Raw genomic sequence first — 72089 nt, forward strand, 5'->3', positions numbered from 1 at the left:
TGTTTAAGCTATATTGAGGATCTAGTTGCTATTTTGGCCAGAGATGTCAGGCAGTTGCGTTCCAAAGTCATTTCTGTGGTTAAGGTCCATTGCAGGCATCGTTCAATCGAGGAGGCTACCTAGGAGACTGAGTACGAGATGCGGACATAGTTTCCCGGCTTATTTGAGCCTTCAGGTACTTCTTGACACTTACTTTCGCGGACGAAAGTTCTTTTAGTAGTATATGTGTAATGACCCTCCTGATTATTTTTGAATTTAAGCATTCATTTCATCATCTAGAGAGTTCTTATAGCGATCTCAAGTCATTTATGACTTGCTGACACTGACTATTCGGTTGTCTAGTCGTTCTTTTGGGTTTTAGACCGTTTCTCTACTTTGAAGCTTTTATAACTTAAGAAGTTGACTTTGGTCATAACTCCAGAAAAATGAACTAAGAACGAAATTCTGACGGTATCATCATCTTTAAAATTACAAAATTAGGCTAGTAGCGTGGTCGGCAAGAGTACCGAGGCAATCGGTACGAGTTTAGGACTATTTGACATTTTTTGCCTTTGAAATTTGGCCTATAGTTGACTTTGGTCAATATTCTTGGAAAATGCAATCGGATGAAAATTCTGACAGCGATTAGCTCTAGAATGTCAAATTTGGTCTAAAATGACCCTTCGTTCTCTTTTTGAGGCTTTTGGTTGAATCCCGAGGCCTGTTGTGGATTTTGGCTCAAAATGACACTTAGGTGTGGGTCCCACTTTTTATTAAAATGACCTTTTATGAGAATTTTGAATGTGTCATTGAGTCCAAAACATCGAATTTTATGGGGTAGCATATCTTTTTTGCACGAATGGGATTCCGAACCAATTCCAAGCACCCCGTCGAAATATTTAAGGTTGAGAAAACTCAAATTTTTAGATGATATCTAGTGCATAGAGAGTTGTTCTCCGCGATCGTGGGCCTTTGGTTGCATTCCCGGAGGTCCAGAAAATTTTTCTCTGCATTTGCAGAGCCATGGCAGCATTTGCGGAGCTGTGGGACTTTTGCCTCTGCATTCGCGAGCCTCTGGCCACATTTGCGAAGGCCAAGATTCTTGGCCTCCGCATTCTCAGAGCACTGTGACCGCGTTCGTGAAGTCCAAATCTTGGTCTTTTAATAAAAGACCAAGTATGAATTTTCAGCATTTCTTCCAAACTTCAAACCTTTATATCTCCTTTCATACAACTCACATTAGGCAATTCAAAGGTCTAGATTCAAGAGAATTTCATAAGAAATCCGGTGGTGAGCTCAGAAGCTCGGGGGAAGGTGTCGTGTGAAGTAAAATTTTGAAATTAGCTACTGATTTGGTCATTTTTGGATTGATATTTTGTTGATTTTTTGGAGAATGTATCCTTATCATATGAACTTCATTTTTAGTAATTTTTTAGGCTAAGTTGTGGGGTTTTTCGAAAGGAATGTTATGGTATAACTTTTTGGATTGGGAGAGTTTCATTTTATGGGAAATCGCTGATCAAGTTGTTGCCATTTTTCATCTTTTTAGTTCGGATTTTTGAGCATTTTGTTACATGACATTATTTTCCATCCTGGATTGTGCTGTAACTTTATTCATGAGCTTGGGGTGCTGTTTGAGACCTATTTTTAGGATCAATTTCGGAATTCCAGATGCGAGTCCCACATTGTCTGCTTTAGACCCCAAAATTGGCTCATTTCTGAATTCGATAATTTTAGTGTCATAACAACCATATTAATGTTGTGATTCTATTATTGATAGCGTGGCAACATTCAGAGGCCGCTCAAAACAGAAAAGCTTCAGTTTCATGAGTTGGAGCGGACGTGGTCGACCTACAGGTAGGCTATAATTTTTCCCTCATAGACCGAGCATATTTAGGCAATTGTATATTGAATTGTATGAGTTTGGAGGCGTTTGGGTGTCGAACATGTTAAATTCCTAGATTTCATACCATAGGTGTTATTTTCTGAAAATTGTTGGACTGTGTAAGCATTACTCCCATTAATGTTGATCATTCATGCCTTATGGTGAATGTTGTGCCTGTGGTTATATGTTTGGAAGTATGTTGGGCCTTAGTCTAGGCTTAGACTAGTGATTGCCTTAGACTTATGCGAGTTTGGTGCCGTTGGGCCTTGAAACTTCTCTGACGTCGTTTCAGATGGTTAGCTCCCTATACACTGATATAGCATACTTGAGTCTGATAGTCTGAGCTTTAGCAAGGCAGTAACTCAGCCTGTGGCCTTATCTCCATAATGCCCTATTCTCCTATCTGTCTTGTATCGCTTGATTCTTGATTTTGGGAGTCTTCTCGATGATTCAGGTTATATTTGATTCGGGATGGAGTGATGCATTGATGACACTCGGTTTGTGGGTACTCCCCATGACGTACGGTTGATCGTTGATTCTAATTCGGTTCACTTTCCTAGCTACAGTTTCCAGGTTAAAGTCTGTGGTCTAGCTTACTTTTGTTCTATTCCTTAGCTATAGTTACCTGGTTGAAGTCCGTAGTGTAGCTTACTTGTGATCAGGCTCCTTAGCTACAGATACCCGATTGAAGTTCGTAGTCTAGATTACCTGTGTTCGACCCTTGGCTAAAGTTACCAAGTTAAAGTTCGTGATGTAGCTTACTCGAGTCGATTCATTAGCTACAGTTACCCAGTTGAAGTCCGTGATCCATCTTGTAAGTGGTTAAATTCCTGATTCCCCGGTGAATCTTCAATTCAATGTCTTCATCTACTCTCAGCTTTGGGTTGAGGTATTAGAGTTGGGAATAGTTCGGTTCAAGTCTGGAAAATGGTGATATTATTGGAATCCTTTTGGCTCAGTTCATTTTCCTTTAGCTATTCTTGCATCTGTCGGGCTTATGGGAGTCCGTGCAGGTGGTTATTCTTTACTTGTGCACGAGCGTACTCGTCGGATTTATGAGAGCACGGCGGATTTAGTTAGATTCTTTCTCTTTATTTGTTAGTACGCTCGTGTACATACCTACATTTACTTCTTGCCCTATCTTTGGTTATGATATGTTACTCGCATTTTAGTTTAGTTTTGCTTATCTTGCTCAGTCGTCCTATGATGCCTATTAGGTACCTGTTGTTTTGATATTCATACTACACTCTATATCTATTTTTGTGATGTAGGTCCGAGTACTAACTACCGGTGTTGATTCGAGCCAGCTGTGGTCGTGATCGGAGGCGAGGGTGAGCACATTGCGTCCTGGATTTATCCATCTCCCTGTGTATATATATATTTTGCATGTCTTTTGATTTTTGAGACAACTCTGTTTTTGTGGTCCACTTTTGAGATTTGTACTCTTTTTAGTAGTAGCTTTGTATTGTGACTTCCAGGTTCTAGGAGGAATCCTTTTTGTTTGTATATATTTAGTGCTTCCTCCCGTTCATGTATGCTCCTATTATTATTAATTTGCTGTTTTAGGTTAATTGATTGTCTTCTATCCTGACATGTCATTACTCACAGTTTCGAGAAATGGGTCGGCTTTCCTACTGGTGGGTCATAGTAGACACCATCACGACCTAAAAAATCGGGTCGTGACATAATATATCTGAAAGTTCAGTGATTTATCCGAAATCCATAAATTTTAAGAAAATTTTGTAATTTGGAAAAGAGAAGGAAAATAATATAATTAGTTTTTAAAACTATGAGATTTATGTAAATTAAACGAGTATGAATCAAAACATATAAGAAATTTCAATAATGGCCAACCAAAAAAAAACTTTTACACAATGATAAATTAAAATAATTTTACTCTACTCGATCACTTAAAACATAATTACACGAGATTGTCTATCATAAGTGGGACTAGTAAATTGAAAATAGGACAAACAACGTTCTACAACAGATTAAATTACATTAGCAACATAAAAATTCTTTTCATCGTCAATGCATATAATTTTAAGGGCATTTAGGGCCTCCTCTCTTGGTCTTCCAATTATTGTAGCAAGGGCAAAATTGTTTGTTCCCATAAGTCCCAGCAGGAACACAAAGACACTTCGCACAACATTTTTGGCAAAAGAACATACATGGCTTCCTGTATTGTGTGTTTGAACATCTATATGTGCACTTTGGTAAACAATCTGCCAAGATAGCAACAATTTTTATTTTTTTAAAAAAAATATTAAGTTCACATAGTATATAACATGACACGCTTAATTAATTATGAAAGAAATCAAAATTTAAATTCAACGGCTAACACAAAAATTTTATAAGAATGTTTAACTGGCCACCCTTCGATTATTTCAAATACGCTCTTAAGCTTGTAAAATGAACAAAAGTGTCCTCAATTGATAGTTTAGTCCAGAAATGACATTGCATTCAATAGTTTGGTTCAACAATACCCTTATTGTTAATTAATGGGTTAGAAGTGCCCCTATATATATATATATTTTTTCTTTATTTTTTTAAAGACATTCTTTTCCTAATGATGATTTTTCTCAATTAGAAAATGTTTATCCTACTTCAATTCGGAAAAGATTATGAAATAAAATATTTCCATATCAGAAATTTTAATCGTTATGTAAATGAAAATTAATGACGGGTTACTACGAACTTATATATATGGCATATATTATCAATGGAGTTATTCTATTTTAATTGTTAAAATGAGATTAAATAAAAAATAAAGATTATTTCCTACTTATTTATAAACTAAAGTTATTTTAAAAGAAAAGAAACAAGAAAATAGTTCTTTAAAAATAATATTTTTATCGGAATTCCCTCATAGCAACACTGTATTTAATTTTCATTTAGATATATACCAATAATTGTTTTTTGATAAAATATAAAATATTTTTATTTCTTCATATTGTTAAGAATTGAAGTAGGATAAATATTTTTTAAACAAAAAAAAAAATCATCATCAGTTAAAAATGTGTTTAAAAAGCAAAAAAAGATAATAATATATTTATTTGGAAAAAGACATTTTGACCCATTTAACTTATAATAAAAATATTTATTTCACATAGTTCAAAGACATTTTTGACCATTTTTTATAATAAATATAAGAATATTTAAGGGGATTTCAAGATTTGATATACATATATAATAAACTATATTTACTTGTATATGAATATAGTTTTCGACGAATGATATCCATGAGTATACACAAGAAAACAATTTACAGTATTTTTTATTACCTTGAGGATGGAGACTACCAGGAGTAGTACCATTCTGCAGAAAAATAAAACAAGTTTATAAGTAAGAATTGACAACTTCATAAATAGAAAAAACAAAACAAAAAAAGAGGACAAAAGAAAGTGAGAATTCAAACAAGACTTACCATTGGTGAAGTGTTAGGAGGTTGTGGCTGAGGTGCTGGAGACTGTGTTATTATTTTTTCCTGATATAAAATTTTAAAAAATAGTTGTTTTAATAAGAAATTAAAAGAAGTTATGGATAGCAAGAATACATAATTACTATTAGAAGAATGGTCTATGAAACATACAAGTGAAACACGCTTCTTGGATAGTACAAAGGATCCTAAAGGCGGCTCATCATCTCCAAGAAACTGGCTATAATGTGATAGCGTTATAAAACATGGACAAGTACTTTATTAGGAAAGTATACTTGCAGATGAGGGGTACAATAGATCACTGGTATGGACAAACATGGGAGCTCCAAAATGGCTATTTATTTTGTATCTAGTAGTGAATGGCAAATTTGCGACTAAAGATAGATTGGCTAAATGGGGAATCACACATCTTCCCTTATGTAATCTTTGTCAGCAGGTTGATGAAGACATGGATCACTTATTCTTTCAATGTGTATATGCTGCAGAGGTGTGGAACCAGGTGCTGAAATGGCAAGGAGCAAGTAGAAATGCAATGTGCTGGACAGAGGAGGTACAATGAGCTATTAAGACTATGAAGGACAAGAGTAGTACATCACCCTTATACAAATTGACATTGGCAAACACTGTGTATCACATATGGAGGGAGCATAACAACAGGATCTTTAAGCAAAAGCAACAATCAATCTACTAATGCATTAACTAGGCACATCATTCAGGAAGCACATAGGAGAGGAAGAAATTATCCTAGATTAGCTACAAAACTACATAGTTTAAACATGTATGCATAGAATAGGTGGCTGAGTTGGTGACTAAGTTTAGCAAGGATGAAACTTATACCCATACCTGCTATTTTTTTCTGATTTGTATTGAGCACTTGGTAAATAAAAAAGTTTACTTACCAAAAAAAAAAGAAGGTTTTGTTAGTTCAACCAAACTTATTATTTCGAAAAACAAATTATATTATAGGCAAAATATATAAAATTTACTGACTCTAAATTTTGAGTTCCCTTTAATTTTAGAGTGGGGAAGATGATAGCTTACATGGGTTCCAACAAGAAGAAGCATTATTAGAAGAGGAAATATTAGCACTGGGCTAAGTTTCTTCTCCATATTTGTTGTTTCTTGATATATTAATTGACCAAGAGAGAAATGATGTTTGATGGTTTATATTGGTTGGGAATATTAAATGAGAATATATATAGGCAATTGGAAACTCAAAAATTGTGTAGAATCTATGGGTACTTTACAATGTTCTCTCCATGGATAGACACGTGAAAAAATTAACATTCTTGTATAGCAACATGATTATCATGGGACGGTAAATTAAGATTTTTTTCATTTTTAATCAGAAATTTAATTTTATAAATGAAGTATTATTTGATAGGAAACACGAAAATCGCCTAGGAGGCTTTTATGACACGAATTCTAATTAATTGGATCAATAAATTTTGTATAACATATAATTTTGTTAGTTTATATTTTGTTGAAAAAAGCGAATTGAAATTAATTAGATCAAAAAATTATATATACCAAATGGTTAAACAAAAATAGTATTCTAAAAATAGTTTTGTGAGTTTGTTGGTGTATTGGATCAAATTCAGTACTACCTACATATTTATCGTGCATGATTACGAGTAGATTTTTGCGATAAATACAAATTAGTAACCTAGTAAAAATGATAACTAATCGACCATCAGAAGTTGAACTATCTTGATAATGTAAACAATATTTACAGCGCATATACAACATACAAGAAAACAAAACAAAAGAAGTTGGCGGTCAATTTACATTGGGAAAACAGCCAACAATCTTCACGTGTTGATCACTGGTCCTCACATGTTCCCAATAAGATTTTAGAGGTCTGCAATGTTCTTGAAGACCTAACAGATAAAAGCTTACATAAACCATATAACATTCAAAAGAAAACAAAACTCAATCTTAAAAATATAACTACTTATATTATAAAAAATAAAAACAATTGTCTTCATAGACAGGTGGTAGCTAGGAAGATCATTCAATCTAATAATCTATTCAAACTTCTTGTGAACCATTGTTTCTTTTTCTTTTCTTATAAACAATAGAATTCAATTGCGCCTCAGCTAATTTATTGAATATTTAATATGGGGTCATAGGATACTAGTTTCTAAGTTAGCTTGTGAACACTTGGATTATTTTTAACAAATTTATAAGGTATCAATTATCGGTTCAACTTACGAATACTTATGATTATTTTATTGATATTTGCTATCTTCCAATCAATATGTAAAAAATAAATTTTGTCCATTCAAACTTAGATAAATAAAAAAAAATACATAATATTTTTATCTCTATTTGTATCTTAATCCCTGCATTCATTCTGTTGATCACTAGGCTAAACTTCTCGTGAACCATACCTATATAGTTTGTCATTTTGCGGGAAAACATTTCTAGCTGTTTGCTATATTTTCTTGGAAGTTAGTGAAATTTTGGAGTGTGTGTGGACCATATAGATTTTTGGGATTTAGCAGGTTATGGTATGTTGGTTCACTGTAGTATCCTTGTGACTTGCCTTTTTAACCATTTTAGCTTGTTGTCAATCAATAGGATCAAAATTATGGTAGATTTCATATTCTAGCATAATCTTTTAATACAAAAAAAATATAGGCAATATAATCCCACAAGCAGAGTGTGAAGAGGATAACATGAACACAAATCATATTAATACCTTTAAAAGTAGAGAGGTGGTTTCGGATACATCCTCGGTTAGTATAATTTTTTAATGGCTGCGATAGAGGCACCTAATAATTACTAATATGATTAAAAAATTGCATTGTGAACAGAATCCAATTACTTAATTCAAATGGGTGACGCAGTAAAAATATTTTTGCAGTAACAAAAATATGAAATACTGGTCTACATAGATTCTTGTTGATCAAAGCAGTCAGAATTAAGGTTGTAGTGCTGCAGCTCGTGCTGGTTGAGGCTTCTGCTGATAAGCAGTTTGCGGTCTGGCAGCTTGATAAGGCAGGGGATAGATCGATAATGTGGATAGTAAGGCGGGTAAAATTGACCTTGAGGTGGATATGCATAATGCTGTCCTTGTGGGTGTTTCTCGGAACCAATATAATCTTGTTTTCAGGCCCTGAACTAAAAGCCCCTCCTGAGATGGAACTACGGTGACGGATAGTACGCTCTTTCCTGCTGAGGCATTGGCGGAATGTTGAAGTACGGTATCGGTTGTTTCTTGCATCAACGAAGGCATTTCACCTGCCTTAATTATTAAGTAGCTTCATCGCCACATGCAGGATCACTAACTCTGCAAGCATTGCATGTAACACAATGATAACACTACTTCTTGAGCCAAAAATATGAAAAAGATAGTAGTAATACAGATCTTTTAAGTTTATTAAAATTTTATTGAATTTAAATTCGTAAATTAATTTTGATTATATTAAATTCAAATTAAATGAGCCACTAAAATCATATTACGTGTCAAAGTTATGTGGTAATTTAAGTCAAATTAAATAAGCCACTAAAATCATACCATGTGTTATTGTTATGTGGCAATCCAGATCAAATTAAATGAGCCACTAAAATCATACCATGTGTCAATATTTAGTGGCAATCCAAGTCAAATTAAATGAGCCACTAGAATCACACCACGTGTCAAAATTATGTGGCAATCCAAGTCAAATTAAATAAATCACTAAAATCATGCCACGTGTCGAAGTTATGTAGCAATTCAAGTCAAATTAAATGAGTCACTAGAATAATATCACGTGTATATGTGACATATTCTGACTAATCAAATTAGAGCTCTTCACTAGAGAAATCTGATTGGTATGTTCAAACCGACCAATCAAATCTTACAGGTATACCACTCCCTACAACTATAAATAGGTGTCCACATTATTCTTAGAAGGGAGAAGTTTTCAAGAACAAGAACCAAGAAGAAAGTTCGTGAATCAAAGACTGTGAATTCTCTACAAGCTACAAGTTCAAGCATTCAAGCCCTCAAGAACTCAAATTCAAGATACAACTCAAGATAAAGACCACCAGATTCAAGAACAAGCTCAAAAGCCCTTGAATTTAAGTACAAGTCCAGATCAAACACATCAAATTCACAAGTCAAGATCAAATTCACCAAATTCAAGATCAAGACTATCTAATTCAAGATCAAGCTCAAAAGCCTTCGAACTTAAAATACAAGTCAAGATCAAGACCACCAAATTCAATATCAAGCTCAAAGGTCCTTGAATTCAAGTACAAATCAAGATCAATTTTATCAAGATTCAAGATCAAGATGGAAGACCCTTGAATTTAAATACAAGTCAAGATCAAGATCATCTTCAAGCCCTTGAATTTAAGTACAAGTCAAGATTAAGATCAAGCTCAAAGGGCCTTGAATTTATATTTGAAAAGAAGAATCAGAGGACTATCATAGAGATTGTAACACTTCTATATTTTAAAATCAAATACTAAATTTTGAAACTCCAATTTTTCTGTCTTGATTATTAATTTTTCTCAGCTCGAGAATTTATTATTTACAAATTTTGGCATACCCAGTGAGACCGTCTCTACCTCTCATCTCAACTTTTTCAACATTAAAATGGCTTCCACTAAAGAAGAACAACTAGAATGCTTGACTAAAGCAATTGAAGGCTTGACAAAGTGCGTACACGAACATGATGCAAGACTTTCAAAGTTGACAAATAAGATGGATAACATGACTAAGAGAGGATCATGTCAAGCACCTATGAAGCTTTTTAGACTTTGAGACAAAGGAGAGTCTTTCATAAAGCAAATAAAGATCAAAGAAATTCAAGTCTCTACTGAAGGTGTAATTCCCATTGACCAATTGGAGGACTTTATCATGGGGCCATCAACGGTATATCTGTGTTATCATCCAAATATTATCTCACATATACCAAGCCATAGACGCAAAGAATTTATAACTTAGAGATGCATACTGACTATCAACCTCCTAAGTTTTAACAATTTGATGGCAAAGAAAATCCTAAACAATATATAACACACTTCCTCGAGAAGTGCAATAACGCTGAAACTTATGGTGATTATCTTGTCAAGCAATTCGTTCGATCACTCAAAGAAAATGCTTTTAATTGGTACACGAATCTTGAGCCTGGTTATATAAATAATTGGGAGCAACAAGAGAAAGAATTTCTCCAATATTTTTATAGCACGAGGCGCATTGTTAGTATGGTTGAACTTACAAAAGCTCACCAATGTAAAGGTGAGCCAGTTCTTGACTTTATCAATCGATGGAGGAACCTCAGCCTCTATTGCAAAGACCGCCTAAGTGAAACTTCTAGTATTGAAATGTGCATTCAAGGCATGAATTGGGATCTTCGCTATATCTTTCAAGGATTAAAATCAAATACATTTGAAGAGTTGGAAATCTGTGCATATGATATAGAATTGAGCATGACTATAAGTGGAGATCAATGGTTAACTATCTATGAGTCTGACAAAGATGAAGTCACAAAAGAACTCTACTATGGGGGCAAGTTTGCATTCGAAGATAAAATTGAAAAATCCATGTATGTTACAATGCTCCTCATCACATGGGCCTAAACTGCAAGTTATAATGCTCCTCAATGCACGAGTCTAAACTGCATGTGAAATGATCCTTGACACATTAGCCTAAACTATATGTCATGAAGCTCTTCAAAATTCAGTTAAATCTCCAAGTCACAAAGCTTAGCAAATTACGAGCCAAATTTTCAAATTGCAAAGCTTTTTAAATTTGAGTTAAATCTTGCAATCATGAACCTCCTCCATTGGAGTTAAATCTCCAAGTCACAAAGATCATCAAATTATGAACCAATTTTTCAAATCGCATAGCTCTTCAAATTGGAGCTAAATCTTCAAGTCACAAAGCTCACCAAAAGTATGAGCTAAATTTTCAAATCGTAAGGCTCTTCAAATTTAAGAGAAATCTTGCAATCATGAAGATCCTCAAATTTGAGATAAATTTTTTCATGTTGTAAATGCTCATCACATTTGAGCTAAATCTTCAAGTTGTGAAGCTCCTCAAATTCGAGATAAAATTTCAAGTCAAAATTCTCCTTTACACACGGGACTATATGTCATGAAATTCTTCAAATTTGAGTTAAATATCCAAGTCACAAAGCTCAGAAAATTATGAGCCAAATTTTTAAATTGCAATGCTCTTCAACAACAACAATGCAATCATGAAACTCCTCAAATTCGAGTTAAATCTCCAAGTCACAAAGCTCATTAAATTACGAGCTAATTTTTCAAATCGCATAGCTCTTCAAATTGGAGCTAAATCTTCAAGTCACAAATCTCAATAATTACGAGCCAAATTTTCAAGTCTTAAAGCTCTTCAAATTCATGTTAAATCTTGCAATCATGAAGCTCCTCAAATTCAAGCTAAATCTTCAAGTCACAAAGCTCCTCAAATTATGAGTCAACTTTTCATATTGTAAATGCTCATTAATTTGAGCTAAATATTGAAGTTGTGAAGCTCCTCAAATTCAAGCTAAACATTCAAGTTAAACGCTCCTTAAGGGATAACCATAAATTGTATATTACTCCTGACCTACAAGAGTATAAACTGTGTACGATACCTTAAAAAATATCCGCTAGATTAAAAATCTCGAAAGAGGCAGACTAGGCAAAAGTTAGAACACAAAAAGAATCACTCCTTTAGTACTTCGTTAGGACTTGATTCTCTTCACGGAGGTACGTAGGAGCTTAGAGTTACATTCTAAGTTTAGTCGCATAAGTTATAAATAATACATGTTCCCACTTAATGTGTCACATACAAGTTGGTCTACAAGTACTCTTTTAGCGAACTTTATTCTTTCACCAAATATTGATGGCTCGATGGGGGCAAAGGTCTTTAATATAATTTGAAATCATATATTTGCCAAGCCTAAGGATTGGAGTTTCAAATTCAATGAAGTATGCGAGTTGAAGTCTTCAAAATTGCAGCTCTGTTTGTCACATAAAAGTTAAGTTTACGAGTACTCTTTCATCAAACTTCACACTTGCACTAACTATTGATGGCTCGATGGGAGGGGGAACCCTATGAATGTGAGTTTTTTAAATAGAATTGGTAGTCTCCAAATTCTCAAAGTCTGCAAGTTGAAGTTTTCAAATTCAGCAAATTTGTTTTTAAAAACATCTTCACATTCGCCAAGACTGTAGGTTGAAGTCTTGAAATTCAATCGAGTTTGTTATTTAAGAGTCTTCAAATTCTCTAAATCTATGGGTTGAAGTCTCAAATTCAATGGATTCCGTGAGTTGTAGTCTTCAAATCTTCCAAATCTAAGGGTTAAATTTTCAAATCAATAAATTTGTAAGTTGAAGTTTTCAAATCCTCCAAATCTTAAAGTTGAAGTTTCAAAATCAACAATGACTATAAGTTGAATTCTTCAAAGTCATTGAGAATGTGAACTTGAATAATCTCTTCAAGTCCACAAGTTGAAGTCTCAGACAAATTATGTCTACAAGTTGATCTCTACCGATCCTCCAAGTTTTGAAGTTGAAGTTTTAAATTCACCATGTGTGCAAGTTGAATTCTTCAAAATCGTTGAGTCTGAAAGTTGAAGTATTCAAAAAATTGTCAAACATTCAAGTCATAGCCAGACAGTGTAAAATATTTAGCTCAGATCTATGGGTTTTAGTCTCAAATTCAATGGATTCCATGAATTCCAATCTTCAAGTCCTCCAAATCTAAGGGTTAAATTTTCAAATCAACAAATTTGTAAGTTGAAGTTTTCAAATCCTCCAAATCTTCAAGTTGAAGTTTCAAAATCAACAATGACTATAAGTTGAATTCTTCAAAGTCATTGAGAATGTGAACTTGAATAATCTCTTCAAGTCCACAAGTTGAAGTCTCAGACAAATTATGTCTACAAGTTGAGCTCTACCAATCCTCTAAGTTTTGAAGTTGAAGTTTTAAATTCACCATGTGTGCAAGTTGAATTCTTCAAAATCGTTGAGTCTGAAAGTTGAAGTATTCAAAAAATTGTCAAACGTTCAAGTCATAGCCAGACAGTGTAAAATTTTTAGCTCAGATCTATGGGTTTTAGTCTCAAATTCAATGGATTCCATGAGTTCCAGTCTTCAAGTCCTCCAAATCTAAGGGTTAAATTTTCAAATCAACAAATTTGTAAGTTGAAGTTTTCAAATCCTCCAAATCTTCAAGTTGAAGTTTCAAAATCAACAATGACTATAAGTTGAATTCTTCAAAGTCATGGAGAATGTGAACTTGAATAATCTCTTCAAGTCCACAAGTTGAAGTCTCAGACAAATTATGTCTACAAGTTGAGCTCTACCAATCCTCTAAGTTTTGAAGTTGAAGTTTTAAATTCACCATGTGTGCAAGTTGAATTCTTCAAAATGTTGAGTCTGAAAGTTGAAGTACTCAAAAAATTGTCAAACGTTCAAGTCATAGCCAGACAGTGTGAAATTTTTATCTTAGAAGATGCAACGGTTTCGACTCAGTCATTGTAAGGTATTTACCTAGGGTAATGTAAAGTCTTAGGGTCTGATAGTGTGAAGTCTCTGCCTTAGGCGATGTAAAATATTTAGGTCAGATAATTGACGTCTTCAGCTCAGACATTATAAATTCTTTGGTAAAGTCTTTGACTTGGACGATGCGATGCCTTCAGCTTAGACAATGTAAAGTATTTGTTACGGATCATGTAAAATCACTACCTTAAATGATGTGATTCCTTCAGTTTTAAATCATGTAAAGTTTTTACCTTAGGTGGTGTAAAGTCTTTAGCTCGGATGATGTAAAAACTTCGGCTCAAATCATGTAAAGTCTTTTCCTTAGATGGTGTAAAGTCTTTGACTTGGACTATGTGATGTCTTTGACTCAGACGGTGTAAAGTCTTTGCCACAAATTATGTAAAGTTTTTGGCTTGGACTATATGATTATGATGACCCGACCTAGGGCATAGCCATAACAGGACAATTAGAATTCTGAAGGACTCCAACCAAGCTTCTTAGCATAACATCCGTGAGCATATATAAGGAAATTAAGTAGTAAAGTTAACTCAAGACACGGAAGCAAAATCTCAAATAGAACGTAAGTCTCAAAATAAGAAAATGAAAACACAGACTCTTTTCTATCTAACACGCCTCTAATAACTCAATGGGGGCATAAGACAAGCTCCTAGCTCACCCATGTAGAACAAAAAAATGTCAAGTAAAAAATAAGTGGCATATCCTCGAACTATGAGGACTAACCAACAATGAGGAACTATTAGCAACACTCTAGCCATGAGCGGAAAGAGGATGGACGTGATCACCGGACCCTATATTATGATACAATGTAGGCAAAAAGTATGTGTTAGTACATGAAATGCACTAAGTATGTGAGAATATGCATGGACAATAAACATAAGACATAATCAATATGAATCATGGAAGCAAGACCAATATCTTTAAAAACATGAGTAAACATGAAATCTGAAGAAACATTTATCCCATTGGTCAATGCATCCAAAGAATCTCATAACAATCATAAATCTTACATATGTGGGAGATAACCATAATCGACATTAAGAACATGCGAGTTATTACATGAAATCCAATGGTACTCACATTGAGAAGGGGGGAGGCGACTTGTCAAGTACACTCCATCGCTTTATTATCATCATGTGATATATGTGGATCTACTAGCTAAGCCATATTGGAAAACCTATGGTGGCACTGTAGTTTAAGAGACTAGAAGTTGCTACGAGGGCTTAGGTTGAGCCCCCACCTTAAAGTCCACTCGATGCTAAGTACATCATCCCACTGAATATATATCATAACATAGTCATAAAACATATTTATAATAATCATAATCTTCTTCATAAACATAATTCATAGACTTGTTTATATGAATAGCTCATTCAAGGTAATTCATGTAATATAGGTGTAGGACTTCCACAAACATCTTTAGAGTCTTAAGTCACCTTTTTCATTAACGATCTTAAGTCACTCTTTCATTAGACTCTTGACTCACCTTTCAAGGATCTCAAGTCACTCCTTCATAAAACTTGCTTGAAATCATTAAAACATTGTTCATAACCTTTCATAAGGCATTCATAAACTTTTTTGCATAAAACATCGTAAAATTCATTCATAAAGCTTGTGTTGAAATAACCTTGAAAATCATGATCATATCTCATGAATCATACTTGAAAATCATATATAGCATGGGTCATTGAAATTCAACTTGAAATCCTGCAACATGATATGAATTATGCATAATAAGACTCATAACATAGATACATATCATAATTGAGAAGCCGCAATGCAAATCATGAAATTAGGGCTTTTAACTTGAAGAATTCATAAGAGAATTGAGAAGAGATCTTTGGGATTCCATGGGTGGAAGGTACCCATGGATGAAGTCCCACATACCTTGACCTTGATTAGCCCTAGATTGTAGAGATTGAAAGCTTGACCTTGAAGAATTTTCCTTAGGTTGCTTGAGGAGGAAGAAGACCTTGAGAGAAAACTTGGAAGAGAAGACTTTGGGGTTTTAGAAGTTATGTTGAGAATTAGAGAGTTAGAATACTTTAGGGTAGTTAATAGGCATGAACTTAGTCCCAAAAATCGACCACATTCATTAATGAAACATAAAAAAAAAGACGAGAATAACCCCCATTAAAACTGAAAACTAGGACTACACGGAGGACCCACCACGGTCTGTGGTGGTAATCGCGATAGCTGCATTAAACTTGGGAAAAAGTAACATCTTTAGGAACTCCTTCACGGAGATCATGACTGCTCCTGAAGGTCACCACGGCCCGTGGTGAGGGTCGCGATGAGGATCCTAAAAAGAGGCCTTCAAGAGGTGATCACCACGGTTCGTGAAAGCCAAAACGGCCCGTGGTGGTCAAGCGTGGCCCTGGCCTTAGGATTAACTTCTAAGTGTTTCTAGGGAGGGTCACCACGGAGGGCTCCACAGATCGTGATGCTCATCACATCCCGTGGTCCCTGTCATGGTCCCTCTACCTGCAGGTCTAAGTTTCTGAAACTCCTCCACGGTGGCACATCACGAAGCGTGGTGAGGACCACGGCCCGTGATGGCCTTCGTGGTCATCACCTAGTGCCAAATACTGAAATTTTCTGTAGATTCATCTTTTTTTCCTCGTTTTCCGACTTTTCAACTTCCGGAGTCTTACAGTGATGCCTTCGACTTAGATGATGCAATGCTTTTGACTCAAATAGCGTAAAATTTCACCTCTAATAATACAAAGTAGTTGCATCAATGCAAAAGTCTTTTGACTCTTAGGACCATATTAAGGTCAGCTCTTAGCCAAAAACATTTTCTCCTACAAAAACAAAACCAAGGCAAGACATATAACAGAAGTTGTAGAAGGAGGAAAGAAAATACCTTGCACTTGGATAATTTGGACTCGGACTCAAAGTGTCTTAGGAGGGAGCTCACATATGGTTAATTAATGCTAAAAGAACATAATACATACATCTAGTTATAGAGCAAGCATGGAAAAAAGCAGTATGACTCCTAATGCAACTCTAATACAACTTCTGTTTCTTGACGAGTCCAAGTACAAAAGGAAAGCTATTCAAAAGGCATCAGGTTTTGAAAGTAATAATCCGAATAAGCTTCTAATTCTAAAATAAATCAGACACTACGAAAAGAAGCATTCACAAAATTGGATTCAGTCGTGGGATTTTGTCATTGGACGAAATAAAGTAATTCCTTAAATTAAGGGTTTGATTTCACATGACTAGGTAACTGCTTTACTGGTTGCTTTGAATCCTTAAAGAAAAGGTTTTGTATTCTTAGAAGATAAGAGCAGCAAAGTAATGAAAAAGGGGAAAAGGGATTTGGATCCTTTTCAGTACAATGATAAATGCAACATATAAAAAGTGGCAAATAAATGATTATTATTTTTTTGTCCTATGTGTACTTGAATTATCTTACAAATATTGTCAAAATTCTCAAATGGTGTCAGGAGCAAAGTAAAAATGAATGAATGCATCTAATGGATACTTCCAAGTCTTGTCTTTCAGGTGCAACACCTGGCCAAAACCTTCAAAGTAAGTGGCATTTGTAAGTATTAAAATTATATTAAATTTAAATTTGTAAATTAATTTAGATTATATTAATGTAAGAAAATAATTTAAATAATGTGGTAATTTAAGTTAAATAAATGAGCAATTAAAATCATACCATGTGTTAGCAATTTAAGTCAAATAAATGAGCAACTAAAATCACACCACGTGTCAAAGTTATGTGGCAATTCAAGTCATATTAAATGAGTCACTAAAATCACATCACGTGTCATTGTTATGTTGCAATCAAGTCAAATTAAATGAGCCATTAAAATTACACCACGTGTCAATGTTATGTGGCAATCCAAGTTAAATTAAATGAGCCACTAGAATCATACCACATGTCAAAGTTATATGACAATCCAAGTCAAATCAAATAATTCACTAAACTCATGTCACATGTCGAAGTTATGTCGCAATACAAATCCAATTAAATAAGCCACTAAAATAATGTTACGTGTATATGTGACATGTTTTTACCAATCAAATTAGAGTTCATCACCAGAGGAATCTGGTTTATCAGTTCAAACCGATCAATTAAATCGTACAGGTATACCACTCCCTACAACTATAAATAGGGGTCTACATTATTCTTAGAAGGGAGGAGTTTTCAAGAACAAGAAGTAAGAAGAGAGCTTGTGGATCAAAGACTGCGAATTCTCTACAAGCTGCAAGTTCAAGCATTCAAGTCCTCAAAAACTCAAATTAAAGATTCAACTCAAGATAAAGACCACCAGATTCAAGAACAAGCTCAAAATCCCTTGAATTCAAGTACAAGTCTAGATCAAACCTATCAAATTCACAAGTCAAGATTAAATTCACCAAATTCAAGATCAAGACTATCAAATTCACGATATAGCTCAAAGGCCCTCGAACGTAAATACAAGTCAAGATCAAGACCACCAAATTCAATATCAAGTTCAAAGGCCCTTGAATTCAAGTTCAAATCAAGATCAACTTTATCAAGATTCAAGATCAAGCTCAAATACCCTTGAATTTAATGCAAGTCAAGATCAAGATCACCAAGTTCAAGATCAAGATTCAAGCCCTTGAATTCAAGTACAAGTCAAGATCAAGTTCATCAAAATTCAAGATCAAGATCAAGCTCAAGCTCAAAGGGCCTTGAATTTATATTTGAAAAGAAGAATCAGAGAATTATCATAGAGATTATAACATTGCTATATTTTTAAATCACATACTACATTTTGAAGGTCCAATTTTTGTATCTTGATTTTTTCTCGGCTCGAAAATTTATTGTGTACAAAGATTATTAGGATAACTAATATTCAGGATAGAGGATATGCAACAACATGTCACTAATTTAGCCACAATGAAGGTGGATATTTCAAAGTTGTAACGGTACAATATTGGCTTCTTAGAGTATGAGAAGAATTGGATTGCTCCAGTATTGCCGAATAAATATAAATAATCCAGGAGACAGATTCATGCAGTTAGGGTGACCTCACTAGTCCCACTTTCTCATCAGAACTTAACCTATGTCACCTAGACCAGTTAAGGGAGCCGGACATGGATGTCTGCTAAGGTGTTTGATTCAGTTGAACATTTTAGAAAACGAAAAGCACTCGATTTCAGTTGCATATACCCATAGTAATGGTTCTTGATGTTTTATTGTGACAACTCCCTATTCTCTGGCATCTCATGCCAGTAAGGCCACTCCAAACCTCGTGTGCATTGACCACATATATAGTGTAACAACCTGCCTCCATCATTATGGGAAGTGGTTAAGGAAGGGATTCAGGCCAAAAAAGCTTGGGTAGTGATTTCAAAAAATTGAACCTAGGCCAGAATTGAACAAATTCTGAGTCACAGAAAGTCTAGGTTGATTCAGATATGGATGGGAGATTTAATCTTTAATTTAATTGGATTAGATGATATCCAAGATGATACGTAGTCTGTACGGCTTTACAGAATCGCATTCGGGCAAGTAAAACTCTCTGAATTGGACTTGGGATGAAAGGTATATTTTAAGGTGTCTTGGGGTGAGGGTATGTTATGATATGGTAGACTTGGAGACTCTTACGAGCTCATTGTATATACATATCCCGCTAGAGCAGAAATAATCCCGCCAGGACAGAGCCTCCAGAGCGGGATGGTCCTGCTGTGGCGGGACAGACACGACTTAAAGTCGAAAAAAAGTCTAAAAACAATTTTACTCATTCCCACTTCATTCTTGAAAGACTAGAAGCATCCTAGGGCAATTTTTCTATTGTTTTCCACCATAATTTGTGCTAAAGGTAAGTAAATTATTCCCTAAACTTGTAATTTGATTTTCTAAGACCCATAATTATTGGTGGGTGATCATTGGGGGAGGGTTTTATCCGAAAACGAAGGGTGGAAAGTATCCCTAGAATGGGGGTTAGGATCATGGGTTTGGCCTAGGAGAAGAATTCGGTTATAAATCATTTTAATTAGGCCATTTTGTTTATCCTTTGTACGTATTTACTATTTTTAGACCAAAAATAAGCTAAATGAACTCGGAAAGGGAAAGCTCCTGCACTTCAGAGTTGTCAATGCTTGATTTCGAGGTAGATGATGATTTTATTTTCCGTATGTGATTCGTGTGCTTGCTAAATTACTCCACTATATGCATATGTGTATATGAATAGGGAAGCATGCTATGAATTATGTGAAATGATCACTTATTGGCAATGACTTGTGATAATCATGTTCTTAGGTGATATGATAGTTGACTATTGATTGTGGTTGTAGTTGAATTATATGTTTGGATCGGGTGTCATACTCCATCACACTTTTGGATCGGATCTCACATTTCGATACATATTTGGATTGAATATCACATTCCAATACAAATCTTGTGTCGGATGTCACGTTCCGACACATAAATATGTACTTACATATTCTATGAGAAGACTCTTATGTGAAATTATATGATATTGAGACTAATGAACTATTATCATGTTGAGTACTTATTTTTGAGATGTAATGGCTAAGTTTGTTTTGTATATATGTGCTTATCGTGTGGTGTTTACTTGTCTATGACTCGCTTACTGGGTAGCCGCGATCCTACCAGTACACTGTTGATTTTGTGTACTGATAATATACCTTATCTGTCTTTGTTGAGTATATGACATATCCAGTCGGCTGCAGAGAGACCCCGCATAGAAGACAGATATTTGTTTGAGTTCAAGGGTGGGCTATTTCTTTCAGGCTGCCGTGGACTCTCCTTATCCTGGTCCTTCTTCCAGGACTTAGATTTTCAAAGCGGGTTTACTTTTAATGACTTTTCTGTTGGGAGTGCATTTCCCTTTTTCTTAGACTTGGTGGTTGCTAGAGTTTTGGTACAATGATTTTCAGTTCCTAAGTGTTATTTTCCGCATGTTGGGTTGTTGATTAGATTTTTTGGCTGAGTTTATGGGAACTCGACCTTATTTTACTTATTAAATCCGCTCCCATATCTTTAGTCTTCTCATATCCCATGAATTTTGTTGGTTTGGGCTGTCATAATGGTTCTCCCACTGAAGGATTAATGTGGGTGCTAGTCACAATAGGTCGGGATCGTGACATATAGAATCTGCAAATAAGTACCCGATTTCTCTTATAGTACGGAGTTGTTCTTTGGAGCTTCAAAATAGTTTCATATATTTGCAAGGACTTTCCCATATGAATATTCATAATCAATCCTTGATTTTTCTTGTTTTAAAAAAAGCATATGTCAACAGGAGACTATAGAAAAAGCAAAGTGATTAACATACAACATTTTTGTGTTTACTTTCTATCACCAGGTTCGAAAGATATATATATATATATATCCTTAAGCTATGTCATTACTTATGTACTCCTTCCTCAGTGGCTTAAGTTTACAAATAGCCCTAATAAGGGTTGGTCTTGATATTTTGTCCCTTTTAAGAAAAGTCTTACAAACATATCCTCCATCCATTTAATGAAAATTCCTTGGACAAAATTGCCCTCCAAACTTAACAAAATAAAGAAGCTTGTATTTTGATAACTAAATGGAACTAAAAAGCTTATTTTTTTCCTTTTCTCTTTCTCTTTATTTCTTGTTTTTGTCTTTCTTCTTTTTTTTTTGACGTTTTTCTCCTTTTATTTTTTTTCCTCTTTTTTTTCGTACATTTTTTTCTTTTCCTTCCTTTTTTTTAAAAAAGAAGGGCTAAAGCCCATTTATTAGATGTGTAAAATCATACAAAGACTAAGTCCAAAAGTGACTTAGCCCAAACTAAATAGGAAACTAATCTAAAGAAGAAAAAAACAACTAAAGAAAAGCAGACAAAAAATAAAATTAGATCTAGAGGTCTAGAGGACACCACAACAGCTATAGGGTCGTCTTTCTCACCCAAATCGGTTGTGCAACATCGGCAGCTTCGGCTGAAATTTTCTCAAATCCTAATGATGTTGAAACTATGATGATCTTGAGTGAAATCCACAAGGGCACTTAACAGTTCTCACAAATGCCATGAATTCAGCTGCAATGAAGACTTCTTCAGCATCACCAATCTTAAACAAGCACTGTTTTTCTAGGTAAGACCACTCTGATCATAAGACTTTGAATCGACCTGTCATAGAACTTGTGTCAATCATTTCCGTAATTCATGCAGATTAAGAACTTAGGAGCTAATACCACTGCCTCGAGTTTTGAAATTGACCAACACCAGATCTCTATGAATATGACCTGCGGACGATAAATTTGTGAGATTCCTTAAATATTGTTTCTTTACTCCATTTGCCTATAGATTGTATCTTTTGTTGATGATGATTCCAAACTTCCTTTGTGTTGTAACACTCTTCTTGGTTGATGCATTGATCATTTTAACCTTGATTTTTTGTGTCATTACGTTAATACTTGGTTTGCCCCTGTTCTGATTCTGATATTGGCATGCCATTCTTGTCCATTTTTAGTATATCCTTTGCTTGAACTGGTAAATCCGGTACTTGATTGAATTGAATTGCGCTTGTACCTGCAAAACTAGCAACTAAGTTAGTAAACAAATAAGTAAGCTGATTTGCTTCTCGGAGCGTATGGACCACTGCGACTCCTTTATATTCCATAGCTACTTTTATTAGTTCTAATATCAATTGAAATACTCCTGGATCTCCTAAATTCCATACAGAATTTTCTTAATTATTAAAGAAACTGTTTCCATAGCCAAAGGGAGTATGGAACGACCTAGCCCACTGTTACTAAAAGTATCTGCAATAAAGGTATATGAATCTCTTTCGTCATAATACTAGGATCAATTTCTTGGTATGTGAGTCTATTAGTTGTGAATTAAGGTTATAATATGCTCCTATCTTAAAGTTAAGTTGAAAGTATCTTTTCGATTTAGTATTGGGCTTGAGTTTAAATTAAGGTCACATTGAAATGACCATACTTCTCAAATTATAAAGAATTAGGTGGACCATGACCAATCCAATAAAAGGTATTTGCGTCTTCTTTCCAACGCCACCGAATTTTCCTCATTTAGAGTTCGGAGTAAAAGGTTATACCTATTTTATTGGACACTGTCCGGATAAGGCCGCCAAAGCAGGATTGAGGGCACTGTAAAGGGATCCGATGGGCTAGAACTTAAAAATGATATATTTTTATTATCTCCTTCTTCCCCTAAGTGCCAAAATAGATGAAGGTTACCCTAGAAATCTCCAAGAAGTTATTCTAGGCTTCAAGAGAATGAGAGAAGAGATTTCTAACACAAGGAAGGCTACAAACCACGGATTCAGGCCTGTCTCCATAGATTCTCCTTCCAAAAGTTAAGGATCGTGCTATAATCCTTCTACAATTGCTTGGCGCCCAGGTAGGCTAGGTTTTCTAATTGATAAGTTGTAAATCTATTCCCATAGATTTTATATTGTAGTTGACAGGAAATTTCATGCCTAGGCCTTCAGGCACAGAGTTTGGATGGCTGAGTGTATTGTTATTGTTGTTTAGGTTAGAAATGTATCATATGGGTATGATTATCCTGTGACTAGTAATAGTAGTCTAGTTCTTGGTTGATAACTATAATACTGCTTGTTGATATGATTAATGGTTGTTGTAAAGATTAAGGTGAAGGAAATTATCGGGTTAGAGTGAGATCTTAAGGCTTGTGATAATCAAGGAGGGTCCATAGCAATATAGGGACTATATACATATATTTATATGCGTGAGTTTATATCAATGGATCTATGTGAATTATTTGAATAATATGAATCTTGAAGTAAGGAGAGGAGGTAATTGATTTAATATTGATAAATCTCTTGAATGAACCTATTAATTATTTGTGGTTATAGGTTATGGTTAGTCTATATCATAGAGAGACTCTCAAATGTGATTGAGTAAGGTTATGATGTCTTCTATGTATTTAATTGTTATGGTTGAATGGTTGATATGTTATTGTAATGGGTCTATAATCCCAAGATTGTTAAATCTATAATCTTGAACTTGCTCTAACAAAAGTAATGCCTTAAATAAAAAAGGCTTGACGAAATATTATTAATAAAGGAAAAGATAGAATATAACTAATGAAATGACTATTATGAACAATTACATGCAATGAACCTATTACTTGATTGGCAAGTATGTGAACTATTCGTTGTGGACTATGATTGTCGTTGTGATTTTGATATTGGATTGAGTGTCACATACCGACACCTATATTATTTTGGATATCACGTTTAGACACATAAATATAGAATCGGGTATCACGTTCTGACACGTATATAGGATCTGGTGTCATATTTCGATACATATATAGGATTGGGTGTCACCTTCTAAAACATATGTGATTTGGGTATGGGTTCCATGAGAAAACCAATGTGTGAACATCATCTGTGAATTTATCTTGATTATATGTGTGATGATAGAGAAACTGATTAGATTATAATTGAGCATGCCCATCGTGTGTAATAACTGATATGAAAGGACCGCAGGTCCTAGTGTTATCATATTGACTGTTGTAATTGAGATTTACCTTGTGAAACTGTGCATTTCTCCTGAAATGGTAAATTAATAATATGTTCATGTATATGCTTGATTGGATTATATTATGGGTGCGAGATGTATCCGCATAGTAGGTAAGAGGTTGTGGGTAAATCATTGGAAAGTAGTGTATTTTAAGGGAGATTAATAACTTAGAGTCAGATATTGTTGATGCCTTGTGGGCACCTTGGTTAAAAAGATGATTAGGAGATTTTTCGGAGATTCTGCCTCCAAGAAAGCCACCCTGGCGGGAGAAATCCAACTATGGTGAGGCTACCAGAGCGGGATAGGTCCCGCCATGGCGGAAAAGTAGCAGTTAGGAGGTGAGCTTTAGTTCCCCAAATGTTTTCATCTTCCAAGTGAAATGTGAATTATCTTAAGTCCATGTGATGGTGTGAAACTAAATATAGTAGACGGATTTGACGGAGTTAATACTGGCCTGTAGTTTGAAAACTTTTCTATGTGATAGAAGGCTAGATTTTGATCTGTATTAGAGTTGACAGCGGACCAATTAGAAAGGGGGAAATTTAGGCTTGAACGAATCTAATGAGGTTAATGGGAATGGAAAGAGTTTTGCATAAGGTTTGGTGGGAAATCTCTTAAGAGCATGTTTCCTTCTTGTCGATTCCTTTATATTATGGGATGGGTATCGTGTTGACCGATGATGCCTAGTAGTACGTGTTGTTTGTACTAATATTACTCTTTCTATGCCACTTGGTATAGTCTGGTTACAAGGTCAGTGATGTTTCATCGGTGAAGACGAAGATGAGTCTCCAACAGCTTCTACTCTTCCTTCTTTATAGAAGGAGTTGTGTCTTATTTTTATTTATACTCTATATCTTTAGAAGCTCTTGTATCTGCTTAGACTAGTATACTTGGGGTGTTAAAGTATTTTCTTGTAATCAAATTGGAGTTTTAAAATTTTCATTTAGGGTGTTTTCACTTCTATTTTTGGCTATTAATGGCTTTTTGTCAAACTTCCACATATTTTTTTTAAGGATTCTCCTATCTAGGTGTTAGAGTAGGTGCCTGCATGGCCTAGTGGGTTGGGTCATGATAATTTGGTATTAGAGCCCAGGATACTTGTCTCCCAGTACAATAGCAAGCGTGGAATAGACTTCTGCAGATTGGTGAGTTATTGTCCAAATCTAATTTTCAAGAAGCTATGAAGCATTTTAGGAAGTAGTTCCATTTATTCTCTCCTTTCATGCGATTTTTCTTTTGTGGTATAGGTTGAATCCAATTGGTATCTTCGAATTCCAATTGGTATCTTAATGAAATAAACTTGATGCCGTTGTCGCGGCTGAAAGAACACAAGCAAGAGGAATTGGAACCGAAAAAGTTCCAATTGGTATCTAGCCTTATAGGTTGTGTAAGTGCATGGATGATCAGTTGAATGCCATCCATGAAGCGAACTAATTAAATAAATTGACTTATTTGTGTGTTGTAAACTTAAATGGTGATTATGTGTAGAGTGTTGCCTAAATAACTGCCAAGGTGTGAAGTGTACTTCCCTGATATGATGTGATTATGTGTACAGTATTTCCTGAAGTACCTACAGTGTGTGAAGTTTACTTGTATGAATGGTTGAAATTATATGAGACATGATTGCTTAGGTTTCTGTTAACTTGTTATCAGAATAGGAGTCACAACTTGATTATGTGCAATGGTCTAATGATAAACCACAAGGTGATTAATGAATGAATTTCTGATGTGTGAAATGCTATACTCATATAAGGGAATACAATACTTAATTGTGTGTGAACTTACCATTGGTAAAGATGGTAAGGGAAAAGAATGAATTATGACTGTAGAGAAACTCTGATTTCGGGACAGTCTGGATTGGTTGGGAGCCATGTGAGAGAAGGGTTATTGTTGCATAATAGTGTAATTTTGTGTTATGAAAGATCTCCTTAACATGTTTCATAACTGGTTTAAAATAATGTGATGCTGAATTTTGCTCTATGCATTGCTTTAGTTAATCTTGAAATTATGTTAAATGCCTCAAGGAGATGTCATGTGCTTATTAAGTCAAGACTTGAGACTGGGGGTCCGAGCTATGTTGTACTTGTGATCATAATTGTTTTGACTAGTGGATTGAGTTTATGGGGACTCAATACTTTAGTTGTTGCTAGATTGTGTTTCTATCTGTGATAATTGTTTGAACTATTGGATTGAGTTTATGGGAACTCAATTAGTTGTTCCTAAATTGTGCTCATATTTATCATGAGGTTATTGGTCTAATGGGGTAGGGGGGTAATGAACGATTCCTTGTGGTGTGCATAGTTATTATACTAAGGTAATAGGGAGAGGTAATCTCCTATGTGTAGTGCTGGGTTCGACTCTTGGATAGTTCATGTTAAAATTTTCGTGAAAAAGGAGTCAAATGGGTTAAGTTTAACTCTGAAAGTACTAAAGGGGATATGGGGCAGGAAAGTGCACCAGGGAAAGTTACTAAGGCTACTGTTTTGGCGATTTCTGCACAAACGGGAATATCCTGCCAGCACAAGACTGCTAGAGCTAGAGTTATCCCGCCAAAGAGGGATTTCATGAGGCAAAAACCTTAGAAATAGGTCCTCTATTTTGCCTTGTCCCACCCTTCTACTCCAAAATGAGTAATAGTTATTTCTCTTATTTTAGTAGTTAAATCTATACCCATTGTGTAGTATAGATGGGAATTTAATGAGAATTCGTATAACTAAATTATGGGTCACAGGTCACGAGCAGAAATTCAATTGTCTTAGTTGTTTAATTTGAAGTGACCAGGGTAAGAGGGTGGTGTAATGATTGGAGAGACATTGATTGTGATATTGTTGCATACAGACGGGTGAAGTTGTAATGGACACAGTAGCATGTACAGAGATATAAAATATGTGAACATTGATGATAAACCTTAGGGGTTGGCAACGTAGGTGATGGTTTTATTTCCCGTAGGTATTTCATGCCCTTGTTAAATTGTTTTATGATATGCGTATGTGTATATGAATAGGAAACATGCTAGAAAATATGCGAAATGATCACTTGCTGGCCTGTTTTGTGATGAACATGTTCTTGGTGATATTCAGAATGTAATTATGGTTGCCTGTATGTTGGGATCGAGTGTCACGTTCCAACACATATTTGAATCAAGTGTCACGTTCTGACACAACCCTTAGATTAGGTGTCACATTCCAACACAAATAGGTGGTTATAGGTCCCATGAGAGGACCCTTTATTAAAAATGTCTGTTATTGACAGGGGTGGGAATCTTATGGTATGCCTTGATAGTCCCATTGTGATAGTGAATTTCTTGAGCTTGACATTCTTCATTAATGTGTGAAGATGCCAAATTGCATTTGTACTTGAATCATGTGATGGGATAGAGAGTGTGATGCCGGAGTCATTACCAACGAATGTGATTAATGATCGATTATTGATCGTGATTGAGCATCCTTATAAACTTAGTCGTGATCTATTGATTCTTGTGTTTGATTAGTGAGATGCCTTGTGTTTAATACTCTTGAGTGGGGATGATATGCTAGTTATAGCATTGGTTAGGATGTAAGTACCGGGGTAAAATTTTCCCTAATATGAGAGTTGACAAAGTTTCAGTTAGCATAGAATCCAATGAACCTTATTGATTGGGTGGTTTAGAGATATTTGACAGGCTCAAGGTGTAATGTTTGAGAAAAACTTAAGATGATATCATGATATACAAGGGACGTAGTATCCCATAGAAACTTTTGGAATGGATTTCAAGTTAGTAAAATTTTACATATTGCGATGACGTAAGAGTGGTTAATCTGGGATGTGATTTTTCCTAAGTCATAATTTGTCTCATCATTGGTTTTGAAAGACTCTTAGATTCGCTTGTGCCCTCACCTCCGTGTTGTCATTTGGGAACGAACGAAGGGTAAATTAGTATCTATTGTAACGACCTAACCCATCGTTACTAAAAATATCTATGGTAAAGGTATATAAATCTCTTTCTTCATAATACTAGGATCAATTCTTTGGTATGCAAGTGCATCAGTTGTGAATTAAGGTCGTAATATGCTCCTATCTCAAAGTTAAGTTGAAAGTGTCGTTTCGATTTAGTTTTGAATTTGAGTTTAAACTAAGGTCAATTTCAAAAGACCATATCTCTCCGCCTATAATAAATTAGGCAGCCCATAATATATCAAATTGAAGGTCTTTGAGTCTTCTTTCCAACGCCATCAATTTTTCCCCATTTGGACTTTGGAGTAAAATGTCATGCTCATTTTACTGTACACTGTCTGGGTTAGGCAGCCAGAGTGGGATTGAGGCCGCTGAAGCGGGATACGATGGGCTAGAATTTAAAAGTGACATATTTTTATTATCTCCTTCTTTCCCTAAGTGTCAAAATAGATGAAGGTTACCATAGAAACTCTCAAGAAGCTATTCTAGGCTTCAAGAGAATGGGAGAAAAGATTTCTAATGCAAGGAAGGCTACAAACCACATATTCAGGCCTGTCTCCGTAGAGTCTCCTTTCAAAAGTCAAGGATCGTGCTATAATCCTTCTACAATTTCTTGGCGCCCAGGAAGGCTAGGTTTTTAATTAATTAGTTATAAATCTATTCCCATAGATTCTATATTATAGTTGACAGGAGATTTCATGCGTAGGCCTTTGGGCATGGAGTTTGGATGGATGAATGTATTGTTATTGTTGTTTAGGTTAGTAATGTACCATGGGGAGTTCTTGGTTGATAACTATAATACTGCTTGTTGATATGACTAATGGTTGTTGTAAAGATTAAGGTGAAGGAAATTATCGGGTTAGACTGAGATCTTAAGGCTTGTGATAATCATGGAGGGTCCATAGAAATATAGGGACTATATACATATATTTATATGCGTGAGTTTATATTGATGGATCTATGTGAATTATTTGAATAATATGAATCTTGAAGTAAGGGGAGGAGGTAATTGATTTAATATTGATAAATCTCTTGAATGAACCTATTAATTATCTGTGGTTATAGGTTATAGTTAGTCTATATCATAAAGAGACTCTCAATAGTAATTGAGTAAGGTTATGACGTCTTCTATGTATTTAATTGTTATGATTGATATGTTGTGGTAATGGGTCTACAATTCCAGGACTGTGAAATCTATAATCTTGAACTTGCTCTAACAAAAGTGATGCCTTAAATAAAAAAGGTTTGGCAAAATATTGCTAATGAAGGGAAAGATAGAATGTAACTAATGAAATGACTATCATGAACAATTAAATGCAATGAACCTATTACTTGATTGTGCAAGTATGTAAACTATTCATTGTGGACTGTGATTGTGGTTGTGATTGTGATGTTGGATCGTGTGTCACGTACCGATACATATATTAGATAGGGTGTCACATTCTGACATATAAATATAGGATCGGGTGTCACGTTTCAACATATTTATAGGATCAAATGTCACGTTCCAACACATATATAGGATCGGGTGTCACCTTCCGACACATATGATTTGGGTATGGGTTCCATGAGAGAACCAATATGTGACTATCATCTGTGAATTGATCTTGACTATATGTGTGATGATAGAGAAACTGATCAGATTATAATTGAGCATGCCAATCATGTGTAATAACTGATATGAAAGGACTGAAGTTCCTAGTGTTATAATGTTGACTATTGTAATTGAGATTTACCTTGTGAAACTGTGCATTTTTCCTAAAATGATAAATTGATAATGTGTTCATGTATATTCTTTATTGGATTATGTCATGGGTGCTAGATGTATCCACATAGTAGGTATAAGGTTGTTGGTAAACTAATCGAAAGCAGTCAGTGTGTTGTTAAGGGAGATTAATGATTTAAAATCGCTTATTTTTGATGTCCTGTGGGCACCTGGGTTAAAAAGAGGTTTGGAGATTCTGCCTCCGGACAGAACGCCTTGGCGGGAGGAATCTAGTTGTGGCGAGGCCGTTAGAGCGGGATAGGTCCCTCCATGGCAGAACAGTAGTGGTTAGGAGGTGAGTTTTAGTTTCCCAAATATTTTCCTCTTCCAAGTGAGATGTTAATTATCCTGAGTCCATGTGATGGTGTGAAACTAAATATAGTAGACGGATTAAACGGAGTTAGTACTAGCCCGTGTTTAGAAACTTTTCTATGTGATAGAAGGGCTAGGTATTGATCTATATTAGAGTTGTCAGCGGACCAATTAGAAAGGGTGAAATTTAGGCTTGAGCGACTCTAATAAGGTTAATGGGAATGATAAGAGTTTTTCATAAGGTTTGGTGGGGAATTCCTTAAGAGCATGTTTCCTTGTTGTCAATTCCTTTATATTATGCGGTGGGTATCAGGTTGACCAATGATGCCTACCAGTACGTGTTGTTTGTACTAATACTATTCTTGCTATGCCACTTGGCATAGTCTGGTTGTAGAGTCAGCTTCTACTCTTCCTTTCTTGTGGTGGGAGTTGTGTCTTATTTTTATTTATACTTTGTATCTTTAGAAGCTCTTGTACCTGTGTCTTATTTTTATTTATACTGTATCTTTAGAAGCTCTTGTACCTGGTTAGACTAGTATCCTTAGGAGTGTTAAAGTGTTTTCTTGTAATCAAATTGGAGTTTTAAATTTTTTATTTATGGTGGTTTCACTACTATTTTTGGCTATTAATGGTTTTTTGTTAAACTTTCACATGTATTTTTGTAAGGGTTCTCCTATCTAGGTGTTAGAATAGGTACCCGCATGGCCCGATGAATTAGATTGTGACAGAGTAGATTATGCTCCAAACAGTCTAGTAACCCACATTTAAAAGCTTTAACTTCAGCTTCTAATACAGAGCATGGTTTAAATTTTTCTGATAAAAAAGTCTTAGAACTGATTCCTCTTGCAACCTTGCTAGCACCATCAGTGTTACACCTGCAACTACCTCTACCAGGACACATCGACCTTACCACCTTGTTGATCAGCAAAGGAATATTTCTTTCTTACTTACTTTTTTTTCTTTTCCTTTTATTTTTTTCTCTTTTATTTCTTGTTTTCTCTTTTCTTTATTTTCTTTGTTTTTTTTAATTATGAAACTAAATATTTTTTTAAATCTATTTTATATATTTTGTACTTATTTTAAATAAAACTAATATACGTACCCGCGTGTTGTGCGATCAATTGAAAATAAATCAATATATAAGCTTTGTTCATTGTCTAAATTTGACAATAATAAATTTTGGCATAATTTTTTAAAAAATATTATTTAAAATCATAAATACACTCACATAATCCATATTATCTTATTTTTAGAATTATGAAGATATAAGAAAATTTAATCGTTAGATTAAAAAAATAAAATATAGCTAAGAAAAGTCGTGTGATTATGATAATGCTAATCATAGAAATTAAAAGTTTTTATCACTTGAATATTAAATTGTAGGCATGCTATTCAAAATTTTAAATTTTACCTTTCAATTTTTATAAAAATCATTTATCAATTATATGATATCTTTTTAAAAAACCATATAATTATATGGTATTTTAGTACTATATAATTGTTACAGTTGAACAATATTTTTATAAATTTATTTTAAATCAATTTCAGATAACACATTGGATGAATAATGATATATATATAATCCTATATCATTTGATTTTTATTGCAGTAAAAATTCGTTAAGAAAATAGTCAAAATTAGTGAGAAAAAAAGTTATTGCATATGCATAAGTTATCAAAATTTTAGGAAATATATTTTGATAATTATTGTTATCATTGGGATGAAAGAACCAATTTCAAAGTAAATGTTTTCTCCAAATTCATCATCACTATGTGTAATAATATTTTTGCTTAATGTGAGTGCTAAGTAGATAATATTTTTTCAATAAAAGTATTCAACTCAAATATTTATTTTATATGAGATTCAAAGATTTATGCTTCTATCTTACATACCCTATTAGATATATGTATAGATTTGAGTCTTTAAAATTAATTGATATGCAAAAACAACATACAATAGTACTTTCATCAATTATGCCTTTTTTCGAGCCTTCTTTTGAATTTTGGCTCTAGATGAACTCGGAAGGAAATTCTGAGTGAGTGGTTGAGTTCAGAACATCAAATTTGGTGGGGTAGCATAGTTCGTTGGCGCGTACGGAGTTTCGAATAAATTTCGAGAACCCCGTCGGAGAATTTTGGACTTTGCCAAAGTCATATTTGCAAAAAATGTTGGTACCTTTGCTTTAGTGACCGTGGCATCGCTAAAGGGACCCTCTCTTAGGCAGCCAGGGAATCTCTTACACGAGGCATGCCAGCGAGGGACTTGTTGCTTAAGCGGCCTGGGCGTCACTTTAGCGATGTTCGCTTAAGCAGCTAGGGCTCGCTTTAGCGATGCTAGCTTAAGCGGTCAGGTCTTGCTTTAGCGAGGCCCGCCCCTTTTTAGGACCTTGGGGTCACTTTTGCGATACCTGGTTGTCTTTTTAGACCCATTTTTCGGCTTTGTCCCTCAACTTCTAAATACGATTTCTAAAGCTAGGAGAGTCCAAATGGAGTGATTCAAAGCTTTAAATTGTGTAGTTTTTCTGTGGAAATATAGGGGTTGAGCAGAAAGTGTTAGGGAAGCTTGTTTGATGCTTTTTATTGGTTTTAGTTGTTGCCCTCCTCTTGACTCTTCTCTTTAATGGAGGTTTTGATTTCTTGAGTTATAGAGCTCCGATTGAGGTGATTAAAAGTGCTAGGTGTTTTTGTGGATTGTGAGTTTGCTGTAGAGTGTTTGGAGAAGCATGAATATCGATGTTTTGAGGTAATCCCCTCCCCCCAAAGGGGGCTACCCAAGCATGAAATTTAGCTTTAATGGTAAAATAATTGCATGGACCGAATTCTTCATGTTTGAGGATCAAATTGTGATATGTTTTGGAGCACAAGTTTAGTAAGCTCAAATGCACCTTTTTACAGAGTCAAATTTGGATTTCTAATGCGGGTCCTACAATTCCATTTTAGACCTCATATTTTGGGTTCGTCTCCGAAAAATGAGATTTGTATGTCAAAATGCTTGTATTGACGTCCTGATTGATATTTTGTTAGTGTGGCGGCAGTTGGAGGTTATTCGGAGGCCAAAAAATTGATTTAGTGGATTTGGAGCGCGCGTGATCATTTTCGGGGTAGGATACAGTCTCCCCCTTCAACTGAGTTCTATTAGATATTGTTTAGTATATATTGCATATGGTCTAGGTTGGTATTGGCTGGATTTAGGGCTTCAATCCCTTTATTCAGTTTGCTTGACTCCAATTGAATCTTAAACTAGCGTAGTCTCTTGAGATCCATATATTGGTTTGTGGTTTCGCTTGCGTTATGGTTGCGTGAGTTTATTCTTCTTAGAATTGGTACTAATGTCCTTAGGCTAGGTTTGAGACTTAGATGCTTTAGCTTGTGTTCTTGTTCCCTTATAGCTAGGCGTAACTTCTGGTAGGGCTTGTGATGGTTGGTATAGCTTAGTGCTAATGCTGGAGACCTCTATGGCTTGTCATACCCGTAGGTTTAGCTTAGCTGTGCTCATTGGGAGATGAAATGACATGTTTTGCGATAAGGAGTTGATCCTTGAGATAATTCCCCCTATGTGATTCTAAGACATGTCTCGATTGCTTCATTGTTGATTAGTGATAAGCTTATGATGCCTTCTTATCTATTATTCATTCTTGGGTCCAATGCCGTATTCGAGGAGCGATTGGACCCAAGTTAGTTCCTTTGCCTTATTAATATGGTATGAATTGATGTACTGTTAAGACTGCTTGCACCTTGTTTGAATGTTAGTAATGGAATGCTTGCATTGATTGACCATATTCATTCGTTTTGTAGTACGATTTCGGATACTTTATGGATTTCACTACTATTTTGAGAGGACATTCTCACACTTTTACTACTTTTAAACTAGTTTTTAGCGGGAGTCGTACCATTGGGACTACTTTGATAAAATGGTTTGAGATTTATAAGGCATCAAGGATGTGCTCTTTCTTATACTGACAGTTTAGTGGTATCGAGGATGTGATCAGTTTCTATTTGTATCCAGCGCAACGTCTCCCTTTTAATACTATGGCTGCATTAGGGATGCCTTTAGCCTGTACTTGGTTATCCGGTGCGGCGTCACCCTTTTCTACATCAGCTTGGCCATTCACTCTCTGGTACCACTACGGAGATACTGTATATCTATGTAATGCCTGGTTCGGGCTCAGGCAGTGTACACAGACTTTCCGTGTCTTCTATGGGAGCCTCTGGCTAGTGTATCATTAAACTGGATGAGGGAGCCGCATGGGTCCCACCTGGCAGGCCAAGGACCGATGTCACGACCCTAACCCGCCATGAATAGCATTCACAATACTTATTCCAGTGGGAGAACCATTTCTACAAACCAGCTTATCAAACTTTAGGAGATAACAGTTAAAGACTTGCACAAATAGAAATAAACCAGAAATAATATTGACTTTCCATAAACTTAGCCGATCGTGTTAATAACAATGAAGTGCGGAAGAAAATATCTCTTAGAAACTGAAAGTCATCGTACCAAAACTCTAACTAACAAGTCTAGAACAGGAGTACAACTCCAAATAGAAAAAAATAATAAACAGAAACATTGTCTGAACATCCGAGTCCTGAAAGAAGGACTGAGATAGATAGAAAAGTTCATGGCAGCATGACAGAATAGCTCACCCTTGGAATTTGAACAACTTTCTAATCTTCCAACCTAGGTCTCTCTGCAACCGGCTGAATATGCCATGTACTCAACAAAAGGCAGAGCAAAAGTAGTATCAGTACACAAAAACAACAGTATACTGGTAGAATTATGCGGTTAGCCGATAAACGGATCATAGACAAGTAAATTTCAACACAATAGGCATATACATATATAGAATAAGTCAACTACATCTCAATATCATAGATTAATGTCTTTCACATGCTATAATTTCACGCAACGGTCCTCTCAAGGGACCTATAAACAATCAACTTTGTATCGGAACATGACGCCCGATCCAAATATATATCGGAACATGACACCCAATCTAAATACTTGTCGAAAAGTGACACCCGATCCAAATTATGCGTCGAAATATGACATCCGATCCCAAAATATCACAATCACAAAAATATTCAATGTTTACAACATTTATACCACCACCAACAGGTTCATCACAATAACAGGCCAGTAAGTATCATTTCACATATAATTTAGCATGTTTCCCTATTCATATACACACATGCATATCATGAAGCAATTTAACAAGTATATGAAATACATACGAGAAATTAGACCATCACCTACCTCAAATTCAAGCTTTCAGAACCTTACAACGCAATAGACTTTCATTTTCGGGTTCGTTCTTGATCTAGAAATTTTAAATACATATCAAGGATCAATATAATGACCTAAATATCAAGAAATATAATAAAATTTTATTCCCTAGGCCAAACCCATGATCCTAACTTTACCCTAGGCTATTTTCCACTTTAGATTTTCAGTCCAAACCCTCTCACAATGATTATTACCCGTACTTCTAGTTCCGAAGAATCAAAGTATGAATCTAGGGAGTAAAAACATTACCTTAAGTGTGTAAAATCAATTGAATTCTCCCTAGGTCGCCTCTTGGGGTTTTAAAAACTGAACTGGCAGGATATACGGGAACAGAGAACTCAGATTTTGTGCTCCAAGCCCCCATTTCACAACATACCCCCTTTCAAGAACGTATTAAAATATACCCCTCACACAAACTTCAATTTTGAGAATTTTATTCGTCCGAATGCGATTCTGCAAAGCCGTAAATGATCCGTATCGCCTTGGTTATAGTCTGTCCAATCAAATTATAAATCTAACCTCCCATCATTCACGTGATCAACCTAAACCTGACCTGATTCAGAATTCATCCAAGTTTGGCCTAGGGTCAAATTTTCCGAAGTTACTATCCGAAGTTTTCTAGCCCAAAATCCTTTCTCATTGGCCTATCCCTAACGACGGGAGAAGATCATTATAGACGGGGTGGGTCTATACACTTATTGTTGATTGTTGAGAGCCACCGATGATGTTGTTGTTTTTTACTACAAAGTTGCACTCATTAGCATCGCCTATCACTGTATATTAGTATGGTGTGGTCCCCCGGCTTAATGGAGGTCAGGAATATGTTTGTCATTGTTTGTACCTTACAGGGTTATCGGTGTTCGATCGATTATTGTCTAATTATACTTGTAGTTATCTCTTGTCGTATTTGTAGTTGGGTTGTAGGATGTCTTAGTCTGTCTTGTTGTTGGTAATTTCTTGCTAGATTCAGTTGGTTTAGTCCTTAGGTGGTTTTTTGATTAACAGTGGTAGACAATGCTCTCATCCTTGATTAGTTGACTCCTTTAGTGCCTCCTTATTCAAGCTCTTTACTATCATTTCCTGCCTTATCTTCTATTAGATCTTATTTGCTTACTTGTGCTATATTTACCTAATTATCTATGATTTATACTTGCTTTATCTACGAAGCTCAGTCGGCCTATGCCTACTGAGTACTATTCGTTTGGTACTCATATGTCACGAGCCGAGTCTACACCCCAACCGAGACTTAGTAGTCGAAATCACAAGTGATCCCAAGTTAATCCTTGGTATAACATATCTCAACACATTATATGAGAACTGAAGCGGAAGCTATAATAAATGTCAATATATGAGACTTAAACAAAGAATTTAAATAATCCATGAGATTGGAAATCTAATGTCTGAAGCAGCCTCTACTACCTAAAACAAGAAATACATTGCCAGGACATGGCCCCCAACTATCTTAAAAAATCTAAAGATTACATAAAATAAATCTAACTATTAAACCCATAGAGTCCTCAAATGAGTAGGACTTATCAACTGTTGACCGAAAATGCTACAACTTTACTAGTCACGAATTTGAGAATGATACTTGAATCTACATCATGATAGGATCAGTGCAAAAAACGTATGTGTCCGTACATGGAATGTACTGAGTATGTAAGGGAACACTAATATAATCATGTTAAATAACATATGTAGGAACAGTGAAATAGGATTTCTTATAGCATAAGACATAATAAAAGAATCAGTTGGAAAAGAGTCGTAGTTCATGCATAAGTATCAATTAGACCTTCGCTTAAAAGCATATGTAAGGATGAGTCTAATTCAGTAGCCTTGCACAATCATATTCATAAAATAACATACTTAAATTAACCATATAAAGTTAAGAACATATCGTAAAAAGATGCATAAAATGGGAAGTTTCTTATAATCGACATACACCATGTGAGCTCATGATGTCCAACAGCTAACCCATTTGGGTGGGTTGCCCTATACCTTTAGGACAATATAATACCTATGTGGATCCACTAGTCTGTGCCTCTCAGAGCCATATGGAGTTGTCCGACAAAGCGGTATACTTAATTCCTACAATGGCACGTAGTTATGAGACTTAGGGATTGCTACTAAAGTCCCACGGACGCTAATAGAAACCTTCATCCCTAAATTCCACTCAGTGTTAAATAGTCCTCCCAAAATAACATAAATACATATTAATGCTGATCAGTATAAAAACTGTCCATATATATGAATCATATGTGAAAGTAAGCTCAAAAATCATAGTTTAAATCATAAGTGAGACAAAGCTCAAAAATTAGATCTTGAATCATAAGTATTGTGAGGCGGTGCTTAAATATCTCTTTCATAAACATATCGTTACTGATATGCATAGACTTTAAACATGAGACAACTTATTGGAAATCATGCATAACTTGTGATTTCTCAAAATAACTTTCATAATAACATAAAGACTCTGAAATCATGTTTTGAAATATAGGATTCATGATCATAAATAATATCATGTCAATAACTCATGAGAATAACCATGAAAAACTTTACCAAGTATAAGAATGAAGTTCAATAGTCAAGAATTCATAGTGAAGTGTAATTCATTCAAGAAACCATGCTCTTAGATCATAAAAGTGGTGAATTTGAAAGTGGGTTTATAAACCCTAATTATAGAAACATGAAAACTAAGAAATTTTGGACATGAGGATGAAAGGAATTCCTTATTGGAGTTCTACATAACTTAATTGCTCCAAACAACCAAGAAAAGAATGATTTTGGAAGAAGAAGAACCACATTACCCTTCTTAAACCTTGGAGTTGAGTTCTTGAGAAATTTTCTTGAAAATCTATGAATTTAATGAGTAAGAGATATTAATTGGTGCTAATATGAAGAAATTATAAAATTTCATGATCAAATCTTACCTTGGATGATGGATGAACCTTGGAGGAAGTCAATTTCTTGAGAACTTCTCTTTCTAGGGTAAATATTTGAACTAGGAAGATGAATTACATCTTTGGGGGTTTATTAAAAAGCCTCAGGTCCATGCTAGTGCGCGCAAAATGCTTTGTGCATGCGGCCAATGTACGGAGAGGGAAGTAGCCGCTGCCTCGTTGCACTAGTGCGCGGTCAGCGCACGCAAGACAGTGCCCAGTAAAATGGGGATAATTTCTTACTTCAAGCTTCAATTGATGCAAACCTGGTGGCATTGGAAAGAAAACACATAGACCTATAATTTGATAGTTCACAAGCCACCTAATTCATTATATGCTGAGAGATATGATTGTTTGAAGTTGACCCTTATATGAAGTCATGTGAAAACTTAGCCCCAAAAAATGCTTTGAACTTGATTTGGCATTTGAGGTACCTTACAACCCTAAAATGCACTGGATACACTTACTACACTTTGTAAAAGACTTTAACATATTTTTACAACTTAGAAATCATTGGATTTGGGCCTATACACATACGCGGATGGTTCAAATCTTTGCTTAGAAGTTATGGGGCGTTACATCATACTACACTTTTGCCCCTTGCATATCCTAGTACGGATTATCTCCGTTGATTTATATTGGTGTGGAGCAGCTTGATTTTGAGATTTTGTGAGCTCCTGAAGTCTGGAGTTGTCAATTTCTATTTATTCTTGACTAGGACCAGTCTTTACTTGCTTCTGAAGACAGTCTGTACTTATATTTATATCTGTAAAAGCCTTGTATTCGTATTTTGATTTAGATGCTTGATTAGCCATTTTTGATAACGTCCAAATATACTTCTCGAAAAGAAATACAAACGGTTGCTTGCAATATATTTACCCAACTATTAGTCGGGGTTGATCCACAGAGAATATTAAAGAATATTGTCAATAGCAAAATTTAACTTGATAGTCATTATTTAAAAATGGGGGATTTAAATTGAAACAAAAATAAAAAGAAAAACAATAGCTTGGACTAAATATTTATTTGTATTTAGATTACTAGAAGTAACTAGAGATATGTTCTCCATGATTTCATAACTCAACAAAAATATGGTATTAATGATTGATTTTAGTTCTTAGCATGAAAGATCGTTAAGTTAATTTTACCTAAGTACCTAATCCGAAAAATAAATGAATATCACCATTCAACTTGATCTGTCTACGAATGTATGCTTTACAAACCCTTAACAGTGATCCCAAATTTAGCTATCTCTTGATCCGTTCAAGCTAATTAGATGAGGATTATTAGCCTCAAATCTCGTTGTTTAAGACGTTTTCTCATCTGTTACATCTTTGATCCGGCAAGTAAGAATAATATGGGTTCTAACGTTTGCAACCGTTAAAAAATAATCAAAGCGAAAGAAAAACAATACATGCATAAAAACCATTCAAGAATCAATTTTTACATTAACTTACTTCAATAATTCATCATAGTTCCAACAAACCTAATTATGCAATTTAGCTACTCATAATTTGAAAATCACAATTTAAAAATTATAGACAAAATTTTAATCATGAACTTACAAATTGAATAAAATAAATTCAAAATCTTGAATTCTTGAAGAAAATTTAGCAAAGATAGAGAAGAAATGAATAAATCAATTTTTCGACCTTCACGACGGTTCTTCTAAAATTTCCAAGCTATAAAAATCTAAGTCCTAGGTTAAAAGTTATGTATAAGTTGTGTGTTAGTTGTTGTAAGTCAGTTGTCCCCGAATTATTTTCTATGGACTATTTATAATATAGAAAACCTTAAATAAAATAACTGAGTCCAAAACTAATTGGGAAATCAAAATCCAGTTGAATTTGGTTTTCGCATGCGGCGCCGATTTCAACATTGTAATTTTCTTTCAGCTTTGCTGCTGCTACGTGGCAAATTTCTATAAGTCCTCTTTTCCAATTTCGTTTGACAACCATTTATATAAATATGAATATAATATTCAATTTATCCGTTAAGTTGTCTGCTTGATTTTTCTTCGGTAATTTTTTATTTTTAATTAATTTTGGCTTCAAATTTCTTCATTTTTGCGTCAGATTAATCCTACAAATAAAATACACAATTTAGTGTAATTCATAAAATTTATGCTCTAAAAGAATAAATAAAAAGACTAAATATGAGGCAATTAATGATAAAGAATATATATATTTTTGGTCTCACATCAACACCCCACACTTAAGCTTTTGCTCATCCTCAAGCAAATATTAAAGCTCATCTAAAAAGAATCAAACTAGGAACGCCACCACTTTGATTGATACAAACAATTAGGTCATATATAAATTTCAAAGCGTCAAGTACAATTTTTTATCATTATGCAAGATATATAATAAAACAACAACCCTCTAACCTCCTAACCTCATGGAAGGACTCTAACTCATCAAATTTAAGTTTACCCACCTACTCCATCAAACAAAGCTAATAAAATCACATATCTATTATGAAACAAGTGCCCTCACAAGAAGAAATATTCCACACACTCAATTTATGAATTGAATATAAATTAAGGACTTAGCATTAAGGAACAACTCTCCACTCACAAAAGAATTCACATATATGCATAAAGAACCATAGGCTTGCCCATCATGTACATCTCCACTAATTAAGCATACTCGAATAGAATCAAATAGGACTTTAACAGGTTGTAATGTAGGCTAGGGGATAGGTAAGGAAACTATATAATAGTGACTTACACTTCCCTAAGAACTTTGCACTTTTAGACTTCATCACCCATTATTTCTTTTCTTTATTTTCAGTCATCTCTTCAATAATTATTTCACTAGTAATTTCATTTCATCAAGAATGCTTCAATCATTATTATTATTTTTTTACAAAAAATTTCTCTCCTTTTTTGTCATGTCACATGCTTTCCAAGAGGGTATTTTTCATCACTTTGCATCTATAATATGTCTATGCTACAGTGCTCAAGAAAGTAAGGTGCAAAAATTAGAAATTCAACAAAAGAGTCGAGGCATAAATATGGCTACCAATAAAAGGCTACAAGCTCAGAAGGGCTAACTAGTGATATAATATCTGAAAAGGGCTAAAATTTACAACATAAATCAAAGAAAGCTCAATATCATCTTCTAAACAACGCAATACTTTCTATTTCTCTTCAATAACATACAGGGCAAGTTCTAGACTAAAAAGCAAAATATGAAATATATGCAAACAACCTCACCACACATGGCACAAGTCTCAATCAAGATGGATCAATTTTACTTCTACGATAGATAGGGTCATTACAAATAATAAAATAAAATAGATTATATACAGAGTCACAAGAATGAGTTTAGGTGTGTCAAATAGTCTGTAATTTAATAAGTACTCAAGCATTCACAAGAAGGTACACTCAAAATTAGGCCTAAGTAGCAAGTATCAAATCAAAAAGGTCTTTTCTTTTCTCTTTCAAAATGAATAAATAAATAAATAAAAATAAAAATAAAAATGAAAATAAAAATATAATCTAAAAAAAAGATACTCGGTTCAAAGGTATCCCCCTCAAAAAAGAACCGAAAAGAAAAACCAAGGAGTGAACGAAGTATGCTCTAAAAAAATCTAAGAATCATAAAAAGACTATTTTAATCTAAATAATAAAAGAAAAATCTTTTTGTATTTTTGGTCTTTTTTAAAAAAAGAATAATCAACTAAAAATAAATAAATATTATAGCATACTTCACCCTTAAAATATTGAAAGATATTCCATCCACACTTAAAATCATGCTTTTGTCCCCAATGCACTTTATAGAAAAGAGTTGAAACAGAAGGGTAAGAAATACTCCCCGGGACCCTTTAGGGCCTAGCTAGCAACATGATTTTTCAATTTTAATCAAGAGTCGCACACACCCCATACTTAAGCTCAACACATGTCCTTAGCTCCAAATTTGGGTACTCAGACTTCCCCTAAATCTGCAAAAACAAAATCAAACAAAAAAGTGACACTATAAAAATAAGAAGCTACACGACAAATTGGGTTGCCTCCTAATAAGCGCTTGATTTAATGTCGCGGCACGACGTTGGTCACTTGACTACTCAAATTTCATCAAGTTTGCACATGGGTTGCCTCCCATGAAGCGCCCGATTTAACGTCGCGGCACAACACCATTAATATTACTATATTTCCTTCCACTTTAAGAATATGAATTGCATCCCCAATTTTGCATCAATTTTTCTATTTTGTTCAAGAGGTGGTGGTACAAAAATAAAGGAACCAAGCAATAGAAATTGAATGTTGCAATTCTTAGCCCTTAAACTACGAATGTAATTTTTTGATTTTGAAAAAATAAATTCAAGAATCTAGATACATTGTTCCTTCTCTATAAACTCTTCCACATGCTTAGATGACTCAATTAATATCTCATTATCTAAAAATAATGTGGAAAAATGATTAGAATGAGGTTCAATGCTCCCTAATTCATGAATTGTATTACTATTGACATCCTCGCATTTACACATATTAGAGTTTTTAAAAATAATATTATCTACTTCATTACATAACTCTAGTGTACTCTTCTCAACAGTAACATCAATAAAAGTATAAACAAGTATTTAGCCCTCCAATTTTAGCTCCTCAAGTTGGCCTATAAGCATCTTTTCTTCCTCACTAATTTGTTGGGTGTCAAATGCGTCAATCTTTATATCCGACTCAATATTTAATTTGTAAATATCTCAGTCAAACATATTAACCTCATACATGAGCTTAGTTATTGTTTTATAGAGGAGTATCAACAAATTTTTCATGTCCCCATGTAGCTTATCTTGTTGAAAAAAAATAGCCTGTAAGAATCCATAATATCAAAAGTACAAGAATTACAAGAACACTTATCACTACATACTTTTTTCAGATGACATCTCAAGAAGAGCAGCAGCAACACCAACAACAACAACAACAACACCACCACCATCACCACCACCACCAACAACAACAAACAACAACAACAACAACAACACCAACAACAACAACAAACAACAACAACAACAACAATAAAAAATCAAAATTAAAAAAAATAAATGCAAAATAAACTAAACAATAAGGACAACAAATCAAAATAAAGAAAAAATAAATGCAAAATAAACTAAACAAAAAGGACAACAAATCAAAATAAATACTAAAGACAATTTCTAAGCCATATTCCTTGGCAATAGAGCCATTTATGATAACGTCCAGATAAACTTCTCAAAAAAAATATAAACGGTCTCTTGCAATATATTTACCCAACTATGAGTCGGGGTCGATCCCATAGAGAATATGGAAGAATATTGTCAATAGCAAAATTTAACTTGATAGTCGTTATTTTAAAATGGGGGATTTAACTTGAAACAAAAATAAAAAGAACAACAATAGCTTGGATTAAATATTTATTTGTATTTAGATTATTAGAAGTAACTAGAAATATGTTCCCCATGATTTTATAACTCAACAACAATATTGTATCAGTGATTGATTTTAGTTCTTAGCATGCAAAATCGATAAATTAATTTCATCTAAGTCCTTAATCCAACAAATAAGTGAATATCACCATGCAACTTGATCTGTCTACGAATGTATGCTTTACTAACCCTTAACAGTGATCCCAAATTTAGTTATTCCTTGATCCATTCAAACTAATTAGATGAGGATTTATAGCCTCAAATCTCGTTGTTTAATCATTTTTCTCATCCGTTGCCTCCTTGTTCCGGAAAGTAAGAATCAAAACAATACATGCATAAAAATCATTCAAGAATCACTTTTTACATTAACTTACTTCGATAATTTATCATGGTTCCCACAAACCTAATTATGCAATTTAGCTACTCATAATTTGAAAATCACAATTTAGAAATTATAGACAAAATTTTAATTATGAACTTACAAATTGAATAGAATAAATTCAAAGTCTTGAATTCTTGAAGAAAATTTAACAAAGATAGAGAAGAAAAGAATAAACCAACTTTTCGGCCTTCACGACGGTTCTTCAAAAATTCTCAAGCTATAAAAATCTAAGTCCTTAGTTATGTATGAGTTGTGTGTTAGTTGTTGTTGTAAGTCAGTTGTCCCTGAATTATTTTTTTTATAAACTATTTATAGATATAGAAAATCCCAAATAAAATAACTGAGTCCAAAATTAATTGAAAAATCAAAATCCAATTGAATTTGGTTTCCGCGTGTGGCACCGACTTCAACATTACAATTTTCTTTCAGCTTTGCTGTTTAACAACTCAATGATTTCGCCCAACCCTCATTAGTTGGTCCGATTGTCTCACCACGTAAAGCATATCCGTCTCACAACCACACTCTCCAACTCACTTGAGTTCTAGATAGCCCTTGCTCCTACCTAAGTTATTCATGGAAATCACAATGGTAACACTCTCTGGCAACTAGAACCCTCAACTTCTAAGAGTATAAATATAAAATACGATTATACCATATATATATATATATATATATATATATCACATCTAGTCCTAACAGGGCCCATCCTCTTACCCACCAAGAAGTGTATTTGATGATCATAATTCTCTATATCTAGCACAACTCAACTCAAGAGTTTATTTATAGTTCTTATTCCATGGTTCATCTACCACTAACCTTATTATTACATGAAAATACATATATCATTAGATTCTCTAATGGGACCATCCACACACACATACTTGGCCTTCTCAGGAGAACCAATTCAGTCATATTCGTTTCAGAACGTAACACCCGATCTAAGAATATGTTAGAACGTGACACCCGATCCATATACGTATCAGAACGTGCCACCTGATCTATATATGTGTCAGAACGTGACACCTGATTCAAACATACCACATTCACAATTAAATTCAATATTCACAGCATTTATATCACCAAGAGCAAGTTCATCACAAAATAGGCCAGCAATTTCTCATTTATATAAGGACTAACATGTTACCCTTATTTGTACATGTTTAGGTATATCATAAGTAACTCAATTACATATTTAAGACAATTTTGGAAACAATCAACGTCCACACTACCCAACCTTACAAGTCTGATCTCAAATCTACTAGTTTTACTTTTCTATACGAGATTCTATGCTCGATATAGATTAACCAACTGCACACAAAAACATCACAACCAATAACTTCACAATTCATTTCAGCACTTTTCTACTCAGGTAACATTCGAATTTGACCCTATCACAATCAGATCTTTGCCTGTAACCCATGACCACAACTTAGTATATGAATTCTCATTAATCTTCCTTCTATATTACATAGTAGGTATAGGTTTACTACTCAAAAAAGAGAAGTCTAGCCTACCTGGGCGCCAAGCATTCACGGAGAGATAACACTGCTAAAATCATTGGTTCTAGATGTTCCATGGGCAAGACCAAATTGCATTCCACGAGTTGAGGCATTCCAAAAGTTGGGATTCCCTCCCCTTCTCTTCTTCATTCAAGAGCACCCTTTTTGGAGGGTTTTGCAGAAACATTCGCCTCTAACCTCCACTTGGGAGAAGTGGGAAAATAAAAAAATTTGTGACTTAAGTTCTGTCCCACAACTTTCCGCTCTAGCGGCGTTGCCCCGACGGGAACATCTCGCTCTGGTGGGGTGGTGGGACCCAGTCAAGCCAAATTCCTGCGAATTTATTTTAAATCATGATTAACGATGGTTCAGGTCGTTACACTTATAGCTAGGCGTAGCTTTCGATAGGGCTTTTGATGGTTGGTGTAACTTAGTGCTAGTGCCAAAGACCTTTGTGGCTCGTGTAGCTATAGGTTTGGCTTAGCTGTGCTCAGTGAGAACTGAGATGGCATATTTTGGGGTGAGACGTCAATCCTTGAGATATTTTCCCTACTTGATTTTGAGTCATCTCTCGATTGTTTCACTGTTGTTTAGTGATAGGCTTATGATGCCTTTTTATCTAATATTCATTTTTGGGTCTGAGGCCGTATTCGTGGAGCGATTGGACCCCTGGTTAGTTTTTTTTCCTTGTTAGTATGGTATGACTTGATATACTGTTTAGACTGTGTGCACCTTATTTGAATGTTAGTGATGGCATGCTTACATTGATTGAGCATATTCACTCGTTTTGTGGTACGGTCCTGGATTTTTTATGGATTTTCACAACTATTTTGAGAGGACATTCTCACACTTTTACTACTTTTAAACTAGTTTTTAGCGGGAGTCGTACCACCGAGACTACTTTGATAAAATAGTTTGAGATTCATGAGGCGTCGAGGATGTACTTCTTCTTATACTGACAGTTTAGAGGCATCGAGGATACGCTCATTTTCTATTGGTATCCGGCGCGGCGTCGCCCTTTTTATACCATGACCACATTTGGGATGCCTTTAGCTTGTAATTGGTTATCCGGTGCGGCGTCGCCCTTTTCTACAATGGCTTGGCCACTCACTCTCCGGTACCATTATGGGAATACTATATGTCTATGTAAGACCTGATTTGGGCCCAAGCAGTGTATATGGACTTTCTGCATCCCCTATGGTCCCCTCTGGCCTACCTGGCAGGCCAAGGATCGGGGTGAGTCTATACACTTGTTGATTGCTGAGAGTCACCGATGATGTTACTGATTTTTACTACAAACTTACATTCATTAGTATCACCAATATATTTGTATGGTGTGGTCCCCCAATTTTATGAGGGCTGGGGTATGTTTGTACCTTTTAGGGGTATTAACGTCCAATCGATTATTGTCTAATTATACTTGTACGTATCTCTTGTCGTATTTGTAGTTGAGTTGCAGGATGTCTTAGCCTGGGTTGTTGTTGGTAATTTCCTGCTAGATTCAGTAGGTTTAGTCCTTAGGTGGCTTTTTGACTAATAGTGGCAAACAATGCTTCTGTCCTTGATTAGTTGACCCCTTTATTGCCTCCTTATTATTAAATAGGTTGTGATGTGTGTGTAGGTGCGTTCTTTGACTTTGTCTTCTTTATATATATATATATATATATATATATTCTAGATCTTTACTATCACTTCATTTCTTATCTTGTATTAGATCTTATTTGCTTACTTGTGCTATATTTACTTGATTACATGTGATTTACACTTGCTTTATCTGTTGAGCTCAGTCGGCCTATGCCTACTGAGCACCATTCGTTTGGTACTTTTACTACACTTCTGCCCCCTGCAAATCTCATAGTACGAGTTATCGCCGTTGATTTGGATTGGCGTGGAGTAGCTTGATTCGGAGATTTGGTGAGCTTCTGGCGTCCAAAGTTGCCGATTTCAATCTATGCAAGATTAGGACCAATCTTTACTTGCTTTTGAAGATTGTCTGTACTTATATTTGTATCTGTAAAAGCCTCTTGTTCGTATTTTGATTTAGATGTTTGATTATCGACTGATGTCAGGTCTTGGGGATGGGTCTTTGTAGATGTATTACTGTTGCTCTCTTTCTTCTTCTTATTATTATTGATTTGTTGGCTTCTTTGGCTATCTTCTACTTGGTAGCCCATTACTTCTGCCTTCGGGCTATGAGTTAGGCTTACCTACTGGTGGGTTGGAGTCGATGTCATCATCACCTAAGAAATCGGGTTGTGACACATCAAATCCCATTAAATATAACATTCTATTATAAGCAAACAGAATAAAATAAAAACAACTGATATGAATTCAATACATCAATATATAGTATTTTGTGTTAGGAGTCATCCTTATAAATTTCTCAAGTCAATATTTAATATTTTTCTTATAGGCCAAAATAAATAAAAGTTACTCAACAATTACCATCTCTATTAATATATGATAAAAAATTAAGAATTTATTGTGCAAATACTTATTCCATATACAATAACAAAAACTATACACATGTAGGCTTGGAGTTGTTTAGTCTTCACCTTCTTAAACTTTAGTAAATTAGCAAATGTCATATTTTTTTCATATTTAGTATTACTCTTATTTTCTTTCTTATTTCTCATTTACCTTGCTCTAAGATTGAAATTCTATACAGTGAACCAACTAACTAAATTCCAAATATATGAAATATAAATACATACCTCTGGCCATTACTTCAAAGTAGTTTTGATGTTGCTTTTCTACTTGAACAATTCTCCAATACCTCTGGACAAAGATTGTACCCTTACGTAATACTCTTCCCCGCATCTTTTGTAGCAATTTGACAATATATACTTTCAAATAAAAATCACAAACAAAGCAAAAATAGATGTTAATCATAATTCATATATCAAACAGTGAATACGAAGATTTCCTCTAATTTCTTTACTGCCGGTGAATCGAGTGCGTGAAGATATTTTATTTGGAGTGGCTAGTTCTTGAAAAATTATGTCTAACACGGATTTATTTTTTGAATTTACCAGTAGAGGACCTCTTAATTGTTTGATACATTGAATTTAAATTGAAGCTGAAATATAACCGTGCATGTATTTGCAAGTTAGTGGGGGGGACAGTGGGGAATAGGGACGTACTATTTAGTTAATTTTTTCCTTTTATATTTGTTTGAGACTTGATCCATTTTTTAAAGAAAGTTTTACATATTGTGTATATATATCCAGCACGGGCCCAATAACAGTAAAAAAAAGTTTGTTTGTCTATATATTGTCAAACTAAGCAAGTATAGATACATAAAATGCATCAAAAGCTTTGGCACAATATACTTAAATTAGAGCAATAGTCTTTTAATAACGAAGGCTTTATCTAATGAGTATTGGTGAGTTTTTCCTTGCAGGAAAGAACTTGCATTAATAACCTTTCTATTCATAGGCATATCTGCTGGTAAAAACATATGCAACCAGCATAGCAAATTTGTGTTCTTTCCAAAACAACAAAGGCAAAAAGGTCACAAATTATTAAACCCAATTTTTCTCTTTTTTCTAATAGAACAAAGACTTGAATTCTCTTAAAGAGTTCATATAAAGAAATTATTGAATAATTTACATAAAATATCTTTATCGATATAAGTTAACAATTTCAGCCCTTACAAAAGCCTCGATGATGACGACAAATTTCTACATAAGAGAAGTTTTCTATCAGCTAATCAGACAAGTAGTTCAAAGTCGCAATATCAAGAAAATTGGCAGAAGCCACAGACTTGTTTGTTGAGGCTTAATTACACTGCCTTAAATAGTATGATAGGCAAATTTAAATTTTGTCCAAATAAATATTCGAAGATCAAAATCATTACATTTAGAATCTAGTCAAATATGTAAAGCAACCAAATTGTGTGAGGAAGTTGATTAAAATGTATCTGTGCTTAACTGAAAGAAAATTAAAGAAAGCAAGGAGAAGAGACATGAAAAAGTGAATGAAGACATGACTATCAAGAGGAAAATGATTTCCTTTCAAATTATTCATAGAATAAGAAGCTGATGCACTTGTTAGCTTCAAGAGAATGAAGTGGAGAAAGGCGACAAAGGAGATCACTCTTCACCTTGAAATGATAGAGTTGGTCTTCATCTTGTTATTCAGTTCATTCCCTTTACAAAGAGCGAAGAAGAGGAGAATAATAATACAAACTGATGAAAAGTTATTGAGTTATGTTAAGTATTTAGTTAGACAATCTGTTTGGTAATGAATTAGGAGTACTTTAACTACTATTGAATTGGATTTTAATACATATATTGAAACATTTGCTACTGTTAAGATGTTTAGACGTGTAAATTGTGTATCCCGTGCAGATGAAACTTCTCGCCTGCCTGATAACCACATTGGGGCAGCGTACGGATTCGTGCTGGAAAGTTTCACATAGGGACAAAGTGCTACCCAACAAGGGTGATTTTATACTCGAGGCTCGAATTTGAGACCTCTGATTAAATATGAATAAGTACTTACAACTCCACTATAATCTTTATTGGTCCGTCAATGTTGAGAAACAAGTAATTTGCAATTTGCAAATATTATAGTACTGTGAATTTCTTAAAGAACAAAATCAAGAATAATATATATACTATGAAGAAGCCAAAACAAGTGATGAAAGCATAGACCAACACACCAACTTCTTCTCATCTCAAGCAAAGTAATATGCTTTCAAACTAACTAAATTTGGTTGTCTATTGTTATACAGTTGCAGCCCAAAAGCATCTAACGGCCAAAAAAATGATGGCAAAAAGAACATTATATTTAGATTATTAAAATCAAACAATCAAATTAAAACGGAGGAAGTATTTAATAAACTTGCTAATAGTTTAGCTCCACTCCTACCACCAGGATCACAATTGTTGAACACCCAAATAAGCAAAAATGAATTTATCCTTATTTAAGACTACATCTTTACCGGAAAAGAGACATTCTTGAACACCCAATAAGCCAAAATTAGTTTTATGCAGAGACAAATAGCGACACAACACGGAGGTTATCGACATAGCTAATGAATGTTGAATTTGCTTTCACCTTTAGAAGTAAGTCCAGCAAGCATCGTCATGGAATCAACCACTTGCCAGAGTAGCCCGTCGAAGTTGCATAGGCCTTCTCAAACCCGAAATTTTCCATCTGGCATTTCACTAAGGAAGTCGTAGGCGCACATAGTGCAGCAGCACATACAACTTCTACACTACCAACACAAGTGTAGTGAATATAGTGTAAAGATTGTAGCTGTTTGATTGAACAAAAAGCTATCACAAAAATTTAATTTTTTTTCGACAGAAAATCCTACTATCCCAAATCTGTTTTCCAAGAAAGCACAAAAAACTCGAAACTGAATTATTACAAATAATCACATGATATACATGACCAAACAGAATCTCAATTAGCAGGAACATATATACATACATTCAAGCTAAGCAAAATAATTTGCTCAGCAAACAATAAACGCAGAAGAAATAGAAATTCCATAGAAATAAGGAAAAATCAAATTATACTAATAATGAAATCCGCGGAAGAGACAACATCGAACAGAGAAGGCAAACTCCAAATCAAAGTAAAAGAGAACTCACAAAGTGTATATCTTGAGATCAGATAAGCCGGCTGAAGAAAAAAGCTCGAACAAAATCTTCAACAAGCCCGAACGGAAGACCGATCCGAAGGAGGAAATCCCTAATTGGAAGCAGCAAATCACAAATTAGGACACATTCTTTTTTTATTTATAAAATGACTTTTTCGTAAAATTTTAAATAAGTATTTTAGAATATTCAATAACTACGGTTGTTTAATTGACGAAAAATTTTAGATAATTAATTTAATTAGTGTGATAAATTATTAAATTATTTAATACCTTGTCCCATATTTATTAAGATAAATAGTAGAATTGATTATCTTAGGTTTACAATTATCCGTAGATGAAAGGAAAAAAAAAATTGGTCGAGAAGACTTACTCGTTGTGGCATGAAACTGCATAAGGCATGCGTACTTCTTCATCTAACCAAACCTAAATTATTGTATTATACATGTGGGTAGATTTTATATTATTGTTATGTGGGTTTGTGAAAGTAAAGAAGGGAATTTGGAGTTGCAAGTTATTTTATTTTACAATTTGTTCATGTGGCTTCGTCCTTGGACTTGGGAAAAGAATTGGATTTTTGTGGCTGAATGTTTGGTGATGGCTTCAAATATTACTAATGAGGTACAAATAGAATTATAGAGTGAGTTACATCTGCACTCCATCGAACAACATTCTGCTACTGCAATTTGTCTCTAACTTAGATTATTTCTTTTTGTTTTTGGATATCATCTTACCAATTAAGTTTTGACATATATAAAATGAATAATTAAATAGCCGGTGTATTGTATTACATGATGTAACAATCCCTAAAATGTTGTATGTCAGTATTTCAATTCTCGACGACAATAATACAGCCTCTGTATTTTGGGCATAACTTTTCATAGATTGGTCCAAATTAGGTGATTCAAATTTCTGGGTAATCACAACATCCTTACCTACAACTTTCATGAAGAACATAACTACAAATTCGGAGTATAAGTAGGTCAAATAAATTAATCTTTGCAAGATATAGTGCTGTGACAGAATTGAGTGTTGATAGAAGAAAATTCATATCTCACTGTAGGTTGCTCCAAATTGGTTGATTCTTGAACGATATGAAACTAGACTTCCATATCTACAATTCTTATGAAGACACCAAATCCTAATAAGGAATTTATCTTATTCAAACGCAGCTTCGAAAACGAGTATTCTGTTAAAAAGAACTCATCTTACCTACCATGGAAACATCTAGATGCATTTGACATCATGCATGACATAAATTGTCCTCCATTTAACATCATCCATGACATCAATATATTCCATTAAATTTTCAGATTTTTCTTTATAATTATTTTATTTATTGTTAGGTCCCTCTTTCCCACCTATAAATACTCACCTTATTTTCTCATTTTATTCATCAAGCTTTCTTAAGCATTTCTTCTCTCTATATACTTCTTCTCAAATATAGTTTTAGTTTTAGTAGTATAAAAATACTACTCCGGTGATTCTTATACTCCGGGTAGTACACAAAACGCTCCGGCGAGAAGAAAAGGCTAGGGATCCAAGAGTGTTCCAATTCGGAGTAAACCTTCGGATTTAAGGTATGTAAGGCTTTCATAGCATTGGATTGAGTTCGTCCATGCGCCCAATATTTAAATTCATTATAATTGAGTTATAGTTGAGTTTTATCCAAATCTTGAATTCTAAATAAATTAATTCTTCTTCTATTGAGTTTGATATATTTATGCATTAATATTATTATTGTTATCTCTCCTATTATTGGAATTATTATTCATGGCTACTTTCCCATGAATTCCAATTGATTTGATGTTCATTAATATTTTTATACATGTTTTGAATAAAGATGTTGGCTTTTTATTCTTTTCATTGATAAAAAGAAAGTTATATGAATTAATACTATATATGTATTTTATTGAGTTTTGAAAGAGCAAAAGAGTTGAGTTTGAATAAATTTGAGCAAATGATATTTTGAGCAAGATGTTTTGATGAGATGTAAATGATGTTTTTGGAAGTATAATGATTGATGAACATGAAATGAGATGAGTTTGATGATTTAAATTAAAGTCCAATGAGACTAGATGATGAGTTTAATATGAGCACATATTTTGGGAGTAGTATTGAGCACCGAGTTGGGTAAGAGTTTAATTGACTCAAACCCCAGAACTACGTAGCCAACGTAGGATGGAGGCTATGCCTCTTAAGTCCCAAAAAGAGGACTTTGATGAGTGGATCCAAAATGATGATGTCCTTTACCCTGACAAGGTATTGGATGGATGTGGCAACGACATCGCTTCGTTGTATCATCGCTAGCTCATAAGTGATGGTTGTCGGTTAGAGAAACTCCCAACTGAGTAAGCATTGCGTATTACTATTATTTTTATTATTATATTTTAAACTTGCATTACATATTCATGTTGAGATGATGTTGAGTTCTGAGCTGAGTTTTCTTGAGAGGAGTTTCTTGATATCTGTCCTTACCTTCCTGCCATTTTACATACTCGTACATTCCACGTACTGACGTTATTCGACCTGCATTGTTTTATGATGCAGATACAGGTGTTAGAGATCCTCAACAGGCGCATCGTTGAAAATCATTTCTTTTCAGCTATTTAGTGAGTCCTTCTTGTATTCGAAGGAACTCCTTATCATTTTATTATTGTTGAGTGTGATGTTTCTTTTGAGGTAGCCATGGACGTGTCATTGGTACCATCTAAGAGTATTAGAGGCTTCATAGACAGAGTCTGATGATGTAATCGGAGTAGTTCTCCTTAGAAACTACTTCTTATAAAAATTATCTATTTTTCCTTTGATTATGACTAGCCCACATTAGTATTCTTAAGTCTTCCGCTGATGAATAAATAAGAAATGAGACCAAGTGGTTCTCTCGGAAGCCAGAAATGGTTTCTGAGTGCCGGCCATGCCTAGGGTACCCTCTCGGGGCGTGACACATGAATACCATTAAAATTATGTTTTTGGAGAAAGTAAGACCTAACCCTAGGCTTAAAATTTTAGACTATGAGAGTTGACATACTAATTGACATCAAAATTAGGAATTTGACTATATATTTGGGTCTAAGCTAGACATATAGTAATATAACTGTTGTTAATTTTGGAATCTTATTGTGATTAGTTATTTAATTAGATTGCATTGATTTGGAACCCCAACGAAAGGGGAAGACTTAAGTCTCGAAGTAATTACTTGATTATTTGATTCAATTAAACCTCTAGACTTTAGCTTAAGCTTGTAGATGCTAGTATTTTCTTGTTATATGTATTGGGGAGCAATGAGAATTGGACTGGGTTATTGACTGTATGATTGACCTTAAAAATGGAGATGAGGGATATAAAATCACAATCTAATGAAGGGTATTGGTGTAACCGATGTGATGAGATTATTCACTTATTTTGGACATATGAAATGACTATATTGATATAAGATGTGAAAACTATTGTTGATATCATGCTATTATCATGAGTTATATGAACATGAATTGATTGCATTGGTTTTGATATACTATGTTGAGACTGAAAATGGTATGAAACAAAGGGGTTGGGGCACATGCTCTGTGCAGGTATTATGAAACAAGGGGATTGGACAACACGCTTTGTGGCAGGATATGTATATTTGAGGGGATGAACCACATACTTCGTGGTAGGTTACATGGAAAGAAACGTCCTCCATGGGTTATAGACTGTGATTTAGCGGATGTGTACCGATTGGACAGACATGCATAATTTTATTGTATTGCATCGCATCTTTTTGATATTTGTGAATTAGTGTTTACCCCTTATTGCTCTGTATATGCTGAAGATGGCTTGATATGATTTATTTAATGAGACTATTAATGAGTATTCGTGGAATGTATTATTATTATTATTATTATTATTATTATTATTATTATTATTATTATTATTATTATTATTATTGTACAGAGTATAGAGTTGTGTTGGTTTTATGCATGTTGTAGTTAAGGAGGTTCGGTTGGGAGGACATGAGAACTTATATCTATTGAGTTTTGCTTAGTTTTAATTGTCCACTTGTTGAGTACCGTGGTGTTTGATACTCACCCCTTTCTTCTACACTTGTCTAGGTTGTGAGCCCAGACTTGCTTGATCTCCTAATATTTCCTATCACATTTGAGGCTATCATTTTGAGTGTTGAGGTAGCTGTTACATCTATCTAGCAAACACATCTTACTCTTTTATTATGTTTTAGTCCTATTCTAGAGACAAAAATATTATGACTGTATTTCCTTTTGTAATTCGATAATGTATTAGTGGCTTATACACGTGACAACCAATCTTGAGGGATTATAAGTGTATTTTGCGTGTTTTGATTAAGTTAAAGTTTGATTTATTTTATTTTATTCTACATTTACTTTTCGTTAGATATTAGGTTGACTTATCTCGGTGGATTGAGATGAGTGACATCACACCCAGATTCGAATCGTGACAAAATGGTATCAAAGCCTCAGGTTCTTAGGTCTCACGTATGTACAAGCCAAGCCTAAGTAGAGTCTCGAGGATTGGTACAGAGACATCTGTACTTATCTTTGAGAGGATATGAAGATTGTTAGGAAAAAAATTCACTTTTTAATTCTCTATCGTGCATCCTTGATTCGATCTAATTTCTGTCGCTTCACTCTGTTCTCTCACTTATAGTGATGACTCATGCTTGATTTTGCGTGCGTGAAGTTGAGATGTCATCGCGTGATTTTGGAGTTAAATGTGATTTTGAGGTGGAAGTGATAGAATTATGAAAAGTATGTTTGGTCAAACTTGTAAGTCGTTGTGATTCAAAAAGAGTGAGTAAGGTTGTAGTTCAATGATGTACTTTGAGGATATGGTATGGAGGATCGCATAATTGACTTATCTTTCTAGTTAGTGGTTCACCATCGAGAATGGTGTTTGTGTGGCATATCAGATGTTTGAAGTGGTTTAACAATTGAGAATGGTATAATTAGGGAAATGACTATGTTGTGAGAACTGTGAGTTTGGAAACTACAATCTGTGAAGTTCGTCATATAAGAATTAGCTGCTTGGTGTATGATGAGGATAATGTTGTACCAATGTCATGCCCCGGGAGGGTACCCTAGACGTAACCGGCACTCAGAAACCATTTCTGGCTCCCAAGCGAACCACATAGCCTGATCACACATCCGTTCATTCATTCGATCAGCGGAAGACAAAAGAATAAAGAGAATATTCGGTGGGCAACTCAAACATCAGTCTAACTCAAAGAATAAAGGCCACGGGCCAACAAATCAACTCTAATAGTTGTCATTATAAATAGTTTGACAAGAATAATTTAAGGAAAGAAATACTCAATCAACACATCACTATCTAGTCTATGAAGCCTCTATCACTACTATCTAATTGGTGCCAATGACATATTCATGGCTACCTCAAATAATTAAAAAAAAGGCTAACTCGATGTAAGAATACACAAACGGTATCCTCCGAATGTAGGGAAGGACTCACCAATATGCTGAGTGTAAATAGATCCCCAATGATGCTCATATTGACGATCTCATAAACCTGTCTCTGCATCATGAAATGATGTAGGCCAAATGACGTCAGTACGTGGAATGTACTGGTATGTAAAATGGCAGAATGAAACATACCTCAAGGAAGAGTAACGCTGGTTCAAATATCTCAACTCAGGAAGATAAGAGGGACTCAAATAAAACGTCATAAGTCTAAAGTAAGGATACAGTTTAGACAGAGACCAATCATATACCATACAATCCAATCCAATTATGTATAATACAGTCCAATCAAATCATTTACAATTCGATCTCTTTCAATCATGTACAATCCGATTATATACACTCAACTCAATAATCAAATCCAATCTAGTCACATACCATTCTATTCAATCCAATCACAACCCATCTACTCCAATCTAACCGTATACAATCTACTCAATATTTAACTCAACAATCAGCTCAAAGGACTCAACTCAATAAATATGCAAATTAAATTATGCAACGTTTCACAATTCAACTCAAAGGACTCAACTCAATAAATATGTAACAACTCACTCAAGTGTCCTAAGTCTAACAAGAAATAGTTTAGACGGGACTAACTCATAGGCATATAGAAACTCACTCAACTCAACTGACTCAGAGTACTATCAAGACCTAAATGGGAGTTTCTCTTAACCGACAACTATCACTTATGAGCCAGTGAAGGTACAACAAAACGACGTTGTTGCCGCGCCCATTCATACCTTGCCAGGGTATGAACGAATCAAACACTCATGGATACAATCCAACCAAGTCCTATAATGTTAGGACAAAACTCTCGGGGAAGCATCCGACTTTAACAGTTCAATCCCCCCTACGTTTGGCAACACAGGTATTGGGTTCGAGTATGGACTATACTCTTGCCCAATTCGGTGCTCGATACTCCTCTCATGACTACATGCTCATAAAACTCCTTCAATCATCTCAAACAAGCCCTCACGGCTAGTTTCATATGGAACATTGCCACCTCATCAACTCTGTTCTTATTTCAACTCAATTAACTCATAATGACAAGTCTCATTGGACCTTCTTTCAAATCGACTTATCTCAAATCATCAAACTCTTCTCTTTAAAAATTTATACAATCTCAACTCAATGAATGCAGAAAATATTATGTACATTAAAATATAATTTCAACTCCTCAACTCAAACTCAAAATAGATATTTTAATGTAAAAATACTCAACTCATTTAAAGGCTCCTCATACTCAACTCATACTTAAACTTTTTTCTAAATCAAAGATAAAACTAATAATTCTTTAGACTCAAAATAGTATATAAATAGTTTATGCAAAAAGGTTCACAAATAATTTATTTAAAGCTCCTCCTTAAAAGATTATTTATTTTCAAAATATTCCTAAGACACCCGATCAACTCAAATTATGCACATCATATACCACAAAATCACATTAGACTCCAATCCACTTCATCACACAACATCCTCATTAACATACCTCTTCATCAATCATTCTACACATATTAAATAATCACTATTCACATCATCACTCACACCATCATCAAAACATCGTCATTCACGTCACCATCAAATATTATCATCACATCATTGTCAACTATTGTCATCACATCATTATCAAACATCTACTCCGCAAATCTTCATTTTAGTCCTATGTTCAAATTATAGAAATAAAGGGATATTCTTAACTATCCAATTCATCATTTTCATTCCAATCAATACATATATACACAAAACCATCCACCTCAACTCAAGACAAATTATGACCAAAGAAATCTCATCTTGGGTTCATGTGAATGAAACATGAATCCATACTCTCAACAAAACTCAACTCAATAATATCATCAACATCTATATACAAAGATATATTTATAATCAATAATATGAAAGATAACTATTTAGTAACTATAATCATTAAAAACATCAATCAACCAATAGAATTAAAAAATCATTCTATAGTTTAGGAAAACTTTCAAGAAAACCTTCTTAGAAGGTTCAACTCTTTCACAACTCCTATTCAACACATTTATGGGCATATGAAAGAACTAAATCCATATTTTAGGTTAGCCTTACATACCTTGTTTGAAGACTTTGAAGAAACCTTGATGTTAGGTCTTCAATGGAAGGCATGAATCCTTGAAACTCTTGAAGGCACCCTTTGTTGGAGATGGATTTGGAGAAGAAGAAGAAGAAGACAAGGAAAATATTTAGGGCTTTTTAGAGAGAGAGAGGAGCTGAAAATAATGGTCCAAAATGCTCAAGGATGGTGTATATATAATTTGGAAAAAGTCCAAGTTGCCCCTCTTCCAAAAATCTGGAAATTTGGGCAAAAGTCTTGCTAGCGCTATAGTGGCGCGTCGCGCCACTGCAGCGCCAAGCCAAAATAGGCTTAAAACCCTGCACATCTAATAGTGGCGCATCGCGCCAAGCCCCAAACTACTGAGGCTGTTTTCTGGCGCTATAGTGGCGTGGGGCGCCACTGGAGCGCCAAGCCTGAATTTCGCCTAGGCCTGAAATTCCTGCAGTACTAGTCTGTAGTAAAATGACCATAACTTTTGACTCCGGACTCCAAAAATTGCAATCTTGGTGGCGTTGGAAAGAAGACTCAAAGAAATTTAATTTGGTAGGTCGTGGTTTGCCCAGTTCTTTATATCCTAGGAGATATGGTCGTTTGAAGTTGACCCTTATTCTAACTCGTCCGAAAACTTAATCGATTGGAGTTCTTTGGACTCGACTTGGTGTTAGAGATCCCTTATGACCCCTAAACACATCTAACACACTTCAAATACTTAGGAATTAATCCTAACTCATATGTAGAATTATAAGTCCTCCGGTCCGAGTCTACCCACACGTGAAAAAATATTTGAGTCTTTGCGAAAAAATTTCTGGGGTGTCACAACCAACAAAGATCAGAATTTCTATGGTGGTTTTATAGAGTGGGTGTATATCAGGGAGAGTTATTATAAGTATACTATTATTGTACCTGTGTTTACTTGGTTAGGGTTATGGGTTGTGTTGCTTCTGCTACTGACCTATCTTACGAAAAGGCGCATACCGCTTTTGGCTGGAGATTGAAAAGTGTAACACCCCTCAAAATTTTCCCCTAGAATTCAAACCCTTCTTGTATATGGGTAGGGTCAAACTCGAGTATTGAGGAGCGTATGCATGAGTCGAAATGAGTCTTTGAGAATTTGAGCAGCGTTAGAGGTGAGGCAGGGTCATGAAGGACCCCTAGGATCAAATTAAATCCAAAAGATTCATCGTGGCTAAGTTTGGGTAGGAGTTCGCATAAGGGGTCGACTTTTAACGACCCTATCTTTTGAAAGATGACAATCTGGGTGGCCCATGACCCATCAAATCAAAGGTCATTGAGTCTTCTTTCCAATGCCACCAAGAATGTAAATTTTGAAGTTCGGAGTCAAAAGATATGACGATCCTAAGATGAACTAGCACGGCAGGAATTTCATTTCTGGCCTGGGTTGCAACTGCTGGGGAAATGGCCTTGGCGCTGTAAGGGCGCGATGCGCCACTATCGCGCCATAAATATGCCTCAGTAATTTGGTCCTTGGCGCGATGCGCCACTAAAAGTTGTGCAGGGTTTTTCAGGCCAAATTCCCAGAACCCAAAAAATATGACCTTGGCGCTGTAAGGGAGCGACGCGCCACTATCGCGCCAGAAACATGCCTCAGTAGTTTGGTCTCTGGTGCGACGCGCCACTACGAGGTGTGCAGGTTTTAGACGTATTCAGCCTGGCGCTGCAATGGCGCGACGCGCCACTATCGCGCCAGGTACATTTTTAGCCTATTTTCAGAACTTTTGAGGAGGGGTAATTTGGGAACTTACCCAAATTATATATATGTTACCCTTGGTCTTTTGGGAACACACTTTGCAGCCTCACCCTCTCTCTAAAAAGCCCTAGCTTCTCTCTCTTTTCTTCTGCTTCTCCATTTCCAACAAAAAGGAGTCCAAGAACTTCAAGATTTGAGTCCTCCATTGAAGACCCAACCACAAAGTTTTCTTCAAGTCTTCACTAAGGTATGTAAGGCTATCTAAAACATGGGTTGAGTCCACCCATGTGCCCTATTCTTGCTTTGAGGTTAGATGTCCATAGAAATGGAGTTTATTGGTATGGTTTATGCTTGTATGAACTTTGTCCCCTATGTATTTGATTTTATATGTGTTGATGTTGTTGAGCCAAGAAGTTCCTAAATTGGGCCTTTATGTGAGTATGAGTCGATGAAGATGAGTTGTTAAATATGTTTTATTGATCTTCTTAATTATGTGGATTATGATGAAGGATGCTATTTTCTTAAAAATGTTGCTTATCTTAAATTGTTGACTTAAAGCCTTGGAGTTATGATGAGTTTCAAAGATTGAGCAAATGGATACAGGAAATGATTGGTTGTGCTTATATGTTGCTATAAATGTGCATTTAAATTTCTTTTGAAAGATATGACTGAGATTGACCGGATAGTATGATTGGAAAAGATTTGATCATGATAGAGTTGATGAGTTGACAAGGTTGTAATAAGACTTGTCGATATGATTTGATTGAGTTGATTGGATGAATTTTTATAAGCATTGAGTCTTGGGAGGAGTATCGAGCACCGAATTGGGCAAGAGTAAAGTCCATACTCGAACCCAATAACTACGTCGCCAAACATAGGGGGGATTGAACCGTTAAAGTTGGATGCTTCCCCGAGATGTTTGTCCTGACATTATAGGACTTGGTTGGATTGAATCCATGATTGGTTGATTCGTTCATACCTTGGCAAAGTATGAACGGACGCGGCAATAACGTCGGTTTGTTGTACTTTCACTGGCTCATAAATGATGGTTGTCGGGTAAGAGAAACTCCTAAATAGGTTTTGATAGTACTCTGAGTCAGATTGAGTTGAATTGTATGTGATTGATCCCGTCTAAATCATATTCTTGTTTAGACTTAAGACATTTGATTGAGTTATTATTCCTCTTGAATTGAGCTTCCGAGTTGATTAATTCTTTCTTGATGTTCGTTGTATTCAGCCATTTTACATAATCGTATATTCCATGTACTGATGCCATTTGGACTGCATCGTTTCATGATGCAGAGACAGGTACTAGAGATCATCAACCGGTGCTCTGTTGAAGATCCATATACACTCTCAGCTAGTTGGTGAGTCCTCCTAGTTTTTGGAGGATGTTGAGCCTTCATGTACAGTTTTGTTGACCTTTCCTTTATTTTGATTGTTAGTAACCATGGACTTGTCATGGGCACCTCTTAGACTTTGATAGAGGCTTCATAGACTGGAGTGTGGGGAGGTCGAACTGTTATTTTGAGGAATCTTATTTTATTGCCTTGTTGGGTTTGTAAATGTTTGGCCTTCGGCCCCCATATATAAATAGTATTTCTTTAATTGAGTTTCCACTAGGAGAATGTGATTGAATGAATGTGTGACTGGACCAGGTGGTTCGCTCGGAGGTCAAAAACGGCCTTCGGGTGTCGGTTACGTCTAGGGTACCCTCCCGGGGCGTGACAAAAAGTTTTGGTAATATATGGCAATTACGTAGTATGATAGGAAGGTGTAGACTATCTAGGTACGATCTTTTCAGTTTTAGTGGTGGATCTACCAGACTTTCACAGTATGGTACTAGTGGTATATGAAAATGGATACGTCGATTGTTAAGTGCGAATACTAAATACCTAGGGAGTTATTAGTTGTATCACATGCTCATATAATGAGATTCGATGTTGCACTCACATTTGAGAAACCAACTAGTTTGTTACTACGGATGCTTGGGTTAAGCATTGTTTACAAAAAAGATTTTAATGGTGGATATTCGGTACGATTAATACATTTAGGTTGTGAAGCGTATCTAGAGAATTCTAAATAAGGACTTGTGATTTCATTGTAAACTCCAAGGGAGTAGATCGATATCAGAATGACAAGCTTATAGGCAAACCAAGTCCCATTGAGTATACTTATGTTAAGGCAATTAAAGATCTTAGTAAGAAAGTGCATATGTAATTGGAGTCCTTTGGATTTTGTTGGTATAACTAGGTTTAGGTGTTATGTCAATGACAAGGTTGATTTCGAGATAATGACAATGGCTACTGAGCATAATGATAATAAGATTTTGTGATAGATCATAATTAGGGTGCAACAATATGATAAGAATTTTGGTTAAATGGATGTCGTATGATAATGAAGACCTGCGAGTATCTAAGGTTCTGGTTGCTACTACTTGATGAGTAGCGTAGTTATATGGAAAATTGTATGATATGTTGGACACCTCTTTAGTAGAATTAAAAAAATATTTTAACTTATAATGGGAGATTGAGTGGGATGTAGTTTGGCATTCGGAATGAGGTGAGATCAAGAATACTTACTCTGATTGCAAAAGTTCAAGGATTTAACTTTAAGGATGTTAGACAGTTGGGTTTGGAAATATGTGACTTCATCCATCTCGCTCTGGTTATAATCATATTATCCGGTGTTCATCAGTCGGGTAGAGTATGCTTAAAGAGTGGAGTCCACGGATATTCGGCTCTAGTGTTGTGGTAAGTTCTATAGTGGTTTTGAGTGTGATGACTAGCACGACTTGGGTTCCCAATAAGGGACATGGTATGATTGATGGATAGGTGCTTGATGATAAGCTAAGGTATGTGATTTCATAAAATTTTCAAGATATGGGCTAACATTGATTAATAAGGTGATTTGCTTACATGACTTGAATCAAAATTCAGATTTTGCATTGTAAGTCTACATTCGTAGTAGTTGATTTTGTCAAGATATGGATTGACAAGGTAAGAATTGGTTGATTGTATCAATTGTTGAGCATTTGGAAGGACTGGTGTGTGGCCTGGGTTGTAGAGTTATTACATTTAATTGTGAAAAAGCTTAATATGGTCTTTATTTGAGGAGTTTGGTTGAAGGTAAAAGGTAACACGTTGTGGATTCTTGGCTAAGACATAATTATGATAAATGAGTTAAGGAATGGAACAAGAGTCTGCTTCATCAAAGAGTTCAAGTATTTAGGATTGGGTTATGAGTATAAGTTAAGAATTTGAATGTCCCAGCAACATTATGCGATGGATATAAGTTAAGAAATATGAAAAAATAAGACATCATGTGTAGATCCTTAGTTCAAAGTTGAAGGTTGTATGGATTTTCTCCCTTGATTTAAAAATCACTATACAATGTGGATCGGTTAGGCACAGAATTACGAAGGATGTAACATTGAATTTTCTGAAGGTTTAGTTTTGATTTGGGTCACAAACAGTGAGGTATGGAAGATTTTGTATTTTATGTGGGGTTAGATTGCTCAAATTATGGTAGTTGACTTACGGGAGCACTACGGTATGGACTTACAGTTCTACATGGTTATTGAGGATTTTGAGGGGATTAAATCTACTATGTCGATGGAACTACGCAGATTGTTGTGATGCATTACATAGACACTTGATGGTAAATAAAGATTATGAGCTCCTAGTATACAAAATTTTTGGGGTGACTAATAATCTCTCTAAATTTTGATACGAGGTATATCACGGTTTATAAGGTAGGTTATCCGCTCGTAAGAGGCAGTCTAACCAAGTGATGATTTGTATGATAGTTGAAACTTGATATGTGAAAGATTGCATGGAATTGATATTGGGTATGATTCAATAACTTTACCTCGATGAGAAAGTACCATCAGGTTTGAAATTAGTGATATTAGCTTTGGGTGTGACTCATATCTGTCATGGAATGCTTAAATAGAAAGAGGATCCATAGTTAAAAATATTTAGAGCAAAGGCGGTGTGGTTATGATGTTTGTGAGTTTAAGAGCGTTAGATTCAATGGAGTACTGTGAGGAGTATGTGGGGTTGATAAATTTAGTATGACTATGATCGTAATAGGAACCAGACTGATTGATTATGGGTAGCTAAAAATCAAAGAAATAGAGACAGATGAATGGAAATGTTTGATATGGGCACCATGAAATGAGTATGTTGTATTATTCGACCTTGATTCATGCATTCTTAAGTGACCAATTACTTTGTTTTGGAAATGATTTGGATTATGATTTGATGCATATGTGCACGCATGTTTCCATATCTATGGGTGATTTTCTAGTGGTGGATCGGGTGTACCAATTCTGTGACTGTCCTCTTGGTAGGGCGACATCATTTAGCAGACTTGGTCATTTTAGTTATGCCAAATTTGATGTTGTTTGGGATAATTGAATTATACCCATGGTTTCACACGCATAACTTTTCTTATGAGAATTTATAGAATAGCTATCATGAATACTTATAGTTGTCCGACCATATTACTATTCATCTCATCATCGAGATCACATTCTGGATATGTGTGATTGAATGTGGGGACCATTGGGTCTAGTTATTCCACTCTTAAGGGTTTTTTATAATCACAATTACTGATGTACCATTTTTGATAGTGTTGTTAGAGATTTTGTATGCTTGGGTGTATCGCTCGCTAGGAGGTTATTCGATCATTTCCTTCTTTGGGTTAGTAAATCATATTCTCCAATGATGAGTACCTAATGTCTAAAGATTGGATTTGTATAGCTTAAGCTTGTGGGAAGATTTGGTTGTGAGAATAGAATCTTAATAAGATTTGTGATAATATGTGTATTATGAATGAGGTGGTTGGTTCAACATCCTTCTGGTTGTAGCCAGTATTAGTATAAAACTCTCTAGTGGTTATGTGATGAAAGATTATCCTGATGGTTATGTTGTGGTTTAATTAAAGGGTTTCAATTTAGGTTTGGTGCATGGGTTGGTCTATGCCTATAATTCGATTCTTAATAAATAGAATGAAAAATTTCGCTGTAAATATATATATATATATAATAACATTTTATTTCCTATAATAGACCGGTCTTAAGGTCGAGTTTATCAATCGATCAATAATTCAATACTAGGCTAAGCTTGTAATAAAAAATCAAACCAGCTAGAATGAAATTATAGACAGTCCACTTACAACAAAAAGCACAACTTTGTATAAGTTGCAATTCTAGAAAGTCAATCAACTACTAATGATCTTTTTAGGCAAAGACCCTCACCCGACTCCTCCCCACTCACCCACCCACCCACCCATCCCTACACAAAAAAATCTACTTTATCAAAATGACAAAGGTATTTATATTTGTTGTATGTATTTCATTTTATGTGATGTACCTAAAATTATAAAGTATTTAAGATAAAAAGAGAAATTTGTGAAACTGACGAGCTTCTGTGGCTATCGACAGATGTTATTAATATAAATATAATTTTTTAAGGATATATTTTTAATAATAATCGAATTAACAAAAAAATAGTGTCACTGAAAGAATATAAAGCTTCCAAACACTCAAAAAACTTTATATATAACCAAATTTTATTAGGAAAAAGGCTTAAATATGCTATCAAACTTTGAGAAAAGATTTATTTATGTCATCAGTTAAAAGTTTGCTCATCTATACCATTGCCGTTTGTGAAAAAGGTTCATCTATACGATTATTTTTAACTCCAGTTTTGCAAAATCACCCAAACAACTTTTAACACTTTTCAATTGGAGTTTTCAATCAAATGTACTCTTTTTTCTCCTTCTTCTTCAAGAACACCAATAACACATGAAAAATACCAAAAACTCCAAATTTTTAACTTCTTCAATTTTTCAAGAAATCACCTTCAATTTCGACAGTAGCATCCCTCCGAGCTAGATATCAAAATCCAATATCTTTTGAGCTCGAATTCAACCTAACCCAATAAGACACACATAAAATTTCTTCAAAGTTAAACTTTAACCTCCTTTAATGGTAGAATTTTCTCCACAACTCCAAATTAATTAAAAATTTGAACATAGACTCAAAAACAATATGTTAAAGTTCACTATGTCTATGTTCAAAATTTCAAGTGATTTGAGGTTGTGGAGAAAATTCTACCATTAAAGGAGGTTAACATTTTGAAACTTTGAAGAAATTTTAAGTGTCTTGTTGGGTTAGGTTGAACTCAAACTCAAAAGATATTGAATTTTGATATCTAGCTCGGAGGGATGCTACTGTCGAAATTGAAGGTGATTTCATGAAAAATTGAAGTTAAAAATTTGGAGGTTTTGGTATTTTTCATGTGTTTTTGAAAAAAAATGAGCAAAAAGAGTACATTTGATTTAAAACTCCAATTGAAGAGTGTTAAAAGTTGTTTGAGTGGTTTTGCAAAATCGGAGTTAAAAAATAATGACATAGATGAACATTTTCTCAAACAAATCAAACTTTTAACTGATGGCATAAATAAGTCTTTTCTGCCTTTTTTTCAATTTTAATTTGTAAGAATCAGTCTTCATTAGAAAATAGAAAACAAACAGAACTTTCTTTTCATGAAGTCTAAAGATCAATAAACTAAACTTTATTTGTCAGTCTTGAATATTCATTTCTTGTTTCCTTTTTATATTTAATTAATATTTTAATTGGATGGAACATTTTGACATTTTTTTTTGTTTTTGAAAAGATGTATTCCCCAATTAATGAACAAGAAAGTTGAATTGACTAATTGATTGTGAGCATAATTTAATCGACTTAATGGAAGGAAGAAGATTCATAATGATATTTTTATCACCTTCTTTTATGTATTAATGAAGGGTGATATATATATATATATATATATATATATATAGAGAGAGAGAGAGACTTAAACAAGTGAATATTGGAAAATATTCATAAACAACAAAAAAAAAGAAGTAGAAACGAGAAGATCCAACTTATCATTAAACCAAAAAAAAAGAAAAAAAAAGTGAAGCCCCGTAACCCTAATTTTAATATTAATCATTTCCAACTTTTTCTGTTTGAAAAATCTGAATATATATTTTCACACCCAAAAGAAATTATTATCATTATTATTTAAAGACGGACTATTATTAATATGATACATCAATAACATTTGATGACTTGGAGAGGCCTTTTACAACACCAAAAGGTCTCCAAATACACATATATTGATCAAAGAAACAAAGAGATACATGCACACCTGATTCTTAGAATTTCTCGACTATTAAAAACAACACAATCCGCAATAATATACTTAATCTTGATCTTTATTCTTCTTCTGAGATGACTTTGAATTATCGTCGTTGTTGATCCTCAGAAGATTTCTCGTAGATCACAATAATACAAACTTATCTTAAAATTACTATATGATCAACAAGACCTTCTTATTGAAATCAGAGGTCTTGATTTTGATCGTAATCTTAATTTTCCTCGTGCTTTGTAATGGGAGCCAAGGCAAAAGAAGAAGATGATGATGAATTGACTTTAGGGCCCTTATTCTTGTTTTTGTTGCTGATGAATTTATTATATGATTTCGAATCATCTAAAGTTTCATCACTATCTTTTTTTATTTTGATTAAAAGAGAGTTTTGTTGGGAAGTGTTGATGTGTTTGTTTGTTTTTTGGAGAGGGTATAGGAGATCTGTTGGGAAGAAATTGTATTGAAGGCCAGCCATGAAAAGTGTTAAAATCACGTTGTTTTTCTTGATGGATTTTTTGTTTCGTTGTTTTAAACAATTGGAAGGGTTGTGCACGCACTTGTAGACACACAAAATTGGACTTTTTGAAGAGTCAATGGCTATTGGTTGGTGTGAAGGATCCAGAAAATAAATAGAAAGAGAAATAAAAGAAAAGGAGAAGAGAAAATGAAACAAATTAATTTTAAGAATCACTACTTTTAGAAAAATACAAATATTGCTTAATCATGGTTCACGTCAAAAGTATATAAACATAACTTACGACTTAATAATATAAACATGTTTAATGAAAATATCGCATGTCAGTAAATGTTTGGAGGGAATTTAAGGGCGGGGGGGGGGGGAGGGCAGCGGTACTCGGTATAATTTCAAAGCTAAATTACTTTTAAATTTTGATTTGAGAACTAAACTGGTTATAGTGATAATTTAACATGTACAACTGATAAAAGAGTGATTAAAATATGCTTGACTAAAGCAGTTGAACTATTTTATAATAGTTGGTGAGAGGTAGAATTGAAATAAAATATAAGTCTCAAAAATGTATTTGTCTCTCGAATGGAACAAAAGCATGAAAAGGAGCAAGAGGGATCGTCGACATCAATAACTACCTCTCAAATATCTTCAAAAGCCACGGATGAAGAAAGGAGAATCTGAATCATTGTCCGGGCTCAGAACCTACACAAATGTAGTTAGCAAGGGGTGAGTACCAAACAATACGGTACCCATCAATAAAATAGTAAACACATCTAAAGCTAAATAGAACAAATATTCCTGACACCCCATCCGAACCTCCCAATACTACAACCTGCTAGCAGAACAATCCAATCTAATAGTCTATGCACAGATATAGTTCATGTAGCAAGTAAGTTAAAAACACTTCCACAGCCCAACAAATAGTGTCAATATCGCACATATTTCAGCCTCAATAGCTCACATAATAAGGCAAGTAATCAGATAATAAAGTCAATGCAAACAATGCAATGCGATGAATGCCCAATGTGATGCTAAACTAACAATCACGGTGCGTGGCACCGCCCACGTATGCAAAATATAACAACCATGGCGCGTGGAACGTCCCTTGATGCAATAATAGTAACAACCACAGTGCGTGGTACGTCCCTTGATGCAATAATAGTAACAATCACGGCGCGTGGCATGTCCCTTGATTTCTCTTTGTTATTCTTTTTCATATTCATTTAGCCGGAATTATTTTCCTTCGACGAATTCCATAAAAAGGGGGACCTCAATACATATTTCAACCCAAATAAAAATAAGAATAATCATGCAATCGATGAGAAGGTAATGAAGCCCAATATCATATAAAGTCTATGTCTCTAATAACACCAAATAAGCTTCATGGTGAGACAACAAGGTTAACTCAATTCAAAAGATCAATTCATTGGGTTAATTTCTTTTTTATAACTCCGATTAATCAATTTCAAGCATTTTTACATGATTCATTATCAACTCGATACTAATTTCAATCAACTCACATAGCACGTATCAAGAATATACATTCTATGAAACTTACGAACGTTTAGAATTCCACTTGCCTCGATATCGCACCCAACTACTCTGGAACTTGGACTTTTTCCTTCCGTCGACACTCCAAATCGTAGAAATATAATCAAATATGAATTCTCAATCAAATTACAGAACTAATGACACCCAAATCATAATTTTAAAAACCGAACCGAAACTAACCCAAAATATCCGAGAAAATCCGATTTCAAAACGAACAGTAAATTCGAAAATTTTACATGAAAATGATCCCTAAGGTATTTGAAATCTATTAGTGAAAACAGAATCTCATTTGGACTTGAAATGAGTTCAAAATCATCCAAACCATTAAAATCCATGTTCTTAAAAAATTTCAAATTTGCTCAATTGAAAACCTCAAATTCAAGCCAAGATCAGCGAATAATTAATGGGTAATTAAGAATTCATGATTAAAGGACTTACCCAGCCAATAGCTCTAGAAAATCCTTCAAAAACCGTCCCTCTCGAGCTCCCTAAGGTCCGAAAATGATGGAATGGGGTCAAAAATGATGGAATGAGGGAAATAAGCATTGTCCAGGCCGAAAAATACCTTCACGATCGCAGACAGCTTACTCCGCGAATGCGAAGGGTAAAGTTTTATCCCTCCGCGAATGCGGCAAACCCTTCACGAATGCGGCAAACCCTTCACGAATGCGGAGGTTAGGGGTCAAAACCCTTCGCGAACGCGGTCAAGCTTCCACGAATGAGAAGGCCAAATTCACAGCATTCCGTTATTGCAGACAAGCTTCTGCGAATGTGAAGATGCCTGCACCAGACCTTAGATATTAGTAATTCACCGCTTAGCAAAAATCTCAGTTTGGACCCTCGAGATTTGTTCGGAACCCCGTGTACACAAACCATATATTCTCCCCTATTAAAATCGACGTTCTGGACTCAATGCAATCATTAGAATTTAAATTCGAGGTCTCCTTGACTCGAATTTTTGAAAAGTCGCAACCAAACTAACTTTAAGCCTTAAAATCACAAATCACGTTCTGAACCTTCAAAAATTGAACCCAGGCCACCTCTAGACCTAAAATCACCCCAGATCCAAGAAATCGTTGGAATTCAATTCCGAGCATCGAATCCCCAAATGTTGATCAAAGTCAACCCTATGCTTAAAAATTCAAGAATTTTTAACTCAAGACCTCAAATCTTCTTTACAATCCCAATTTTGATTCCGTCAACTCTACTAGACCAATTTCCACATTCTGGAGTTGTTGGAATCGACATAATTATATTTTGAGACTTGTAGCTCCGATTAGTTTCGAATACCACTTTTAAACACTTTTATGCCTTTAAACTCAAAAACTCCTTAAAACTCACCTTTTCATAGAACTTCCCACAACCAATCCCCAACACAGATTAGAAATGACTCGAGATGACTATTGGGAGGAGTAAAATTATTATTATTCAAAAAAATTTAAAAATGACCTTTAGGGTCATTACAAAAACTTATCATGTTTGGTTCCTTAGCTGTACACTTACCGATTTTAGTCCTTAAGTATTCAAAAATTAATTATGTTTGGTCTTTGTCTATTTTTTTTATACAAATATCTTAGATTTATATTAATGAAACTCTTCGTGAAATTAAATCTTTAATCCATTTTTTTAGTTTTTTCTTAATCCCTGCTACTTTTGTTCATATTACGTTACTCTTTTTTGAATTACTCTTATGAAAAAAATAATAAACTCAACGAATCAAAATAAAATTATTGAGAAAAGAAGATATAAGTAGTGGCGGAGCCACCTTGTACCGAGGGGGTTCATGAACCCCCTTCGGCATACTATTTATAATTTTTTATGTATATAAAGTAGATGTTGAACCACCTTCGACTAGCTCGTGTGTCTGCTTATTTAAATTTTGAACCATTTTATTTAAAATCATGGCTCCTTCACCGGATATAAGTCATAATCTTATTCAATGGATAATAAAATGAAAAATATAATTGTTGTTGTTTTGGTGGAAAAAGTCAATTTAAAATCAAGTTTTAGGAGAAAACCAATTTTTGAGAAAAAGGAGTCGAACCAATTTTTGAGAAAAAAAAATCGCAATTTAATTTTTTAAGGGAAAATCAAGAAGCCTTTTTAATTTCGAAAAAAACTTAAAACAAAAAAAAATCTTTTCAAAATTTC

At 34.7% G+C, this 72089-nt stretch overlaps 1 protein-coding gene and 1 long non-coding RNA gene across 2 annotated transcripts; one reads left to right on the top strand and one right to left on the bottom strand.

Moving 5' to 3' along the window:
* Window positions 1–3680: 3680 nt before the first annotated feature.
* LOC129881651 (protein GAST1) lies at window positions 3681–6484 on the bottom strand. Its single transcript, XM_055955780.1, has 4 exons — window positions 6345–6484; window positions 5292–5351; window positions 5149–5182; window positions 3681–4089 (listed from the first exon to the last, which is right to left on the bottom strand). The coding sequence occupies exons 1-4, from the start codon at window positions 6411–6413 to the stop codon at window positions 3908–3910; spliced, it is 345 nt and encodes a 114-aa protein (XP_055811755.1). The 5' UTR covers window positions 6414–6484; the 3' UTR covers window positions 3681–3907.
* A 15167-nt stretch (window positions 6485–21651) lies between these two features.
* On the top strand, window positions 21652–47689 carry LOC129882619 (uncharacterized). The gene is made up of 3 exons (XR_008765811.1): window positions 21652–21878; window positions 21956–22046; window positions 47604–47689. It is a non-coding gene; the product is annotated as an uncharacterized LOC129882619 (long non-coding RNA).
* Window positions 47690–72089: the final 24400 nt, after the last annotated feature.

This window comes from Solanum dulcamara, chromosome 3 (assembly GCF_947179165.1).
Source record: "Solanum dulcamara chromosome 3, daSolDulc1.2, whole genome shotgun sequence".
Lineage (NCBI taxonomy): Eukaryota > Viridiplantae > Streptophyta > Magnoliopsida > Solanales > Solanaceae > Solanum > Solanum dulcamara.

What these genes read in the sequence shown, in the direction of transcription:
- LOC129881651 (XM_055955780.1), bottom strand. Translation starts at nt 6,413, where the DNA reads ATGGAGAAGAAACTTAGCCCAGTGCTAATATTTCCTCTTCTAATAATG. An exon ending in TTCTTCTTGTTGGAACCCAT is followed by an intron (nt 5,352 to 6,344) that starts GTAAGCTATCAT and finishes ATTTTATATCAG; the next exon opens with GAAAAAATAATAACACAGTC. An exon ending in CTCCTAACACTTCACCAATG is followed by an intron (nt 5,183 to 5,291) that starts GTAAGTCTTGTT and finishes ATTTTTCTGCAG; the next exon opens with AATGGTACTACTCCTGGTAG.